General features: G+C 41.9%; 2 protein-coding genes across 3 annotated transcripts in view; both read right to left on the reverse strand.

The window, feature by feature from the left end:
- Positions 1-26,464: 26,464 nt before the first annotated feature.
- Positions 26,465-51,049, reverse strand: CETN3 (centrin 3). 2 transcript variants are annotated; one of them, XM_034773168.1, is made up of 5 exons: positions 50,893-51,049; positions 44,960-45,095; positions 43,557-43,671; positions 39,964-40,155; positions 26,465-26,897 (listed from the first exon to the last, which is right to left on the reverse strand). In XM_034773168.1, exons 1-5 carry the CDS (start codon positions 50,907-50,909, stop codon positions 26,854-26,856), a joined length of 504 nt encoding a protein of 167 aa, XP_034629059.1. In that variant the 5' UTR covers positions 50,910-51,049; the 3' UTR covers positions 26,465-26,853. The 2 variants fall into 2 exon arrangements, with proteins under 2 accessions (XP_034629059.1, XP_034629058.1); XM_034773167.1 differs by lacking the exon at positions 50,893-51,049 and having other exon boundaries at positions 44,960-45,136.
- Positions 51,050-69,416: 18,367 nt separating this feature from the next.
- Positions 69,417-72,089, reverse strand: part of MBLAC2 (metallo-beta-lactamase domain containing 2) — an 8,622-nt gene continuing 5,949 nt past the window's right edge. The window contains exon 2 of the mRNA XM_034773163.1: positions 69,417-70,893. Within this exon, the coding sequence (XP_034629054.1) occupies positions 70,508-70,893 (386 nt within the window). The 3' untranslated portion in view covers positions 69,417-70,507. The remainder of the gene's footprint in view (positions 70,894-72,089) is intronic.

Consider the following 72,089-nt stretch of genomic DNA (forward strand, 5'->3'; position numbering starts at 1 on the left):
AATTGTGTTGAGTATGCGGCCACCATGAATCTTTTTAATGAAGACTGATGGAAAATAGACATTAAACACCTCACCCTTATTGATGTAATCAGTTATTAGCTCAGTAAAGGGCCTACTCTTTTCTTCATTTTTTTCTTCCTCCTAATGTATTTAAAGAACCTCTTCTTATTCCCTTTTATATCCCTTGCTAGGTGTAACTCATTTTGAGCCTTAGCCTTTCAGATTTTGCCCGTACATGCTTGTGTTATTCTTTTGTACTTTTCCTTAGCAATTCGTCCATATGTAATCTTTTTGTAGGATTTGGTTTTGATTTTTAGGTCATTAAAGAGCTCCTCATGAAGCCATAATGGCGTCTTACTACTCTTCTCTTTCCTTCACATAAGAATAGTTTTCAGTTGTGTCTTTAATATTATCTCCTTGAGAAACTACCAGATCTCCTGATCCTCTTTTGTCCCTTAGTTTTTCTCCCCATGGAACCTTACCTATCTGTTCTGAGTCTGATAAAGTCTGTTATTTGTTCTGGAAATGCCTCATCCACCTCCTCTCATGATTTGGTGGTCCATATTAGACCCTCTACTATGATGTCAACTTTATTTTTTACCCCTTTATCTTTACCCAGAGACTTTCAATTGGTCTAGCTCTTACCTCTTTCTGACCTCAATACAAGTGTATATATTCTTGATGTAGAATTCAACACTTCCTCCCATTTTATCCTGCCTGTCATTCCTAAACAAGCTATACCCTGCTACACCAATATTCCAGTCATGAGACTCATCCCAACAAGTCTCTTTTATGCCAATGGGGCCATATAACTATTTTTCTATTTTTAGCATGCTAGTTCAATCAAAGCTAGCACATACATCTTCCCACACTGGAAGGTATATCACACACCCTTAGATAGATAGATCATAACCATGAGAATCATAATAGGCTTCCTAATTGACCCCTTCCCAGCAGAGCTAAGTGGAAACTCATTGAACCAAAGAATCTGCGAGCTTATGTCTCTTGAAACATTTGTATATCAAAGAACAATAAGCACTCTAATTAATATAAAGAAGCTTCACAAAATAGTTCAATACAGATTATGACTCCTGTAAGGTCTCGTTCTTATATGAAGATTGCATCACTTATTGGGGTTGTTCCACAGTCTCTGTAGATCTTGATAAACAAAAGCCTTGTCTTCATTTGTATTAATTACAAGATATTCAATTAATCCATTTTAGAGTCTGTTAAGCACATGAACATTAATGTGCAGTTTGTTCTGTGGTGGCCTCAAAATAATTGCTAAAGAATCAACAACATGAGAAACAGTACAGAACAATCGTTGGAGACTCCTACTTTCTCTTACATTGCTAACATTCTCATTCAGGATCTAATTCTAGGGTCAGTAACCCAGCTCAGTAACCCAGCTAGACAACAGAAATTCCTACAATCAAGAAACTGCTAGGGCACTGAATAATAATGTACATAAAGGCTCCTGTTAGGTAAAGCACTCAAATACTTGCTCAAGTCCTTTCCATCCAGCAAGGTGCTTAACTTGACTTCAATGGGACTTAAGAACATTTTTAAGTGCCTTAGGAAATGGGGTCTAAATAGGTTTATCTAAGCTAGTTCAGTCCCTCAAAACCAGAGCTTGTATGAAAGAGAAAGGGCTATGAGCAAATCTTGGTTAATATAACAAAATTAAGGTTATAAAACTGTTTCTGTTATCATCTTCTGTTTTCATGTGCCCATAACCTTCTAAAATGTTGAGCTCTGGGCTTACATTTTCTATAGGCTTGTTTACATGGAGATTTAGTGTGTGGCCAGTTGGGGTATAAATCTACAGTGCACTAACTTGATGCACACTCATTGCCCATGTGGAGCCTGTTACCATGCACTGAAAGTTCCATAGCACATTTTGATGTACAACTGTTTGTATGTCAAAGCGCACTATGGAACTTTTTGTGCACTGTAGCAGGGTCCGTACAGACACTTAGTGTGTGGCAGACTAATGCACTATAGATTTACTGCCCAGCTTGCCATGCACTAAGTCTCCACACAGACAAGCCCTATCTTAGTCTCTGCCTGAAACTGATTTTTTTAAAGCACGAGTAAAAGTCCTTCTGCTGTACTCGAGCTTCATGGAGGTAGGTAGGGAAAGTATTCTAAAACCCAAACAAACCAAAAAACCAAACACTAAGAATTTGGTTTTAGACAAGGCTATCCTACAACAAAAAACACTTAAGTCTGAGGCTTAGAATGGACATAGCCATGTTGTAAAGTGGTGTCTTTGATCGGATTACCGAAAATTCTTTTAAATAAATGCAAGACTTGTAGCAGAGCCTACTAAAGCCACACCTCTTTTGTGACATCACTGCACATTCTCTCTAGGCCATGTCTACACTAGCCAAATTCAAACCTACAATTCACAACCTGCAATGCTCTGTTGATGGTGAAAATGGTGGAAGTGTTAGTGTAGAGAGGGCTCCAGAGCTTTTACCATTGTGTCACCCAGCCCTGCTCAGAGATGCTATTTTTGATTGACTAGAGAATTTTCATTTGATTTTCATTACGATGGCTGTATCTGCAGTGGAATACACAGAAGTGTCTTTTTAGCAGAAGTTCCAGAAGTCAGTCAAAAGTGCAAAAATTCCAAAATCACAGGCTCAACTATTTTTACACTCAAGATTCCTGTTCCAAAAATTAAGGCAGGCTGGTTGAGAGTTTTGCAGAATTTTGCTGAATGTGACTCATAGCAGCTCTTTAGTAACCAGTCCTTCTCTCTGCCTGAATACCCTGGTCAGGCCAGTTAGGATTAATCTACGCTAGAAAAAACTGGATCAGCAATTTGCCATTGGTACTAGCAATGATAGAAAGGCTAACATAGACTGGGCCTGGGTCTTCTACTATTGGATTGTCTAACTCTTCTCTGAAAATTTTGTTGTGAAGATACAGCCATCCCAATGAAATCTCCAGCCAAACAGAAAAGTAGCAGCAAAGATGGGACATCCCCTTCTTTTGCTCTATTCTCCTCAATGCAGTATGGGAGAACATCAAAGCCTGGCTGCAATCAATCAGCTGTTCATATCATTAACTACAGGCCACTTCTTTTTCTTCTGTTTTGATTTTTGTTAAACCAAGGAAATTAAATGCCAAACATTCTGCTAATGTACCACTAAAACTGCAACAACAGCAAAGCTTTTTAACTTAAAGATGTTCTTCCACACATATTACAAAAAATATAAGGTAATGGCAGTAGAGAAGTGCAGGTCTCCTCTCCTCCTTCCTCTTCTCAGTACAAACCAGCAGGAATGAGGAGGGGGAGCCTAGCAATGGCAGTCCATGGCCTTCTACCAGCAAGGATCATTCAGTCAGCAATGCAATTAACATGAATAGAAGAACAGGAGTACTTGTGGCACCTTAGAGACTAACAAATTTATTAGAGCATAAGCTTTCGTGGACTACAGCCCACTTCTTCGGATGCATAAAATTAACATGAATGTAGCTGTGTTCAATAATCTACAGCAAAAATCTTCTTTTTTCATATAAATCCTCCAAAAGCTGCCCTTAGGTAGGAAGCAATCTTTGGAAAAAACCACCACTCTTTTTTCCAGGGTGGATACCTCAGCCACAGTTCAAAGGATTTTTTTTCAGTAGATTTCCCAATATGTAGTTTTATAATGATGTAACGTGCATCACTGTAAATTATATAGCATGTGTCAGAATCAAATGCTCTTAAAATACTCTCAAAGGGTGCTAAATATATTTTGTACATTCTTTTCTAACTCTATGTTACAAAGTAACTGATACACAACCCACAAAACATCTAAAAATACCCTTGCAGCCTAAGAGATGCCTACAATTTCATCTGCTCTGTGTAGTTGTGGACCACAAAAAACAATTTGAAAATCCAACTATGGTACCATTCAGGAAGTTACAGATAGGAAACCACTTTCCACAACTCAAACATTTGCCTTGTTTTCCACTAGCTGCCAACATGTCCAGGCTGCTAAGGAATAGAATCAGCCTAGAATAAATGTTTATTTTTTCTATGTGTCTTAATGCTATTTTTCTAACTTCATTAAATAAGATGTAATTAAAAATGTGTATTTAGCAAGTAAGAGATGAGAGGTTTGCTATTTGTTTGTTGGAGTATGTGGTTTAAACAAAGCTAATTCATTTCAACCTGTATACCATGTATCAAGAAACGTTAACATTTATTTTTAATTTGTGTTCTTCCATGACTTATTTATTGCTTTTTTTCTTTTCCTTCTCTGTGCTGGTAGAGACCATGTATTCATCTCTATGAACCTGCCCAGTCTTAAATTCGTAGTGCAATATGGAACAAAGACCCAAAATGAAGGACTGTCATAGGGTGGCTGGCCCCTATAAATGAAGCAGGTCCAGGGCACCTGTACTAGAACAGGTGTTCTCAGTTGGCCAATTAAGAGGGCAGGGCAGGGCAGCATATTGGAACTATAAAGGACATGGGAGACTTTAAGAGAAGGAAACTGGGTGAGATGTGGGGATTAGAAGAAAGTCTCTGCAAGCTCTTCCTAAAAAGAGGCAGGTATTATTGTGCAACCAGCAGAGAGAATAGCCTGATGACCATCCTGAATCAAAACTATGGGAAACTAAAAAGGGCTGGAAACTAGTAGAGGGGCTAGTCTACTGACCAGCTGGAGAGGGTTGAAGGCTGAGGCCTTGGCTACGCTCGGGACTTCACAGCGCTGCCGCAGCAGCACTGTGAAGCGCAAGTGTAGTTGCACCGCCAGCACTGTGAGAGAGCTCTCGCAGTGCTGTATGTACTCCAACTCTCTGAGGGGAATAGCTTGCAGCCCTGCGAGCGAGCGTGCAGCACTGTAGACTCTGATTACACTGGTGCTTTACAGCGCTGTACTTGCTGTGCTCAGGGGGGTGTTTTTTCTCACCCCTGAGCACAGCAAGTTGCAGTGCTGTACACCGCCAGTGTAGCCAAGGCTCTGAGAGGCAGTGGGATGTGCCTGCTGGCTCTCTGAATCAGAGAGGGCTGGAAGTGGGGCCTGGTGAGGGTCACTGGGACTCTACTTCATATACTGTCTGGACTATGGTTCTGGTGTGGGACTTGTTTTATTATGGTTTTTGTGTATGGGACTTTCTTGGATAATTAACCCTGTAAGGGATATATACATTCAGAAAGCTGTGATTTCTAGGGACTCTAAGGGTATGTCTCCACTGGAATAAAAGACCTATGGTATAGCTGAGGCTGGCCCAGGTGACTGACTTGAGCTCAGTGGGCTCAGGCTATGGGGCTAAAAATAGCTGTGGAGATGTTTGGGCCTAAGCTCCAGCCTGACCCTGAATGTCTACACAGCAATTTTACAGCCCCACAAGCCCAAGCCTGAGTCTGCTGACCCCGGCCAGCCATAGCTGTCTAATTGCTCTGTTGATGTACCTTTAAGGGTAAACTGAAGCAGGCGCACCTATTTTGATGCAGCCTGCCACAAGAAGACTCTCCAGGCAGCCGTGGGTACCATATTACAGGGAAACACAAAATATAATCCTGCAGACTTAAAATTCTGTGGGGTTCATTCCTTTAACAGAAGTGGTTCTTTCTACAACCTCAGTTTCATGATCTTTTATTTCTGTTATGAATGGTGGTTTTGTTGTTGTTGTTTTTTTGGGGTGTGTGTGTGTGTGTTTTTGTTTTTTTGGTTTTTTTTTTTAGACTAAGGTGATACAATCTGTGTGGAACATGATCAGTATACCTAGTGGTCTGAGACAGATTGTCTTTATTTTTTACTCCATGTTTTAATTCCAAATTCTTCTAAATCTAACACATAAGTGCTAACCAACATTTCTTCTTCTGCCTGTAGGGCATGCAAAAAGCTGCTTTCACAAGCTGATATCTTGCTGTCTGTGACAGATGTAGTCCGCCTTGGCCTAGTAAATGAAAATCACAAGTCAACTAAATTTGCAACCCATCCCATATGATATAAACTTCCACTACCCTGATCTAGGGTAAAATCATTATAATTATACTACATAAACTTGTTGTTTACTTCTGCTAGATCACTGATGAATTGAAGGGGGCTCATGTCTGCTCATGCAAGCCCCTTGTTAACAGAGCTGGCCTTTGTTCCTTTTAAAAGAGTATCTGTTTTAATCTTTTTTGAAAAGTCTGTCTAGCCCTTTTCCTTCCAGAGAGAGACTTCTGAACCCATGCAAACCAATCTCTAAGGTCAAGAGGAATATGCAGCTGGGTTCTTTAGACTAGGGAGGCTTAATGATCTTCTGTGACCGCCCCCCTCCCCACACACTTTATATGGATAAATCAGTTACATTTGAGAGTTGCACCCAGGAATGACACCCATGTGAACTGATCCATGTCTGGGAGGATGTGAATATTATAATTTACTCTTTTTAAATATAAGTAGGGTAAAGGTACGTAAGTAAGAATGAAAAATAATGGAAAATAAAATGCAAACATTATGGGAAAGGAGTAAGAGTCCTATATTTTGAGTCCTGAAACAATATTTAGGTCATATTGAATTATGGGTATGGAGGATGTCTCATGACAAGTGCCTCTAAACACTCTATGTAAATCAACAGGTATGACCACTTGTCCAGAATGGTTTTGTTACACATCTTTTTCTCAGCCTTGTTGCTACCAGGTTCAAATGATGATACAAGCTCACTGTTTGTTTAACAGAGCTAGGAAAAGGCTGTAACTTCATTAGATTATCTCTCTTGGAAATTTATCTAAGCTCACTAGAGGCCACTAGCCATCAGCTCCACTATCCTCTCCTACCCTTTATCTATCAACCAGACATCCAGTCTGTTCTGGAGATTCAGGTTAAAAGATATCACAGCTCATGTCTGAACAATGGATGCCATCAGGGTTAAATAGGCAGGGCCAGTCACACTAGATAACATTATGCGTAATGATCTCGCTACCAAACCTCTCAGTTGACCACTTTCCTGACCCTGTGCCCCATAGCAGGTGTCATCACCTCAGCAACAACTCCAACTATCTGGAAAATCTTTCTTGAGTTCATTCCAGTTGTATTTCAAATGCTGGCTAAAGAGCCAAGCTGAATGATAATTGCATCTAGACTAGTGCAGTGGACTCTCAGTTCATGTGTGAACAGGCCTTGAGTCTTGCTATTATGCCTCCCCACACGTGTATTCTCAGACTTACAAATATCTAAATGTTATAGTGCAAAGCAGTCATTTTCAAATGAGAGCGCCTAGCAACCCTAGATGCATTTAAGGGCGATCAACACAATAATGCTCAGGCTTGAAAAATGTACAGGACAAAATCTAAGTTCCTAGCTGGGGTGAATTGTACTGCCCTGCTTTATGTAGACATTCTGACCACATTTTAAAGAAGTCAAACAGTTGTGTACTGATGTACACAGCATTTAGTGGTATAAGAAACATGAATTTGATTGACGAGGAAACATTTATTACATTTTAAAACCTTTAGCTTACTCCACTTCTCTCACTTGTATTACACCACTTTTCCTCTTTCTAACTTTACTCTTTTTCTCTTTTCCTTCCTATCAGACATCACAGTGCATCTTTTTCCTTTGTTGCCTTTAGCCTCGTTTCCAGTTAGTCTTCTCTCCCCCTGCTTCCAGGCTATCAGACCCAGGGACAAAGCTGATTCTGATAGCACCCCAAATGTGTTAGGCACTGTACAAAGTCATGGGCACTGCCCTGAAGAGTTTACACAGAGATTCCAAATACTGAGAGGATGATGCAACTATATGTGGTCTCATGACACCATATGCATTTAAAATAAAGAATTAAAATGTGATGTAACACAAATAACTGAAGAAATAAAGTAATTTTTTTATTAAAATTACAATTCTTCCTGCTTTTCAATGTGATTTAAAATGATGTGGTGCAATAGTAACAATAAAAGCTCCGAAGAGCAATTAGTTCCACAGTATGAGGTACCCTCTATGCAAAATTATAGAGTTAAAAGTATTCTGCTACTCTAGACACCTGATTGGCTGAATGTCCCTAAGTGCTTTATAATCATAAGAGTGCCTGTAAGTGCACATATAAATATATAAGATAAAAATGTTCCAAGTAGACCTTGACACAATAAACCTTAACAGCTCTATTATGGGGTAATGTGTCAAGAATCCCTGTTTTAATAACTAATTGATTACATACTTACCCAATCTAGTGATCATTAGGTGTTTGCTGGTAAGGACTATTGGGTAAATACATAATTAAAGAATTATTGAAATATTCACTCTAGGTAATTTTTTCAGCAACAACAAAATACTAACTTAAGAATGCAAAGCCAGTTTAGCTACAAAAGGCTACACTTAAACAAAGCTTTAAGTCTGACTTAAATAGACAAAGGCCAAAAATGTAAAGCTAAGGCTGAGATATCCAGGCTGACACTTTGGCTGTTGTGCAAAAAAACAAAACAAAAAACCCCCACAGAGGAGGAGGAGGCACAACAGAGTGAATTAAGGCTAGAACGTCAGGGCAGATTTTTAACTTTAACTTTGAATTTCCTCACTTTTGTCAATTTAAGTGTGACCCTTATATTTTATAAATGTATTAATTTGTACTTCATACAATAGGTAAACAAAAGAGGTGAAATTTATTCTATTAATCCACAATGGAGAAACAGACTAAATGTTTCAATTATGCCACTTGTTATAGTACACATAGAACAAGGCACCATAATCTGCCTCTATACATACTCTTCTACAACACCATGGTGGGACTATTATAGTCACTTTACTTCAGCTTTGCACGCTGATTCAGTGATAGAATAAAGTACTTCACAGATTAGCTTAGTCTGCAGCACTTAAAGGTCAGAATTTATTGTAATGTAAATCACAAAGCAATTTTATCTTGACAGAGATTACATACTGTTACAATATTTCTCACTGAATCTTGTGATGCGTTTGCTTTTTCTTTGCAACTGCTGTGCAAATTGGACTTTAGCCCAGAAAAGAAAAAGAGATGGCAGCCTGCTTGGTTTTTCAACAACAGCTTAATTTCTCTGTATTTTTCAAAGCTCCAAAAAAAGTATTAAAAAATTCTTCCATAAATGCAAGCAAACCTTTCACAATATGAAAGTAGTTTATATAGGCATTAGACAGAACATCCACCAAGTTACTTGTAGAATTACTGACACCTGACTCCTAGTGATCCAAGCCAAAAGATGCCATTTACACTATGCTGAGGTACCACTATTTCATGTTATTAAATACACATTTATTTTAAAAATTCTAATGTTTATATCCATATTAAAATTGCCAACAGTAAGAAAATTTAGAGTTGAGGCTAATACTTTATTCTTACTCTACCCCACTTGGCTTAAATATTGCCAGGATTTCAGAATAGTGTATCTCTTACAAATTATTGTGCCACATTTTGCCCCAACATGTTTGGAGGACTGCTACAGGTGCACATATTAACTTGCACCCACATTCTATTCAGCTTCTCATGTGGTGCTCATCGCTGTAGTATTTGAGTATCTGTCCAGTAGTGCATTAAGCAATGTGACTCATATCTGTCATGTTGTTTGTTCTCTTATCCTCTCTCCAAGGGGAGAAGTATGTGCAGAAGAGTGTCTTGTTTTAATAGGGTTTTAGGTTTGGTGGGGGGTTCAGTACTCCGACAGGCAACAACCACACAAAAGTTAGTCATGGATGGAGGTGTCTGCCCAAAGGCCATTATCAAGTATGCGAATGTACAGTCAGCAGGCTGACTCATAAACATGCCTTAAAGGATCCTGTTATGGAGAACCTGTAGGGTAATGTCCCTATGGAAGCCGGAATTACAGTGAGCAATTTCAACCCTGTGCATCCCTTCTTTGAGAGAGACTGCACAAACCGTATAACAATGTGGTCTAATACATATAATGGGCAGATAGGCATGACATGGTGGGCTATAGATAAAGCAAACATCTGATTATTCACCTGATGAGAAGCAGACTTAATTGACTATTGGATGTGGATACGAGAACGAATGGATATAAACTGGCCGTGGGGAGGTTCAGGCTTGAAATTAGACAAAGGTTTCTGACCGTCAGAGGGGTGAAATATTGGAACGGCCTTCCGAGGGAAACGGTGGGGGCGACGGACCTGTCTGGTTTTAAGATTAAGTTAGATAAATGTATGGAGGGAATGGTTTAATGGTAAAACATAGTAGTCAAGGAAAACCAAGAAATGGTAGGTAAATTGTATAATGGCTGACAGGGGTCAGGCTGGAGACTCTTGCCTATATGCTCGGGGTCTTACTGATCGCCATATTTGGGGTCGGGAAGGAATTTTCCTCCAGGGCAGATTGGCTGAGCCTCTGGAGGTTTTTCGCCTTCCTCCGCAGCATAGGGCAGGGATCTCTAGCAGGAGGGTTTCTGCCGATTGAAGTCACCTAAAACAGGATTGGGGACTTCAACAGCAGAGTCCAGGGAAGGGGTAGGGATGGTTTTATGGCCTGCAGCATGCAGGGGGTCAGACCAGATGATCATAATGGTCCCTTCTGACCTTAAAGTCTATGAGTCTATGAGACTATACATTTCATTATTGCAAAATAAAAGGCCAAATTCTTTCCTGGTATGAATCTATTGAACTTATGCCAGCAGAGAATTGGCTCTGTGCTTCCAATTATACTATACCAATTTTTCCCCCCGTGTTAATCTTTTGGACATGATTTTTTCATATATTTTGCATAGGTGGTTAGATGTGTTCTGGTATTACACTACCAAACCACGGGTTCAATTTAATCATAACCCCACCCAAATGTTTTGCAAATGGAAGACAACTAGATTGGACAACAGTTACACATCCCTAATTAGAAAGGCATTTCCATAGATATAAGTAAGTGTGTAGAGCAGAAGCACCCAGAGACGATATTTGTTTATATAGTGGGGTACAGGACATATTAGAAGATGAGGTTGTGTAGCCCAACACTATATGTAGGATCATTATTTTTATAGGAATTATAGTCTCCATTTCTGGCAAGTAACTGTGAAGACTATTACTCTCTCTCATTGTATCATCAGACATCTCTCTTAAAAAGAAAAATATGTGGGAAATTTTAAAGCTGTGACAGCTCCATACTGAGATATTGATTTCTATCAAAATCCTTATTTTTTTAAAAATAAACTATTTTAATATTTGAGAAAGGTGTTAAACGAACAACCTGGTTCTTCACAGACCAGATGCCATGCAAGCAGTGGAAAATGGGAATATTGAGTAACAGTTGGGATGTAATACTCTTTTTGTATACTGCTTTGGTTAGATCTCTATTGGAAAACTATGCCCAGTTTTGGTGACTATACTTTAAAAAAGATTATGTAAAATCTGGGGAGGGTTCAGAAAAGAGTTATAAGAATGTTTTTGGTCTGGAAAGCACAAATTATTATAATAAACGTAAGGAGCTCAACCTTATTTAGAATATTAAAGAGAAAGTTAAGAGGTGATTTGATCACAGTCTATACATACCTCCAGAGAGAGAAGATATCTTGTACTAAAGGGCTTTTTTATCTAGTAGGCAAAGGCAAAATAAGATCCAATGGCAGGAGGAAAATTTTAAACTGGAAATAAGATGCAAATGTTTAAGAGTTAGGGTAATTAACCATTGGAACAGATTACCAAGGGATGTGGTACATTCTTCACAACTTGAAGTCTTTGGAAATCAGGATTGGATGGCTTTCTTAAAGAGATGCTTAGATTTAATGACAAGTTACTGGACTCAATTCAGGAATCACTGGATGAAATTCTATGGCCTGTATTATGCAGGTCAATCCTCCTCTTTGTTTTAAAATCTGATTCTTCTGCACTCCATCCCATTTTTTGGCCTAAAACTAATCCCAAGAGACTATCTCTTGGAATGAAATTATAGTTCATTTTCAGTGCCAATTCATTCCTTCACATTTCTACAGAGAATACCAAAAAAGGATGCCAATTGTTAAAGTATCAGTCTTCACTTCAGAGCTGGAGCAGAAAAATCATTATAGACCTATAACGGCTCATATAGTCTTCTCTTGTATTTTAATTAGGGATGGAATAAGTAGTTTGGCTATGGGAAGAATCTGCCTCAGTGTTCATCCAAATCTCCAACTATACCAAACCTTCACCTTTCCAGGGGCTAGACTGTGATACTCTTTATCATATTGAATTGTACTTTTCACATTGAGTCCTATTAAGAAAACTGCTGCTTGAGAATTTATTAGAATTTGATTTAAGGATATTTACTTTCTATGTTTTGACATGTGATGTTGATAAATTTGTGTTTTACGGTTGTAAAGCTTTAATTTTTTGAATCTCAATGTCTACTGTCATTAAATAATTATTGATTAAGCCCATTATTGCCTGAACTGCCCCATAATTTACCACAACATGAAAATTTAAATTCATAAAAATAAACATTGATACTATCCACTGACATTATTTTTAAAAAATGGAATTCTGCAAAGTGTAAAGAAAGGGTTTTAAAATGCAACTAAAAGAAAGAAGGATATATGTAGAATCCGTCAAATACCATTGGACTGAGCCCCAGGTTTGAGAAAGTCACATGTATTCACCACACTTGCTTCTAATGAGCATGAGAAGGAAATGCTAGTGAACAAGCAAAATCCAATTTGTACAGTTTGTGAAACTTTGTATTGTTTAAAAATGTGGAGGAGATTACAATAATTCATAAAGGATTTTTGAACCCCATTAATATACTTTTCAGCAATGAAGTGCTAGTGTAAAACACTGTCAAGCAGCAAGAATATTTTATATATAAAGAAGCAAGAGCGCACAATAATTATTTTCTTGTTCTCTCTAGTCTTGTCTTTGCATAGTTGCTTGAGCAAACATTAAAGCAGACCTGGCTATGCTTGTATTTAAGACATACTATTTATTTATGACTTTATGTATTTTAAAAAAGCAAAAACAAACAAAAAATACTTCTGCATGAGTTTGCCACTACTCTCTTTGCATGCTCTCAGTTCTACCCAGAGATAATGTGTGTATTACAATTGATTTAAATACAAGTATCCTGTGGTCCTTCTTGAGCAAAGATTCCTAATTTATTAGTTTTTACATCATTGTCCTTGCATGTAAACTCCCACTTTCCAAAGAAAAATAGCACAAAATCAGTCATAATTTTTAAAAGCACACATTAAAGACTGCAATCAAAGCAGGTTAACGGTACATTTAAGTAAATTCTATTTATAGATCAGCCAATGCAAATAATAAAGTTTTCAATTTACAGCAAAAATTTGATATAAATGTCAATCAACATGTACATTTTTAGATGGTCATGTAGAAATCAGGCTTAAATAAGTGGCTGAAATCTTACTACCTTGTGATGAATTAAAATAAGATCATGTACATTTTTGCAGTTACGTATATATATTTAACTCTTATTGTTTATATCATGTTCATGGAAACTTGAATATGAACTATCCATGTTGTCATTTTCTCCTTCATCGTATTTTTGATCCTTTTTTTGAACAGAGTTAGAAATATAACATTTTGTTTGAATTTTAACGTGCATTCCAACATCACTGATGATCTCAGTACAGCTGTGTAAAGTTAATTGTAAGACTGCTGCTGAAGAAGCAGCAGAGGGAACACAAGACTACAATATTTATAAACAATGGCTATTTCATTTCCTGTTTTAGGGCCTGAGTATCCTCTCCGCACTTGATCAGGTGGATTTCTCTGTGGATGGAGATGGAGATGCAATAGATTACAGCATTCTTCAAATCCCACTAAACTAAATCAGGTTTAAACCAATATGCACAAAGTTGTTCCAGTGGGACTGTATTGGTTTAACATCACTCCTTTAAACTAGTGCAACTTTGTGTGTACACCAGGGCTGTGTACAGACCTGATCTTAGTTGAGGCCTCAATGTATGGGAAAACTGTTACGTTACGTATTCTAACTGTATATTGTGTTATGACATCGTTTTAAAAATTGTTCACAATCACCATTTTGAATTCTGTAAAGTTGTCTGGGAGCCATGTTGGTCTCCCTTCTTGTTGGGCTTTTGGCGCCCTTCTTCTGTAAGGTGGGAAAAGATTGGTCACATGATCTGGCAATTCTGCCCAGAGACAAGAGAGTATATAAGTTCCTCTCACAGGCTATAGGGTGCTGTCCATCATGGTGGCAGCCCATGTCCACGTCGGTCATCGGTCGTCATGAGCAGTCTCCGAGAGGCAACACATCACTCACCCCTACTTACCTGAGATTGAGGGATTCTGGTCCAGCAGCTGATTTGATCCGTGTTCCTCTTGTGTACATCACCATCACCAGGCACAGTAGAAGGTCTGGGTTGTCCATCGCACTGGAGCTGAGGCAATCAGTCGGACACAACCCTCCATCTGTGACTGACGTCTCATCTGTAAAGTATAGATTTCTGGACTGTTAGTTCTTAACAAGTATAAGGGCTAGAGGGACTGGGTTTCACACCCTTGATTCCAAATCACTGAGTGTTCTTTACTTTCCTGTACCTAATAAACTGTCTTTTCGTTCATCTTTAATCTTGTCCTTCATCTGTTTCACTGATATTATAGGTGACAGACCCTAAATCAGGGATAATCCAAACATCCATCATTAGCAGGGGTCCTTCAATAGCCTCCCTTTAATTCCCTTTTTCTCGCACATCAAGGGGCTACTGAAATTCAAATAATTTTCTTTTTTAAAAAAAGAACACTTGCATTCTGTCTGCCAAATTTTACATATTTTTCTATTTTATTTAGAGCAGTCTTTTTTTTAACACCAAACTACTTCAAAGTGAAAATTCTTATTATTTATTCCATGCAAAAAAAAAAAAAAATCTGTTCAGGGAACATGTAGGTGGCATGGTTAAGGAATCAAAATGCCAAAAGGCTCAAAATGCTAAAGTTAAGGTTGCATTTACCTCATCATATGGAGCCTTTGCCTTAGTTCATAGGCACCTACAGAACATTCATATGGCGTGTAGCATTTCTAAATGAGTGCTTTGAGTTTACTAAAATAAAAAACAAAGAAAACTCCATACTAAATGTGGTGGAGGTGTGCATTCAAAGGCATGCTTGGGGCAAAACGAGACAAGAGAAGAGACATAGATTATGCAGAATTCTGAATACAAGGAGTGAGATTTGGTGTTGTGCCTCTACGGAGGGGCAAAGGCAGTTTTAATCAACCTTTGCACCTTTCTGGTCATGGGTTGCGTTGAGTGCTTAATTTGTGCCAGGGCTTGCCAGGACTGAGCCCCAACACCTCCATGCTTGGCAGTTCATAGCCCCAGAACCTCTGGGCTTATTGCATCAGTTAAGAAAGTTTAAAAAAAAAAAAAAAAAAAAAACTTGAGCCCCAGCACCTCTTTCATTACAAATTAAGCATTGGTTGCTCTTGAGCAGTGGCTCTCAAACTTTTTTACTGGTGACCCCTTTCACATAACAAGTCTCTGAGTGCAATCCTTCTTATAGATTAAAAACACTTTTTTATACATATTTAACACCATTATAAATGCTGGAAGCAAAGGGGGTTTGGGGTGGAGTTGACAGCTCGTGACCCTCCATGTAATAACCTTGTGATCCCCTGAGGAGTCCTGACCCCCAGTTTGAGAACCACTGCTCTTGGGGCTACCCCCTCTGAGATGCAGAAGAAATGCATCCCTAACCCCACCTCAGACCTCAAGGACCTACTGTCCCCTTCCAGGAAGCCCAGCCAACTCCACCCCTCTCCTTACCCTCCTTGCTGACAATCTTTAGGTCCATCCCATTACCCAGTCCCCTGGCGCTGACAGCAGCCACAGTTTCAGCAGGTTGAGGGCCCAGCCTCCAGAGCAGAACCCGGGTGCTGGCCATGCTCCCAGCCATGTGACGTGTGCAGTAGTTACAAGATGGGTGGACAGCCTTGCAAGTGCGCAGAATATAGGGAACTTTGGTCCCAAGTGGGAAAAAAAACACAGCACATTAAATATTTTCACTGACAGTGCAAACACTAATTAGGTGGTAACCCTAACTGCACTGCAGCCCCAGCATAACTGAGACAGCAATGGGGGATTTCTGCCCCCAATACCTCCTCTATATTTGAGCTGGCAAGGGAGTCCTCAGAAATCAGCCTTATAGTTGGTGAGCCAGGGAGATTCTCCCACAGCCAGAACTTCAGCTTTTAGAGCCCCTTTATGCTGCTCTGACCTCTTACCCTGTGTAAAAGTGCAGGAACTCTGAGGAGCATTTTGCCCAAGGATCTAAATTTGATATGGAAGGTGGAGTACAAAGGGATCCCACAAATAATCCAGCCTCTAATTAATCCATCTCTTAACTGTTCAAGTTCACATGATTTATCATAGAATATCAGGGTTGGAAGGGACCTCCGAAGGTCATCTAGTCCAACCCCCTGCTCAAGGCAGGACCAATCCCCAGACAGATTTTTGTCCCAGATCCCTAAATGGCCCCCTCAAGGATTGAATTTACAACCCTGGGTTTAGCAGGCCAATGTGCAAACCACTGAGCTATCCCTCCCCCCTGACTTTGTTAGGTCTGTAACATAATGGTCAGTGATCTTACCATGCAGCTGATTTCTTGTAAAGAAAATACACCTTTTCCTGGTGACATTCTTGCATGGATTACAGTGTTCTTGACATTCTGGAATGATTTTGTCTAGCAGTGTAGGAGCTCACACTGGAATGTATTGTAGATCTTCAGTGCTTCTGGGCCTGCTACATGCAGCAGTGTGTAGAATTTCACCCTCTCAGATGTCTGTGCTGTACCACTTGCTTCCAGAGAAATGTGAAGTGTTCAAACCACCTCCTCCAGTTCTCTGCCAGGTTCCCTTCCATTAATTAATCAAGAATTTATTACCGTATTTCATCATTTCATTTCACCAAATTATAAGAACAATCCTGTATTCCTTCCACACCCACAGCTGAGATTAATAGGAATTTTGGGCACACCTGAAACATAGAATTGAGCCCTGCCACAAATTCATTCTTGATTTCTGTTTAATTTTGTCATAGTGGAAGTAGATAGCAAGGTTACCTCTTGGACAAATCATGGCCTTGTAAAAATGACTTTGATTCCATTTTTTCACCTGCTTAAATACATGTAAATAATAAATATATTTTTAAAGTGCTTGGAAGGCTGCCATATGAAACATATCCAAATTCCCAGCACTAGATGTTGGGATAAAATTTTCAAAAAAATCCTAAGTGACTTAGAAGCCATGGGTCACTTTTGAAAATTGAGCATAGGCCCCTAAGTAACTTAGGCACTTTTGAAATTTGTACCTCTAATCTCTAAATACACAATTACATTGGAAGAGATCCAGCCAGGGCCGGCTCCAGGGTTTTGGCCGCCCCAAGCAGCCAAAACAAAACAAAACAAACAAACAAAAAAAGCCACGATCGCAATCTGTGGCGGCAATTCGGCAGGAGGTCCTTCGCTCCCAGGCGGAGTGACAGACCGTCCGCCGAATTGCTGCCAAATACCTGGACGTGCCACCCCTCTCCGGAGCGGCCACCCCAAGCACCTGCTTGACAAGCTGGTGCCTGGAGCCGGCCCTGGATCCAGTTAAAAGGAGCTAATATTTGGTTCACTACAGCATTCTTATTACATGGTCAGATAATTACAATATTACATATTTTGTGAGAAAACTCTACTGACATAAATGATTTAAACACTATTTAAAATTTGAAAGATTATTTAAAAATTGAAAGATTAATTTTAACTTTTACTCTGTTATCCACTGCAAATTTTAAACAGTCCAAGTACATTATTTTAACATATTGAAATGTGTGAAATAAGAGGAATTGATCAAACCAATATTCTTTCTGAGGAAAGGCAAAATGTTCTCAGAGATTACATATTTACCAATAGCAATGGGAACAACAGTAAAAAGGATCCACTGTGAGCAAATAAGATTTAACTCATTATTTCTGAATGCTCAAAAGGGAATTAGGCACGTCACCAAAATAAGCAAAGACACAGCCTGTAAAGACTCTGCAAAGCATGCAATCCAGTGGTCCCAACCTTTTTGTGGCCAGTAGCACATTCATGTTTTCAGAAGAGTGTGGCGGGCGCCAACAATTTTTCAAGGCTTATTTTGTATTTGTACATTAAATAATATGAAAAACATCATATTTAATATTACATAATATATAAATCCATAAGATAAAAAAGTAATTTTACAAGTAAAAGGTATTAATTAAATTATTCGGCAATTACTCTTTCACCTTACCATGTGAATTTGCTCTTTTTTTATCTACCTGTAAGAAAAATTAAGGAGTTTTTACAAAATAAATATCATAAACAGTTTTCATCTTATTTATTTTAAAAAAGTAAAACATTGTTGAACTGCTGATCCAAATATATTTATTATTCTTACTTTAACATAGATAGACAGTTATGGTTAATTAAAAATATTCTTTGTATTGCTACTTATATCTGGATTTCAATAAACAAACAAACAAATATGAAAAAAGTTAAACACAAGTTAATCGTACATGCTCATCAGCACTTAATGGAAAATAGGTATTATTAATTCATGTGTTTTTTTTAATAAAATCAGTGTGATTTTTGGCACTGCATTTCTTCAGCCAATTTTTCGTAGTTGGGAGAGTAGGATGATATTCCCATTCATAAGCAATCGTCAAGATGGGCACCTGTAAGCCAAAATCTGCATTTTGATTTTATGATGTTTATTGTTGAAAACAGAACTTCGCATAGATAAGTGGAACCGAAATAAGATTTTATTTTGTATGCTACATTTTTTAAGGCAGGAAACTTTTTTCAGTCAACCAGATTCCAAAAGTTTTCATCTGTTGCGCAGGATTTTAGAACAATATCATTTTGAAGGTCCAAAATCTCCAGTTCCACGTCCTCTATTCTTACTTGAATGAGACTCGCAATTGATATAGCCATTTCTGTTACCTCTATTTGGCAAGTAAAAGGATTCACAAGAAAGGCAACTACAGGCTCAATGATGGTGAACTGTTGAAATCTCTTTTCAAATTGTTCCAGAAGTGTTTGAATGTGGATAACAAATGGTGATGGGTTAAAATCACTGTCACATACCATTTTCTTCATACTTGGGAAATGTACAAGAGACTTCGTCTTCATATGTGACATCCACCAGTTTTGCTTTGAATGATTTTACAGAACCTATCATTTGAGCCACATGTTTGTCTTTTCCCTGGAGCTCAAGATTTAAAATGTTCAATTTGTCAGTGATGTCGGCAAGAAAAGCCAAGTCCATTAACCAGCTGGAGTCTTCTAGTTGCTCAAAGTTCTGATTCTGGACTTCAGAAATTCTTTGATCTCTTCAATTAGGCTTAAAAATGTGCAAGAACTTTACCTTTGCTCAGCCTTCGTACTTCTGTGTGCAAGATAAGATCAGATTGTTTATCATCAACATCTTCCAACAGGGCCTTAAAAAGTCGGTGTTGCAAAGGTTTTGCTCAAATAGAGTTAATTATTTTAATAACAACATTCATGATGTGTTGAAAAGAAAGAACTTTGACGCACAAAGCTTCTTGGTGGATAATGTAATGATAAGACAAAGTTCAGAAAGGATTCATTCTTCTTACAGAGTGCAATGAATCCATTGGCACTACCCCTCATTGCTGGTGCCCCATCAGTGGTGATCGCAGACAGCTTGTGTAGTGGCATACTAATTGATGTTGCTTTTGATTTGAATAAATTATAGATGTCCTCACCCTTTGTTCACCCTTTCATAGGCAATACTTCTTTTACGGTGAAGTCACTAAATACCATCCTCACCATAACTTCCAACTGCGTGGTATCCAATATAACTGTCGACTCATCAAATTGCGTTTGGAGTACTTTGTCCCCAGCAGGTGCGGGGCCCTGGCTTCTCCCTCCTGCTGGGCACTAGGCAGGCCCCGCGCTTGCCGGGGACAGAGAACACCGGCGCCTGCAGCCCCGGAGTTCTCTGTCCCCGGCAGGCACAGGGCTGCGGCTTCTCTCTGGCTTGAGAAGCCATGGCCCCGCGCCTGCCAGGGACAGAGAACACTGGCGCTTTCAGCCTGCAGCCCAGGAGTTCTCTGTCCCCGGCAGGCATGGGGCCACGGCATCTCTACGGCTTCAAGACGCCGCGGCCCCGCGCCTGCCAGGGACAGAGAACACTGGCGCCCGCAGCCTGCGGGCCCCGGAGTTCTCTGTCACCGGCAGGCGCAGGGCCGCGGCTTCTCCCCCCTGCTGGGCACTAGGCAGGCGCACATAAATGCCCCAGCGGGTGCCATGGTGCCCGCGGGCACTGCGTTGGGGACCACTGATGCAATCTAAATACAACACGACACAAGTGGGCAGTATAAACAGACAAAAAGGCAGAAAGAAAGAATGGGAAAGGGAAGAGCAGTGTGACAATAATAGGATAACATGGATATTAATCAAGCAGAGGCATATAAACATTTGATGGTTTTTGCTATGCTTTTTGGCTAACTTTACCTCCCCCTAACTTTTCATAGTGGAAATAATTTTTTAGGATGGATTTGAATGAATGAGGATGTACCATAGCAAAGAAGTTGAGGGGGGTGAGGGTGGTATTCCACACATGAGGAACAGTATGGAAGAAGGCACAGAGATATTTATGAGAGAAGGAGATGAAAGGTATATTGAGATTGGCATAACTGGCAGAGCATTCAGGTCATGGGCATATATGAGAGAAGACTAGGTCAGAGAGATGAGCAAGCGACTGAGTGTTATAGGGCCTTAAAAGCAAGAAAAAGACATTTAAATTTGAGGCGCAGCACAATGGCAAGACAGTGGAATGACTTAAACAAGCGGGTGACGTAGGCCATAAAGATGATTTTGGCAGCAGCATCTTGAATGGACTGATCTCAGAAGCTGGAATTTGCTTACTTGAGGCAGGAAATGATTAGGTCGGGGAAAGCCATTTGGCTGTCAAGACAAAGAAGAAGGGATAGCTGTTTCTCTTTTCTTCCTCCACCTCTATGAATCAATACATATTTTCTAAGGAATTATTATAAATCACAAACAATGAATCTCTGTTTTCCTTATTTCTATTTCACAGTAATGCTGCCATGACGATTCAACGTAGAAATCGGTGCATTTAGAATGTTTAGATTTTATTTGTGCTGTATAGAAGTCAGATCTTAGTTGGCAAATAACTATTCCATGGGTGGAAGAGGCACATTAGGATTTAAGATGTACAGACTTGGTTAGGGTTAAAAGATCCAGTTATAAAACTTCAGCCAGATATTTGATTTTGTTGTTATAACTTCAGATACCATTTTTTAGTCATAACAATAGGTCCCCCTAGTGGATAAAAGAGAGAATAAATTTTGTCTTGCTTGAAAATTTCTTCTTGCCACTATACTAGTGTTGGTTATCAAGTCAAAGCCCTTTCTCTCCCACTTGCACAAATGAATAGAGGGAAATGTTTAATAAATGCTTGCACAGCTCTTTGAAAGTGTAAAGCATTTTGTAATGCTTTTTGTAAGCACTTTTTATTGAATTGGCTTATTAAGCAATCATGTCACCACCCCAGTGCTGTATCTAACACAGTGATCTAACACAAACTACCTAGTAAACACATAACATCGATTACCAAAAAATATTTATCAAAAGATAAAATAATTTTACTGGTGATTTGGTCCTGATTGGTATAATAGATATGTAGGAGGATAACATGTATTATGCTTTTGCAAAAATGAGTCAAGACTTCACAATTTAGTTTTGAATAGCACTTTTCAGAGTCATGATATCCAAGGCACTTCATATAGTAATGAATTAGACACTGGTAATTCAGTGACTTCATTTGGCAAATGAGGTGGCCACTATAAACAGCTATAATTAGTTCACACAGAGACATTAGAACCTGTTTTATTAGGTGAGGAAAACTTCCAATCTCCTGGTCAAGTTATCTTCAGCTTTTCTAAAAGGGGCTATTTGACTTCCACCAGGATAGATATCAAGGGAGTGATCTCAGTTTAGTGCTTCATCTGATGGACAGAATTTCTAATACTACCATTCCTCACCTCCTGCAAGGACAGCCTTCAATATGAATCCAAGCCCTGGAGTGGAGCCTTATCCCACATCATTGTGGCCTACAGATGAACCCTGTTTTCTCTGGTTTTTCAAATCTCCTGTAAACCAAATAATTAGCAGTTTTTAACTAATTTGTGGGAGTTCTCAAACCTAGCACCCACACATTTCTTCATTGCCTATATATCTAGCAGGTGTTTTGTTCCATACTTTTCCCATTCATTGATATGGCAGCTTTTTGTATGATTTCAACCTGTGTTTTGCTCCATATATGCCTCAATAAACAGTAAAACAGTTTTAGCATTTTATCACCATGTTTCAAATAAAATTGTCACTACTTAGTCTACGATAACAAAGACACTTGGCACATCTACATTTTGGGGGTCATGGAGGGCCTCTTAAATAACCTTCTCTCTCAACTCTGTTTACCTTCCCTAACACAATCTTTGGGACTTGTGTTGCAGCAACCCTCCTTCCAGCAGACGGCTAGAAATGACTTCTGTCAAGACCTGACAACCTATGCCTAAACCAGAAAAAGCTGTGGAATGCAACATAAAGTGCTCAGAGTCCCTGCCAACCCAAGACTTACTCAAACTCAGGTTGCTAAATGGTAATGCAGGCACTTTCTCCTCGTAGAACTCGTTTGGTCTTGTCATGCAAACATATAGAAATCAAGACCCTCTCAAAAACTAATTTTCTAAGTCCAATACTGACATGATAACTGAACACTGAGATAATGAACTTTACCCAAATGTCAGAACAAACACTTCTGCAAAACAGAACAGTCAATCTTATTTTGAACTTTTTCTAGCTGCTAACAGAAAATTCATCACCCATTAAGAGTAGTCCTTTCCCACTAAACCTATTCTCCAAATATTCCTATAAAAAAAGCATGTCTGTGAGGAATAAACAGTGGCAGAGGTAACCTTCTGTCTACCAATAAGGCAGAGTCTGCTGTAGTGATAGCATCACAGTAATTCTATGGCTTTCAGGATAATAGTTGTGTTCTACCATCTTGGCTTTAAATTTCTTGCAAACAAGAACATGAGAATAGAGATGTGTAAGTTAGGAAGTATCTATTTCTAGGCCATGGCCCTTGCACTGCTACAGCAAAAGAGGGGACGGGGGGGAAGGAAGAAATAGTATGTGGCATTCCAAATGGATGCATGTAAGATGGGTCCCCACTTACTGTTTGATATATGTTCTGAGAATTATCACTTCCTATAGCTGATTAATTGCCAATGTGATCAATTTGCTTTGCAACTGAGTTTCCCCACTAGTGACCTCTGGTGCTTTGGGTAAAAAAGTAAGACACTTTCTGATTCTTTAGAGACTAACAAATTTATTAGAGCATAAGCTTTCGTGGGCTACAGCCCACTTCTTCGGATGCATATAGAAGAAGTGGGCTGTAGCCCACGAAAGCTTATGCTCTAATAAATTTGTTAGTCTCTAAGGTGCCACAAATACTCCTGTTCTTCTTTTTGCGGATACAGACTAACACGGCTGTTACTCTGAAACCTCTGATTCTTTAAGCATTTTTGAGGCTTCTAGTGCCTTCCTATTCATCTACAATAGTGTAGTGAAATTCCAATGGAATCTGTACAGATTTTCCCTTGATATAACTTGGGGATGCTAGAAGAACTTGAAACATTGACCTCTCTTTTTTCTCTGAGGGACCATTTCCCTTTTGTTACTCAATGATGAAAACCTTCTCAATATCCCTGCAGACTTACTTCAATGGCAATTATCTCCCAGCAAGAGTGATACAGAATACGACCTCTGGAAAAGTTTTGCTTGTGATAGCCACTAACTGATAGAACTCCTGACCTAATGAACAAGTACAAAGGAAAAATATAGCTCTTGCTTTAGATATGGCTGATTTTGGAGTAAGGGAAGTTGCATTTACCTATACAGTGATCACCATTAAAAGATTAATATATCAGGAGATACCATGCTGTAGTACTGAACTACAAGTATTTCCCTAAACTAAATAGAAATAAACATGGAAAATTATATAGATTATATTCATACCAAAAGCTTCTGCACTTCACTGTTGCCATCTCTTGTGATCTTATCATGAGTCTCGTGATACTGCAGCAAACACGAGATGAGGGAAATGCCTGAAATCTGGAACTGTGGGCTTTATGGCAGCCTTACAGAGCAGCAGATTCACCTTTTCCTCTCCGATTTGAGTACACAGAAACAGCATAGGAAAATCCGGAGGCCTCTCTAGTTACGTGAAGGCAGGTGCTTTGTCAAGTGTGTTGGGAAACTTCGGGGTTTTTCTCTGCACGCCATATCTAGGGTCTCTTGTGCCAAGGTCCTAGATGCTCTGGGAGCAGACATTTGGCAGAAGCTCTAGCTTTGATAGTCTAGACACTCTGGAGAGTCCCTGCTGTGCCAAGGTGGGCAATGATGGCATTGATTCCCAGCACTGAGGACCATTTCCACAAAAGGACTTAAGCACTACGGCAGATTTTAAAAGATATTTTGGTGTTGTTGCACTCAGCATCATAACCCCTAACTGGTGTGGAGCCTCAATCTCATTTTCAAAAGGGATTTAGGCACTTAGGATGAGACAGTTGGTGGGATTTAGACAGCTCGCAGGTGTGTGCCCTAACCACTGGACTAACAGACCATACTCTGTGGTCCAGTACAAATTTAATAATTTATGCACAGCTTCAACAGGAGAGTTTGCAAGAGACCCACATCAGAATCTCCCAAAGCCTAGTGGTTAGGGCTTATCTTCCACTCTCAGGCCAGTTTTGTGGAGTTAGGTATGCGCTGCCCCTGTTCTTGCAAGAAATGTCTGGCTTAGGTGCCTAAGATGCCTCCTCTCCAGGAGAGGGTTCCAAGCTGTGGATTGCAAGCACTCCCTCCAGCCCTGGGAGGGACAGGGTTTAGGACACGCCTCTCTTTTTGGCAAATGGTACTGGCTAGGTGAGGTGGGTACCCACCTAGCTTGCTGGCTTATGTGGATCCTGTTCTCATATGCCTCTCTCACCCCAGGCATTGTATAGGGAGCCTAGGCACCTAACTCAGGGTTTATGAATTCCACTGGGTGGCTAGGTGCCTGAAAGTCAGGCTTTAGCATTCCAAAGTCCCTTCGTTCTCCAGGCTTTTGTTGACTCAGGCTTTTGCTTTGTAGGTTTATCATTTGAAACCTGATTAATGCCATGCTTACAAGAGTTTCCTAGGATAACTGAAGAAGAGCTTAGAATTGCATCCTATTTCTTAGATGCTAGGTTTTACATTTGCAAACATAACTGGGATTTCTGCACAGTGTGGTAGACTTTGAGACAGATGTTACCATGATGCTTATCCATCTTTGATACTGTTCTGCCACGCTGACATGATTTGGACTTGCTAAGAGGTCTTTCTTCCTCCTTTGATATCATACATCAAGCAAAAGGGGGAAAAAAGAAAGCCAGTGTACTGAAATACTAGGCCAACAGACAAGCAAGGACCAAGAGGTGCCAGCCCCCCAAAACAGAAACAATACAGCAGATATGGAAGTGCTAAGTAACTAGCTCTAAATTGTTGAGGCACCTAAAAAAACCTTTGGCACCAGTGTCAGCTGAGAGCAACGGTAGTGCTAAAGCACCAAGAAAAATCAGCAGAAAATGAACCAGCAACACCAAGGCAGAGAAAAGCTTTAAAGCATTGACAGGTAGGGAAGCACTTAAATGATGGCAGGTAACAAACCCTTGTGGTGCTGGAATGAAAGCACCAAGAACAGGCCCTGAGAGATTGAAACAAAATAGGTACCAAAGTGTCATGATACCACTGTATCATTTCTTCTTTTGCACTCCCCCATCTATCAGCATCTAGCTGTTGTCTCTTCTCTTATTCTTACATTGTAAGCTCTTTGGAGCAGGGAGCATCTTTTTGTACCTAGCACAATGGGGTTCAGGTCAATGACCAGGGTTCATAGGTGCAACAGTAATAAAAATAATAACTAGGGGGGGTCATACACTTTATAGCTTCCGTAGGCCAAGCCCACTTTCCACACTAGGAGCTCCTTGCATCCCTTCACTTTGCACTATCACAAGTCCCCTGTGTGTCACCCTCCCATCCTCCTCTATTTCAGGCACTCCATGCAACTTCCCTCACCCCATCCCTCATGCTTGGGACTCTGTGTATCCCTCATTTCCTCCTCTGCCACATGCTGGGAGCTCTATGTCCCCTTCCCCCTCCATGCCAGTAGCTCCAGGTGGCTCCCCTTTCCCCGATGTCAGGGGCTCTGTGTGGGAGTCCCCCGATTCTGCTATCCCCATGTTACCCTGTTTTTCTGTGTGATGGTAATGTGGGTGATGCAAAACTAGTAGAATTCATCTATGTAACTGAAGAATGCTTGCTCATTTAATAAGTCATGACACACAACGGAGGTACAACTATAAATACCCAACAAAAGAATCCACTATTACTTTTGAAAAATAAAGCATATTTAAGACTAACAATTTAAGTTACAGTACAATTCAGTTTAGGATTAAACAGAAAAACAACAAGACTTTCAAATACCAATAATAAAAGAACATTTTATTAAAAATGGAAGTTTGTTAAAACTTTATATATCAAAACTAAGGCCACAGCTACTGCTAACAAAGTAAACTTCAAAAGATTTTTATAATATGATTTAATTTAGAAATCTCATATAAAGCTATTTTACAAATGAATACTCAAACATTTCAAAAACTGAACACTGTTTACTCCAAAAAATAATGTTACAAATTACTGAAGTATCAGTACATAAAACGTATGTTTCTTTTGGTCCTTTGAGGAAAATAATTTTTTTGCATGGGTCCAGCTACAGAAATAAACAGAACCATAAGATGGCAATTGCAATGTTAACAGCCAATAATCCTCCCTTTTTTGTTGTTGAGTTCATTTTCTTGTAACTTTAAACGTCTCCAGTCATAATAGCAATGAACTCCTCCTGATTGACTGTGGTAAGAGAGACAGAAGGTAGTTAGACAAACACACTAGAGGTCTATGATAATGACAGAAAAATATTTTATGTATATGTTGTACATTTTATTTTAAAGCTTCTCTTTTGTATTCTTAGACACTGATCCAATGCACATTGAAGTTAATAAACAGGTCTGGATTTTTTGCTTTCAATTTATAACAAGTTAAGACTCTTCATTAAACAAAATGTATTCACAACACTGTTTTCACAATTTTTAAAAACATAAGCCAGAAGTTCAGTATTTAGGCATTACTATAGAAGTCACTGAAGCCAGAAGCTCAGTGCACAACAATATTATTTTGCCATAGCAATAGTTCTATTTACCTATTATAAAAAGTAATTAAAAAAGATAAGCTATTAAAGAGACTGTAAAAGTCCAATATGGAATACTGTGCACAGTTCTGATCACTCTTATTCAGAAACAACAGAGAAGTTATAAGGAAATGTTAAAGGTATTCAACATTTCATCACTGGAAAAAACCTTTCATTGTGGAGGTGTTAGTGTCTCTTAACGGTTATGGCTGAATTTCAGTTTGCCTTTAAAGCAGGGATTCAATTACTTTGTTATGTATAAAAAATACACTATCTTCCCCAAAATTATAGTACTTACAATGAATTTACAAGTAAATTTGTTAATTAGTTTGAGTTAAAATTAAACTGGATCCTTAAGAAATGTAGCTTCTGTTGCAGTGTTTCCTTTGCCCCGAATAATTCTAATAATGGAATAATAATTGTGACAGGCTGCCCCCCCTTAGGATGCCACCTGATGTGCTAAGATACCGCTGAACCTGCCTGTTATGCCCGCCTGGGCACCCTTTTTTACCTGTCTTGCTGAGCCAAGCTATTAAGCCTCCTCCAGCACACACACAGGCAGGGCCACACCCAATTGCAGAACGAAACAGACACTGAGATCAGTTCTGGGAAGGCTTAGCTTAAAGGACTTGCCCCCGCACTGATGTGTCCACCTCCCTTGGAGTGCAGATCCAAAGTTATATTATGAAATCTGCCTCCATTTCTTTATCAGCCTATAGGTACCTCAGTTCCAGGGTCCTCTGATGTGCAGCCTTTTGCTCATCAATTTCCATCTGTTTTAATTCTAACTGTATCTCTTATGCATGTTTTGCTTTCTTCTACTTGCAATCTGTAGCGCTCCAACTTTTTGGTAGCTTCACTTTCACTCATTTTGCTGCATTTCTGCCTCTACTTCCCTTCCCCGAAATAAGCAAACAGAAAATAACAAACCAGTAACCACTTTGTCTGTTCTCTAGTCACCACACTTAAAACTCACTTAAAATCACCACCAGCGTTTCAAGGCAATAAACTGTGCAAACTATCCTGCCTACTATGCCACTATGACGGGTTGCCCCCCTTAGGACACCACCTGATGTGCTGAGATACCACTGAGCCTGCCTGGGCACTCTTTTTACCTGTCTTGCTGAGCCAAGCTATTAAACCTCCTCCAGCACACACACAGGCAGGGCCACACCCAATTGCAGAACGAAACAGACACTGAGATCAGTTCTGGAAAGGCTCAGCTTAAGGGATTTGTCCCCAGCACCCAGGTGTCCACCTCCCTTGGAGTTCAGACCCAAAGGTATATTATGAAATCCGCCTCCTCCCTCAATGTGGAGGAAGGTATGCACAGCCTCTTACACACACACACACACACTTGTGAATTGCCCAAACGGGGTTATATTATAGACAAGAAATAATTTTATTAACTACAAAAAGTGAATTTTAAGTGAATATAAGAGAGACAGAACAAAGCAGATTACTGAGCACATAAAACAAAATACGCAAGCTAAGCTCAATATACCTAAGAAGCAGGTTACAAAATATAATTTCTTACCCTAAATGTTATTTTAGACAGGCTGCAAAGTTTCTGTGATTTAGAGTTCCGGTTATATTGCTTCTCAGACTGGACTCCTGTCTCAGTCTGGACTGCCACCTCCGGCCCCCGCCCCTACTTTGGGGTCCGGACCCACAGTTTGAGAACCCCTTTGTTACATCAAGGTTCAGACCTAGAGCTGAAGTAATTCTTGAAGAGCCATTTTGACATCAGAGGTAACTCCACCAATCACTATACTTCCTCTAAAGCTAATCTGCACACAAGTTATTGAAGGCTGATATTACATATATTCAAATCTAATAAATACTGCATGGAAGCATTCTCTCTGGGTTGTTTGCTTAGTGTTTATGCAAAACTTGTTCTATTTGGAAGTTTTAAAAACCAAGAAAATTCCAAGACCAAAAAGAAAAAAACAATTGAAGTTAAGAGTTCATGTCATTACCTTAAGAGTGAAAGTTACAGGAATGTTGTACTTAATATCCCCAACTAAGCACTGCAAACGCCAGAGTTAAATGTACATGTAAATGAAAGCCAAACATGTTAAGCAGTGGGTATGCATAGTTAAAGCACCCAAAAGATCTTCATTTTAACCTGTCATGACAAGATAAAGGAAAAAAATAACAATATAATCTGGGACCAAAACACTGAAATGTCTTACTCATAATTACACGCTACAGGACACAGTTAAGGTTGAATGGATGACTTAACTGCATTTCCACAGATCAACGTGTCTGGATTTCTTTTAAACTCTGTTATTCCCTCCTACCATTAATTTACTGATATTTACCCTCAACATTAAATCCATTTTTAATGTAGTTTTGTCTTATGTCATCATTTACTATTACATTCTAACAGAGACTGGTCAAAATTATAACTAGGATTAAGGTTAAAAGAAAGTTTATATGTTGATAAAGTGTTCAAGAACTAAAGGATAATCCCACCAATTAGAAACTAGGAATAAATAGGCAACACAGACCAAAACATTTAATATTAAAAGATAACAGACATATGGAATACATTACTGGAGTAGATGTATACAATATATAGGGTATAAATGAGTACAAGATAAAGTTTGTTGGTTTCTAGAAGAGGTGGAGGCTGAAGGACATAGCGAAAAGCAGAAAGACAGGTTTAAGAAACCAAAAGAGAGGAAGCATGCCAGTCCACTTGGTCTCCATTATAACAGCAGCATATAGTCAGTTACAGTTCAATACTTGGTGTATATCATGTAAAATCAGCTTCTGTGTCATGCACAAAAGCACAGAAGCTTATTTTCCAAGCTATGTAATAATGTATTAAATTTAAAGCAGTAAAACATGGCTATGCTTCAGGTTTACTAGTAGACATATGATAAACAAATATCAATGTGCATCATGTCTCACAGTATTTTGTCCTACTGAAATTACAAACTGACTTTAGGAAATGTATAAGTAACATTTTAAATATAGGGGTGGGGGGAGAGAGGGAGAGAAGGGAGATGCTGCCACAAATTAAAGTAAGTAAACTGCAAGAAAAAATTACTCAGAAACTGTATTAATGCCTTTTTCACTTCTCTAGGTAAGCATGGGGATGTGGAGAAGAGAGACATATTGTACCAGCATACATGTTATTGCTTTACCTAGGGGTGAACAAACTTTTTGGCCCATATGCAACATCGGGGAATAGAAATTGTATGGTGGGCCATGAATGCTCACAAAATTGGGGTGAGGGTGTGGGAGGGAGTGCGGGCTCTGGGGTGAGGGTGGGGGTGGGGAGTTTGAGTAGGAGGATGCTATGGGCTGGGACCGAGTGGTTCAGAGGGTGGGATGGGGATCAGGGCTGGGGCAGGGGTGCAGGTTCTGGCTGGGGGTACGGGTTCTGGGGTGGGGTTGGGGATGAGAGGTTTGGGGTGCAGGAGAGTGCTCCGGGCTGGGATCAAGGGGTTTGGAGAGCGGGAGGGGAATCAGGGCTGGGGCAGGGGGTTGGGGCATGGGGAGAGGCTCAGGGGGTGCAGGCTCCAAGTGCTGCTTACCTCAAGCGCCTTCCGGAAGCAATGGCATGTCCCTTCTCTGGCTCCTATGCAGAGGCGCAGCCAGGCAGCTCTGCACACTACCCCATCTGCAGGCACTGCCCCTGCAGCTCCCATTGGAGTGCATAGGAGCCAGAGCGGGGCCATGCCGCGGCTTCCGGGAGCCACATGGTGCAGGCCCCGGCCAGAGCGGGGTCGAGCCACGTTGTGCAGATCACGGGCCAGATTAAAACGGCTCGCAGGCCAGATCCGGCCTGCACCCTGTAGTTTGCCCACCCCTGCATTACATAGTTAGTTTTGAGATCTACTGAGAGTCTACAGTGGCTTTTTACCAAGCTACATGGAATGTAAATTCAGGGATCAGAATTTGACTTTAATCAATCAATTTTGTTCTCAGAAAAAGACATTGGGTGTAGCCCTTCACACTTAGCAAGTTACCAAAGTGGCCTGCAAATTCTGCCCACATTCCTAAAATATAACAGAATAATTTGCATGTACTTCAAATGTCTAGCATAAACATTAAGAATTAGAAGATGAAAAGTGGTAATGTCAGAGACAGTAGTATTACTTATTTGTTTTCTGTCAGACCATATTGGTTCCAATCAAGATTGGACCCCACTGCACTAAGCACTGTATAAACACATAGGGACAGCATCAGTAACTATGTTCACAAAGCTTTATTCACCATCTGTCATAGAAATTTAATTGCATCTTCCATCCACTATTGTGAAGGAGAAAGTCTATTTGTGTGCCTTTAATTGTGCCCATCATTTGGAACCAGGCTGAAGGGGCTACAGGCAAGTATGCACTACAAAATTAAGTCAACTTAAGTTACAACAACATACAGCCACCACAGTAATTAAATCGTATTTGCGTGTCCACGCTATGCTCCGTGTGTCAGTGATACACGTCCTCACTACTAGCACCTGCATCGATGCAGAGAGCTGTGCACCATAGCTAGCTATCCCACTATGCAACTTGCTACCACTTAACACAGGGTGTTTTGGGAAGGGTTTGCAATGTCTCATGGGGGTAAATGAGTTGCACCGGGGTGATGGGAAACATGGTTTCAATGTCTCATGATGCCATTTTCTCCATCCCATAATGTTCCCTGCATCCCATAATGTTCCATGCCTCTTTTCAAAAGTCCCACAAACCCGCACATCCACTCTCTGTGTGAAAAGCATGGATCCTGCACAGCTCTGCACGATTGTGATGAGCGTTGCGAGCACAGGGCACCTGATCCTGCAGTATTTGCAGAGCCACCAGAGGAGCCGCAGGGACCGTGACCCGATTCTTTGGAGGCTAGCTTGCTGTGGTACATAAAAAGAAACAATTCAAGGTTGTTGTTGGCATTCACAGAGCAGCTGCAGATGGTTGGATGCCAGTTCTGGGCCCAAGATACAAGCACTGATGGGTGAGATCGCAATGTTATGTAGGTATAGGATGATGCACAAGGCCACATTCCTGGATTTGTGTGCAGAGCTCGTCTCAGCTCTCCAGCACAGTGACACCAAAATAAGATAAGAGCTGCACTGACAGCGGAGAAGTGAGTGGCGATCGCTGCATGGAAACTTGCAATGCCAGATTGCTACTGATCAGTCAGGAATCAATTTGGAGTTGGGAAATCCACCGTGGGGGTTGCTGTGATGCAAGCGTGTAGGGCCATTAACTGTGTCCTGCTGTGAAGGACTGTGACTCTGAGCAATGTGCAGGACAGAGTGGATGGTTTTGCAGCAATGGGGTTCCAGAACTGCAGCCCCTATTTTGGCACCAGACCACATTGCCACAGAGTACATCAACATAAAGGGCTACTTTTCCATGGTACTGCAAGCGGTGGTAGATCACCGGGGAAGTTGTACTGACATCAGTGTGGGATGGTCAGGGAAGGCGCATGACACTTGCATCTTTAAGAACACAGGCCTGTTCCAGACCAGAGGATTACCATGCTGATCCTTAGAAACCCAGTCTACCCCTTTCTCCCGTGGCCCATGAAGCCGTAAACCGACCACCTCGACACCAGCAAGGAGCACTTCAACTACAGGCTCAGCAGGTGCAGAATGACAGCTGAATGGGTCTTTGGCCATTTGAAAGGCTGTTGGCACAGTCTACTCATGTGATTAGACCTCAGTGAAAAAAATATCCCAATGGTTATAGTTGCCTGCTGTGTGCTTCATAATATCTGTGAAGCAAAGAAGGAAAAGTTTCCACTGGGGTGAAGGTGGAACAGCTGTCAGCTATAACCACCATCAGTAACTATGTTCACAAAGCTTTATTCACCATCTGTCATAGAAATTTAATTGCATCTTCCATCCACTATTGTGAAGGAGAAAGTCTATTTGTGTGCCTTTAAGAGGGAGGGGGGAGGGATAGCTCAGTGGTTTGAGCATTGGCCTGCTAAACCCAGGGTTGTGAGTTCAATCCTTGAGGGGGCCACTTGGGGATCTGAGGCAAAATCAGTACTTGGTCCTGCTAGTGAAGGCAGGGGGCTGGACTCGATGACCTTTCAAGGTCCCTTCCAGTTCTAGGAGATAGGATATCTCCATTAATTTAATTTATAAGAAGAGCTCAACGGGGAGCTATATCGTTCAGGGAAGCTTTGAAAGACCATTTCAATAGTGAGACACAGTAATGCACATTGCTGTAGCATGATCTGGCATTGTTTTTTGCACCCCAATATGAACCTTGTAATGAGTGCTGTGTGTGTAGTAATATCCTTGTCCACTCCATCCGCTAGGGCAATCCTTCAAGACCTGTGCTGAGTATCTGAAGCACCAGAGGTTTGCAGGATCTCTTGGAACATGTCATCCTATGTCCTCTTCCTTCTCCTTATCTGGCTGAGTTGCTCCGCTGGTGTGGATGGAGAGACCCCCAAGGCCACATTTCCAGCAGCAATGTGCAGAGGTTCTATTGTGAGTATATTCACAAAATAAATGGAAACTTGATATAATGAACTCACTACCCACACAAGTTGCAAGCACTATATTCTCACTCCTGGGGATTCACAGAGCATGTCAGGAGTCCCAGACCAGGGAGGGGATGCGTGTGGAGTTCGGACAATAAGGGGGAGGTAGCTCACAGACATGCAGATAGGACAGTTGAACTGAATACAGGCACCATTTTCCACAGGCGGTGGTGATTTCAGATGAGATATCTCACTCTGGAGAGGCTGAAAGGGAACCGTTTTTGCACACTTCCAGCTGCAGACTTGGTTATATGTTGTTACCCTGTGCGTTGCTGCAGTGCCTGCTGAAGTAACTACTGAGTGGCATGGGAGAATGTCCTACCACGGCATAAGAAATAAGGCAGCCCTCCCCAGAAACCTGCAGCAGAGGATTGCAGACTACTTTCAAGAAAGTTTCCTCAAGATCTCTATGGAAGATTCACGGGACATCCTGGTGCACATTAACAAACTGTTCTGCAGGGCTCCCTCTGCCTAACTGTACAGGGGAATGAGAAGCAGATAGCAACTCTACCTCTACTGGATATTCAACTCTCTCTCTTCTAGCATGATTAAGAAAGAGTAAATGAACAGATATGTCACTACAATATTAAAGCAAACTGCAAACTTATCAGTGATTACTTCCCCTGCATCAGGCTCACCTATGCTGGACTGCAGGGACTCGCTCAACTGCTCTGGAGTCAAAAAACATCCTGGCTTGCTGAACCACTGAATCCCTCGGTCATTTGTCTCCCATATTCCTCCTCCTCCTCACTGTTCACTCCAGGGACCTGTAACTCCAGTTCCTCTAAAGTATCCACGGGGCTCTTGGGGATGGTTGTGGGGTCTGAGGATGGCAGCTCTTTGTAAAAGCAGCATGTCTGCAGTTCTGCACTAAAATGACTGTTAGACTCCTTTGCCTTCTGGTACGCCTGCTGCTGCTCCTTGTCTTTCACACTGCACTGCTGTGGGCCCCTCTTGTAGCCCTACTTCCCACAATCCCCGAGCAATCTGCTCGTAGATATCGATGTTTCTACAGCTGGATCGGAGGTGTGCCTGCACAGCTTCTTCTCCTCACAGATCCAGGAGATCCGTCACTTCTGTGTATTTCAGGCAGGATCATGTCTGCAGCATGGAGCCTGCATGGTCAGCTAGGCATTCGCTAAGTGAGCTCTCCACACCAAGCAAACATGGAATTTCAAAAATTCACAGGACTTTAGAGAGGAGACGTGTACACCTGTATACCTGGCCACTGGGCAGCAGAGTTCAAAATGGTGACCAGAACAGTCACCATAGGGCATTGTGGGACATCTCCTGGAGGCCACTAAAATCAACATAAATAACACGGTGTCTACACTGACACTGCGTCGACCCAACTATGTTGACCTAAGCGTTATGACTCTCACAGTGGTGGAGTTAAGTTGGTGTAGCAGGTGAGTTACATTGGCAGGAGGAACATTTTAGTGTAGGCTTACTGAGTTAGGTCAACGTAAGCTGCCTTGCACTGACTCAATTCTGTAGAGTAGATCAGGCCTTCATCTTCATTAAAACAGATTCAAACAGAAAAGGGGCTTATTTAGCTGATTTCAGTTTAGCTTTCTCTCTAATTTTTCCGTACACACAGATATACAACACTCCCACTCGCACACTAGTCCCTATAACTTAATCAAGCTATTCCACTTACAGGAAGCAAGAAAGATCCATTTTTATTTTTAATTTTAAAATACTGTAGTAGGTGCTCCGATATTATGGCAATCGAAGTCATACAAATAAAGCGGAGAGATATAGGCTTAGGCTACCATTGCGTCATAACGCTTGCTGTGTAAGCTACCTGAAATTAGTTGCACAGAACTAGAACATAAAAATGCAAATCCATTGATATGTCCCAAAGGAGACAAGATGTCAGAGTACCTAGAATAGGTGTTCGCTTGGGTAAGACAATATTCCTTAATACTGCAAAAACCCTGTTTTTCTATTACTTGCTTTTGGATTTTCCCCATCTTTACTAAAAATTAGGTTCTATCTAGTAGTAATTGTGACATTGCGTTGAATACTGATAAGACTAGAGATTTGTTTTGAACATAAACATGGAAAATATAAGCCATTTAATACTATATTTAGAGAATTAGTTTATTTTAATTTACTAACTAAATATCTTTGAAAGTGTCAAAAGCACTTCGCACTGAGTCACCATAGCAAATGTTAAGTTTGTTTTTTGAACATTTTGTGTTATCCAACCCTAAAAGTGTCTATAAAGAAATTAAGACACATTTTCCCCTACATGTTTACAAAACTCCAAAAGAACTCATGTGATTGAATTAAACCTTTTCCAAAACAATCATCAGGCTGAGATTGCCAATCAAGGCGGCCTGGTCTCCCTTCACAGCCCAGCAATATTTATCCTGCATTTGACCAAAAGGTCATTGCAGCATAATGTAAAGATCTCCCACATGGGAAGTACACTGCCTCTTCAGGAGCTCTCAACATCTGAGAGCTCAGGTCAAAATACCAATTGAGTCTCAAATTGTGCTACTAGTGTACTGCTGTTCCAATGCATTTTTATTATTTTGGAGAGCGAAAAATACCATATCCAGAATATATCTACAAAATCCCTCAGACAACAAGAAGTAGCTCATACAGGTACAGCATTATATTTCTTGTGCCATATGCTTACCCCTCAAGCTACAAAGCTGCCAATAAGCCACTGAAATGTGTGAAAAGTTACTGAAAAACATGACCTGTGTTTTGCTGCATGTCACCATGTAATGGATAGATTACAATTTTAATAGGCCAGTTTTCCGGTACATCACTCTTGCCTCCCAGCAGAGTCCCAGCTTGGAACCCTTTGTCCTAGACAGGTTGTACATCACAGTCATGATTTTTAGAAGCAGACCCATAGATCAGGGATGGGGAAATTAAGCATCCAGCCCGCTGCTTAATTTAATCTGGCCCGTGGCAAGTCTCTGCGCCATGGGCTGGAAGTCCGAGCCTTGGTGCCCCTACCCAGGCCTGGAGCCGCGAGCGCCGGCTCACCCTGCTGTGGGGGAGCTAGGGTTGCCAGGCCGTTAAAAGTCTGGTTGGCTTTGCGCAGCTTCCCGGAAGTGGCCAGCATGTCTGACCCCTAGGTGCAGGGGTGATCAGGAAAGCTCCATGTGCTGCCCCCGCCCCCAACTCTGCAGCTCCCATTGGCCGGGAACCTTGGCCAATGGGAGTTGGGGGGGGGGGGGCAGGTGCACCGAGCACAGCCACCTGGCCACGTCTCCGCCAAGGGGGCCAGACGTGGCAGCTGCTTCTGGGAGCAGTGCGAAGCCAGGGAACCTGCCTTAGCCCTGCTATGCCACCGACTGGGAGCTGCCTGAGGTAAGTGCCTCCAGGCCGGAGCCCACACCCCAAACTCCCTGCCCCAGGTTGGAACCCTCTCCCACACCCAAACTCCTTCCCAGATCCTGAACCTCCTGCCGCAGGTCAGAACTCCCTCCCAGAGCCCACACTCCCTCCTGCAACACAGCCCTCTGCCCCAGCCCGGAGCCCTCTCCTGTACCCCAAACCCCTCATCCCCAGCCCCACCCCACAGCCCACACGTCCAGCAGAGCCCGCACCCCCTCTGGCACCCGCACCCTGAACCCCTCATTTCTGGCCCCACTCTGAAGCCTGCACCCCCAGGTGGAGCCCTCATTCTCTCCCCCTGCCCCAGCCCAGTGAAAGTGAGTGAGGGTGGGGGCGAGCGAGCAACTGAGGGAGGGAGGGGGACTGGAGTGAGTGGAGGGCGGAGCGTCAGAGAAGGGACCGGACCTCGGGGAAGGAGCAGGGGACTGGGGAAGAGTGTTCGGTTTTGTGCATTAGGCAACCCTAGGGGAAGCCCCAAGCCTCCGCGCCACCCCATGGGGCTGGAGCCGCAAGCAGGGGGAAGCCCTGAGCCTCCGCACTCCCCCCTTCATACCTCGTGGGGCTGTGTGTGGCCCACGATTGATTTTTTTCTGTGAATCAATGGCCCCTGATAGAAAAAAGGTTCCCCACCCCTGCAGTAGATCATCAGATAGCTAGGATTTAGGCTTCTTTTCAGGCTTACCAAATTCTACCTCATTGCCTGATATCAAAGTGTATCCAGGCAGCTCGACCACTAGGGTATAGGGCAGCGGTACTCAAACTGTGGGCTGAGACCCCAAAGTGGGCTGGCTTAGATTTGCTGGGGTCCAGGGCCCAAGCCCAAGGGCTTCAGCCCTGAGCAACATGGCTAAAGTTACAGACCCCTTTCCCGGATTGGATGCAGAGGCAAATGTATGGAGAATTTTCTCCTCTCCTTCTCTGCTGGAGCTTATGCTCAGCACATTGCTATTAAAAGTCTTTGTGCAGTAGAAGCCACTGAGAGGCTACAGGAGACTGAATGCTGCTTCAAGCAGTATTAAGTTGTGATTTAGTGTAGCTGGAAGTCATGGATTTTATATGCTGTTCCACTCATGGTCCCAAAATACCATAGAAACCTAATTTCATGAAGCTCCAGCAGAGAAGCTGTTAGAGAGGAGAGAATGATGCTCTGGAGCTGTACTTCAACTGCCATTTCTGCTCTCCAAGGACAGAACCAGTAGATTTGGGTAGCCTCTGCTAATGGAAGGGAAAGGGGACAAACTAGCACTGGTTATCAGTGGACATTTGTTCTAGCACAAAACAATACCATTTTCACATAAGAAGGGTGTTAACACACAAGAGGTGTTATTTCTATCATTATAGTATATTTTAAAAATGATAATAATAGTCAGTTTTAGATATTTTTTCAGCAGGGAGAGTTGTAGTAAAGAAGAAAAGATTTTGTTACACAGCCCAGATGTTTGGAGCTAAACAGAACAATGATTCACTGATTTATTTTTTTTAGAATGAATCTTTAAGTGTAAGAAACAGCATCAGTTTGCTTTAGAGAACTGGAAGAAACACAAAACCTTACAGATAAACAATGTCCTAGATAAATATTATGCTGTCAATCTCCCACATACATTCCTGTACTTGAATATCTAATGAGAAGAATGAATGGTTCAGTGGATAATAGGAAATGGAGACTTTCACTGCTAGGTCATCATTTTGAATACAGAAATGTCAGCAGTGACCCAAAGTAGTTACAACTCAGTAATCTTTGCAAAATAAATTGGTGGTCTCTATTCAATTCCTACTTACAAGGTGTCCACTTAACAAAAGTTACCATCACAACTGGCACCTTGTTGGCAACTTCAGCAAAGAGGCCAAGGACTTAATATGCTTGCAGACTGAACTACTCTCTCAACCTTAGAAATCCTCTTTTCAAAAGAGCACTGAGGTCAACTGTAAAGATGCTGGGGCAGGGAGAGGTTGAGGGAAGGGAGGAAGGAGGCGGCTTGCACCTACAGCTGTGTATGCTGTACCTATTCTGAGAATAATTTGAGGATTTCAGCCTACAACACTATTAATGTAGCAATTTTTGAGAACCAAATTCACTTAAACTTGAAGGAACTCACAGGACTTTTTTTTATTATTACAGTCACCCCATTTAAAGATGAAGATATTCCCAAAGGAAAGTATCTGATTAGAGTAGCAAGCATTCTAACTGATGAAGAAAACTAACTACCATCATCACTTGTTCCTTACCAGTGGTAGCCATGTGATGTGTTCACGTATGGCCAGTTTAGGCCTGAGATACTTAACTAACAGTCCTTCACTAACTCCTTAGTGGCAGTTGCTAATAGATATAGCAATTACTTCTATGGATGGCCTTTTCAGGGACATCCTTTGTGATTTTCCTTTGGGATTTATCAATTTCACCATATTCAATAATTCAGTTAAGTATATCTTGATTTGTGTGGAAATGACTGAAGTGTAGTTCAATTCTAGAAGTGGCATAATGAAGTTCCGTGTTTGACTCAATTACTTCCAGCTTCAACTGCACCTTAACTAGACCTCTAGTATACCCCAGTTGTACTGGAGTTACCGGTGATCATGTTCAAACAAGAAAAAACTCAACTTAACTTTCAGGTCCCAAGATGTGTTCGCAGAGTTAGAAATGATTAAATAAATAATAGTAATCAATCTCTTATTTTGTCAACTGAGCAAATTTGTTCTGAAAGTCATTAAAAGACAAACAAAGAATTTAACACTGACCATTTTACAGTCACTTCTCAGACCAGAACCACATTTTAAGTCAAGATTGGGACAAAAATAACAAGGCAAATTAAAATAACAAGGCAAGATGAGTTTTGTTTTGTTCAGTTCAACACTTACTTTCTCCATCTCCATCTTTATCAAATTCTTCAATCATAGCCCGTAGTTCTTCATCAGACATATTTTCACCCAGTTCTCTAGCAACACGGCGCAGGTTTCTCAAGCTTATTTTACCTGAGTCATCATCATCAAATAATTTGAATGCTTTGAGTATCTCTTCTTGTGGATCTCTGTCCAATATCCAGTCTGTCACTAATGTAGGGAAAATAAGATGCCATTTTTGAAATAAATGGTAATTTCACAGTGTCCCAGCTCTACTTTCTAAGTGAAGTTAGTCCTTTTTTCCTAAGCTTCTGGTTTCTAAAACTATTTCACCTGTTCAGATTTCTCTTAGCTTTCCATCAAGCATTTTAATTAACTATTAAAGGCTTAAACATTGGTATTTCTAGTTAGTTATAACAGTTTTGGGGCTGTTGCACAATTCCTAAATTAAGATCTGTTGAATACCCCAGACTCATCTTTGTTTCACATCTTCCATTCAGTTTTAGTGTCAACACTAAATTTTAGGATTGGGCCAGAAAGGAAGGCTGTCTTCAAACACTGTCTCCTGTGAAGACAAAATGTCTGATTAGGATGTTAAATGTTTGCTGTATTAAAATCAAAGGCACCAGTTGGGGCACTGCATGGCTAGTGCAGCATTATTCCAAAGCAAAAAAATGATCGGTCTGGAAGAGGAAACTTAAGCCAAGTCTCTTCAGCACTGTGCACTTCAGATTCGACAGCAACTGACATGGTACATTCTTAGAAAGGATGCTTAAGGGAACCACCCTGAATCTGCCTTTCTTTCTACTTTTTCTAGCAAAAGTGGCTTAATCATTGTCACTTCCCAATACCTACATTTTCAGGACATATTTTATAGACTAGAGCAGGGATTCTCAAATTTCATTTCACCATGACCCCCTTCTGACAACAAAAATTACTACATAACCCCGGGGGGAGGAGGGGAACTGATGCTAGAGCCCGCTCGAGCCCCACTGTCCCACATGGGGGGGCCAAATCCAGAGCCCCACTGCTCCAGGAGGGGGGCTTGTAACCTGAGCCCCGCCACCAAGGGCTGAAGCCCTTGGGCTTTGGCCCTGGACAGCGGGACTTGGGCTTCACCCCGGGCCCCAGCAAGTCTAAGTCAGCCCTGGTGACCCCATGAAAATGGGGTTGGGACCCACTTTGGGGTCTTGACCCACAGTTTGAGAACCTCTGGACTAGAGGAAGCCCCTGACCTAGAAGTATCAACAGTTCAAGAAAAATTCAGCAATTAAGAAGGTGCTCAGACACCAACACGAGGAGCATGGTATAAATACCTAGCTTAGATAGACAAGAATGATCCACAGTGATTTTCTTATTTATATGCTTATAAATATTCAGGAAGTGAAGAAGAGTTGTAAACTCAGGAAGACAATATAAATAGAAATATAAAAGTTGAGGGTGGAGAGTCACTGGACATATACTTTTTAATAGCACTTTACACTTTCACTCCTGCATTTTTCTAGTTCAGTTCAATATGCTTATGTCTCATTTATTTATTTACTTGTTTATCTTATTTCCTTCTATTTTTCCTGTATCTCTCTCTCTTTGTGGCATGTCCAGTTACCTTGGAGGTTGAAAAGCAGGGTATTACTCATTTGTGCTTTTGATACGTAGACCTTTCCCACAGCACCAGTCTGTAGGAGGCTGAGTGTACACAGCCATAGTCTCTTTCAAATTGGTGCTCTGAGGGAAAACTCTACTATGCAGGACGTATAGATGTGATTGTGTTGCTTCTAAATTTTGTGGAATCCTCTTGATACTGAGAGAGAAGCAGTTGGGCACTAAAAAACATGGGTATCTAAAAAAAGAGAGCTATGATACAAACTGCAACAAGAATAAAACAGTGAGAGTAATTAACCATTTGAACAAGTTACCAAAGGTTAGGGTAGATTCTCCATCACTGGAAATTTTTAAATCAAGATTGGATGTTTTTCTAAAAGATATGCTCTTGTTCAAACAGGAATAAAGTCAGGGAAGTCCTATGGTCTATGTTATACATGAGGTCAGACTAGATGATTACAAAACCATAAGGACCATTGTGATCTATGAAAAAAGCCCTGACTTTCCAGGACATTGAGGAGGCTTTTACTATATAAGGCAAGACACTAATCCAGGAAGGCTTAATCAGTCTTGATTATTCTTTTTATCACATCCATTTGTCAGTCCTATAGCAGAGAAAAGCGAGACAACATAATCTGTCGTGTCAAAATATTTTGCTAGTAATTGCTTCACCCATTTCTGGAACCAACAGAGAAAATATCTTCACACTCTTTGTACTTGCTAAGTCTTGTATTACAGGACTTGCTATTTATGACTTTCAACAAGCCATTATAAATACTTCACCCTTGCTGGGGTTTACAGAACCATTTAGAACTTGCTATTGTTTGTAGAGGGAATGAACTGTCTGGTTTAGTGAACTTGACAGGAAAAAATTAGATCTAAGCTCAGAAATTTATTGTGGCTCTGCTGCAAAATTTGAGTGTATTGATTTAGCTTTAAAATAATCATGTATGTATAGAGGCATTACATTATTTGAATCATCTTAGTTGTCCTTTGACCATGACAAATTTAGATTTACTTATCCAAAGAGCACTCCAAATAACTAATTGAAACATATTATCCTAAAAGACTGAAGATACAAAATATATGTAAATTTCAAAGAGGTTTTGGTTTTATAAACCAAAACAAATATAAAATAGTTTGTTCATTTTGTTTTTTGTGGTTCATTCCTATGTTTAAGCTAGTAAACAACTTGCAGTATAGTGGTGAAAATGATTAAGGTGTATTTCTTCCCTTCTAATTTACATCAAAGAAAACAAAATTGTGGCTCAACTAATTTTACTGTGCTGTAAATTCCTGTATCTCACATTCCTCCACTCAGTCCAGCTAGATGAAGTATCCCATACCAGTTAAGGAGAAAGAACCAAGTGATTTTCACCAGAGCTGAAACTGACTCAAAGTTTAGAGATGAGTTCACACAAGAGTATCACCTTCCTATGCTCTAAGTGGTTCTGTCCAGCTGAGCTGCCTCATGGCCACTCAAAGCAGGAGTAGGGACAGAAGAATAGAAATTGGTTGAACGTAAGTGATAAGAGGGGGAAAAACAGGAAAGCACATACATAAGGAAAGAGAAATTCCATCTCACCAGAAGCAGCACCTGTCAATCAGACCAAGAGTACTTCCTCCAGAAAAATCACTTCTTATATGTAGATGCAGTACAAAGAGTAGGGAGGTGTGAATCAATTTAGCTAAGTTAAGAAAAATGCAAAAAGCCCCAAAACCATAGCGGGGAGGGGAGAGAGAGAGAGCACGTGTGCACTAGCAATAAAGTGTTTCTTTAACATTTTCTTTTGGTAGATGGGGGACATAAGGTCAAAGTCTATTAAACTGAACATCTTCCAATAAGACCTCTTCCCACCCATCTTGAATCAACTGCAATGACAGTATTGAACACCAGAGTTACAAACTGACCGGTCAACCACACATCTCATTTGGAACCAGAAGTATGCAATCAGGCAGCAGCAGAGGTAAACAAAACTTTCAATGTGTACTTAAAATCATATACGTACCAACTTCATTAAAATCTTCAAAGGTGATTTTGCCTGTTGCATCTCTATCATAATCTTTAAGTATTTTTAGCACATCAGCTTTTTTTACATCAAAACCCAAGGCTCTCATTGCCACCTTTTGGAATAAAACAGAAGTACAACAATATAACATTTTCAAAATATAAATCAGACTTCTCTTTTTATGTAAGTTAGTACTTATTATCCAAGATAAAATGTTGGTAATGGGAGAAAGGAATACTTTAATACATACACTCATAAATAAACCATCTTTGGTTACAAAGAGTTCTCAAATGTAGTACTTATAAAAAGGCCACAAAGTGAAGTCAAGACATGTAAAATGTCATGCTTTCTGAGATTTTATAAAATGTGCCAAATACCTCTAGTGGGCAAGCATTCACTCTAAATCACACTTGTCAAATCAACAAATGGTTGGAAGGAGTTAGCATGGCTCTACAGAGGTAAGACATTCAAAGAACGGGAGTCGCAAAGTAAATAACCCTCTTTTCTTCCTTCTAGCATTGCATTCACAAAACCACTGTACAAGGCTAGCTAGCTATTTCCTCCCAGAAAAGCCCTACTAGTTACATAATAAGAGAAGCACTGCCCTCCAGAAAACATGATCCAGTATCAAGAGAATACTGATTCATACAGATGTGTACCAAGCTCCATATATCAGCCCTATCTCCAGCAAGGGGGACTGGCTGGCAGAGGCTGCAAATCCAAGCCTCTCCTGGTTGTAGTGATGACCATCAGGATTGAGGCCTGCAGCAAGCCGGGGAACAGAGAAAGATTCCAAAGACCCTTACGTAAGTTTGGAACACCAAATTTGAGTCCCATGGGTCAACAGGTTCCCTGTTAAGAGGTACCAGTTAGTAAATCCTGGTCCCCAGCCCATAGTTTAATAAATTTAATTTGCATCTTTCATGTAAACAAGTTCCTCAAAATCAATGGATTTCCACAACACAGCCAAAGCTTTCAATTTATTGTGTGATTATGGAAATCAGGCTGCTTTTCAATAGCCTCTCCCACTTCCTGTTTTACTCAAGCTGGAGAACCCAGATCTGCAACTGTACTGCTACAGTCCCTGCTGAGGGGGAAACCTCAACTCTTCCACCCTTAGCGCTTCATTTGTCAGTGAGATGGTTGGAGCTCAGACCCCTGGTATCCAGAATGCAGATGTTACTATACCACTCATATGGGTGTTTTTTGTGCGTGAATATTTGGGACTTTGACTCAAAATCCTGCTGCTTTTGAACTATAACCACTCCTTCCCCAATGCAGGAGCTCTTTGATGCTGAGCACTCCTGAAATAAGGCCAATTTATTTACCTGTCTAAATATGGGCTGAGCTCTTTTAGAAATATCGCCAATCAAAAGTTAAGTGAAAAACAAAACAAAAGTTACCTTTAATTCATGATAATCTATTGCTTTATCTTTGTCTGTGTCAAACAACTCAAAAGCATCTTTAATTTCTTGCTTCTGTTCTTCAGTCAGTTCTCTTCTTTTTTTCCTTTTGGTTTTGTCTACCGCAAGATCATTCCTACAAGTTAAAAAAAATAAGCTCATTGTAAATAATAGTAGGATTTAACATTTTCAAAGCACTTTACAAATGTAAACAATACAACAACATACCTGGGAGGTAGGTAGATATTCTACCGATTTTGCACAAGAAGAAAAATGAGGAAGAGAGGCTCAAGTGACTTGCCCAAACCCAAAGAGGCACAGCAAGGATTATTTATTTATACAGACTTGTAATAGAGTATCTAGGACATACCTCTAGGTCAGGAGTGGGTAAACTTTTTGGCCTGAGGGCCACATCAGGGTTCTGAAACTGTATGGAGGGCCGGATAGGGAAGGAGGTGACTCCCTAAACAGCCTAGCCCCTGCCCCCTATCCACCCCATCCCTCTTCCCGCCCCATGACTGCCCCCCTCAGAATCCCTGACTCATCCAACCCATCCTGCTCCTTGTCCCCTGACCGCCTCCTCCCGGGACCCCTCACCCCTAACCACTCCCCTCACAACCCTCCCTCCTATCCAACCCCCCCCGCCTCCCGCCCCCCCTGCTCTGCCCCCCCCCCCCCCCCCCTCCCCCCGACCGCCCCCCCCCCCCGGGACTCCCACGCCTATCCAATCGCCCCCTGCTCCCTGCCTGCACCCTGGGACCCCCTGCCCCTTATCCAACCCCCCCTGCTCCCTGCCCCCTTACCATGCCACTCAAAGCACCAGGACTGGCAGCCCCACCACCTGGCCGGAGCCAGCCCCGCCGCCGCACAGTCTAAAGCACTTAGGGTGACCAGATGTCCCGATTTTATAGGGACAGTCCCGATTTTGGGGTCTTTTTCTTATATAGGCTCCTATTACCCCCCCACCCCCATCCCGATTTTTCACACTTGCTGTCTGGTCACCCTAAAAGCACTGGAGCAGGCCGGCGGCTCTTGCAGCTGCGCTGCCTGGCAGGAGCTCGCAGCCCCGCCACCCACAGCGCTAGTGGCATGGCGAGCTGAGGCTACGGGGGTGGGGGGACACCAGGGGCAGGGCCGGGGCTAGCTTCTCTGGCTGGGAACTCAAGGGCTGGGCAGGAGGGTCCTGTGGGCCAGATGTGGCCCATGAGCCATAGTTTGCCCACCTCTACTCTAGGCGCTCTAACAGTAATTAATACATACAGTCTCAAAATCCACACATCTAATGATTTGCTCATACACTCCATATAACTTTTCCCACCAAAACAATAATAATCATAATCACTCCATATCTGAGCACCCTAAATCCCTCATTTCAAATCCTCCCCAAATGCCCAAGAGAAATAAACCGGGAAGGTTTTACTAAGTGTCTGGAATACTGATAAATCTGGCAAACCAAGTGGGACAGTGAACTCCAGATCGGAATACCCCTCGTGGAAAATGCCCTGTTGGTAGCCCCTTTCATTTAAACCAGGGGTGCCTCACATGATCATAAATGTGTTTTCGCACAGCCAGAGAGGCAGTTTCTCAGGTAACAAGATCTCAAACCATTTCTTTTATTCATTTATATTTATAAAAGATACCTACTCTACACTCTGGGTTACAATTTCATTAGTAAACAAACTGCCATAAAACTTCACTTATACAATGCTCCAAACAGCAAATAATGCTCCAAAGAAATGCATAAATTTAGCATTTTACAGGTTAAAACTTAAAATCCTAAACTCTGCTGGAATGGCAACAAGCAGATAGTGAAAATGGAGCATGTTTCGTAAGCGCAACTGGAAAACTATATGCAGATCAAACTCATTCTGCATTCGCTTCAGCTTTTTAATGGTCTCAAGGTGTAGCACTACATAGAGTGTATTACAGTAGTATAGTCTTGTAGTGACAAAGGCAGCCAAAGCGGAAAAAACCCCATGAGCCACAGTTACTACCGAAATATCTGGGAGAAGGCCAGGAACTAAGCTGCCTGAACTACAAATACGTTTTCAATGGCAGCCCATTTGCTCAAAAAAGGGTGCAGACCCCTCCCCCCCCCCCGTTCCCCCCAAAAGCTCTTTTTAGCTCTTCTGGCTGTAACCCCCAACTTCCACTATATGATGAAAATCACAGGAAAGAGGAAACATAAATAAAAGGATTCCTGAAACAACACACAGATGAACTGAAGTGGAGAGATGGAGTGTCAATTGAAATGATTTAACCCTAAGGAAAGCTTATTTGCTAAATGTGGTTAAAAATGAAGTGATTAGAACATTTTGGAGGCTGCAAACAGCATATAACCTCTGGCCACTACAGCTACCGTTAATGGCCAAAAACCTTCAAGCCTTGCTTACACTAGAAAATTGTTCCTAAATATTTTCCACTGTTGCTACCTTCTGTTCCATTCCCTAAGAGGTAGCAATGATGGGAGCACAAGTTTAGACAGTTTAGCAGACAGCTATCAGCGCTTTGCCTATGACTTCTCCCAAAATCACTACCACATATGGAGCTGATATGATGGTGCTAGTAGCAATGGTGGGAAATTTTAGGAAATATACCCTACTGTAAACAAGGCCTTGCACTAGCAAGTTGAGGGTGAGAATGCTAGTGGTATCTATAAATTCAAATTTCTAATAGAGTACTTTTTAGATAAATAGCATGTACAAATGCTCTCTCTCTTTCTCTTGGCATGTGAAAAAAAGATGAAGTTCTTGAAAAATATGGATACAGTACATTGTATGGCATGCATGTAGGGAGTGAGAGCTGTGAGCATGTTGTGAACATGACAGTGGAGTGTCAACAGCGTGGAACTGGAAGCATGTGCACACAAGATATGCATAAAGGGTCAGCTGGTGCATATGCAAGGAGCGGTTGTTGTATGCTGGGAATATGTGTGCTAGAGTACATAAGAACAGCCCTACTGGGTCAGACCAAAGGACCATCTAGCCCTGTATCCAGTCTTCCAACAGTGGCCACTGCCAGGTGCCCCAGGGGGAATGAACAGAACAGGTAATCATCAAGTGATCCATCCCCTGTCACTCATTCCCAGTAGTAAGGCTGTTTGGATGTTAAAGGATTGGGAGTGTGTAGATTCCTACTGTATAGTGCATTCACAAGGATATTTGTTAAAGGGAAGAGGTGTTGATTCAGGATAAGGGGTGCAGGTGTTGTTTGGATATAGAGGATTGTTTGCTAAGGGGGACTGAGTACAGTTTGGAGATATTGATGGATGACCCCAGGGAAATTTGCTTGGAGAGTATCTGTTTAGAATGGGAATGTCAGGTTGTGCACAGGGATTTTTGCTTTGGCAGTCTTGAAGCTACAAACTATTGTTATTCTCTGTGTATACACACGTTCATTGGCATGTTTACTGGGGTGTTATTAGAGATATGGATATGTGTTGAGGGTGTTTATTTAGAAGGTGTTTGTTCAGGATAAAGGTGTTAGCTTGCAGTAAGAGTGCTGGATTGCAGATGAGGGTATTCACTCAAGTTGTTGCTGCATGCGAGGTGTTTCTTTGCAGAGGGAGTTCGCTGTGTGGACTGGCTGGTGTTGGCGTGTGCATGCATTGGTGGCTGCTCAATGAGGGCTATTGACATGATGCTAGAGCAGTGGTTCTTAAACTTTCACATAGCAAGCCTCTGAGTGTGACCCCTCTCCCTTATAAATTAAAAACACTTTTTTATATATTTAACACCATTATAAATGCTGAATGCAAAGCAGGGATTGGGTGGAATCTGACAGCTTGAGACCCCCACCATGTAATAACCTCATGACCTCCTAATGGGTCCTGACCCCCAGTTTGAGAACCCTTGTGCTAGAGGACTGTTACTGAATGAGTAGGTGGGACAGTTGCCTGTGATGGGTGTTTACTGAGTATTTGTTTACTGCATACTCTTACAGAAATTGCTTCTCTTCATCCCCCAGAAAAAGGGCAGAAGAGTTTAATGGATGACAGAGTATCCTATCAGAAATTGCTTGCCCTCACCTTATCTTGCCCCATTTACTTTGTCAGTAACACCAGCCTAGACAACTCTTTGCTTCTCACACAAACATCTCCATACTTTCTTCCATGGTGACCTTATACCGGGAACTCTCACCAAAACCCTAGACGTCTTCTATTATAATTATGTATTACATGTATTGCAGTGGCATCTAGGAGCCCATTATGCACCAAAATCCCATTGGGCTTGGCATCATACAACAGCACAAAAAGTTGCTATCTCAAAGCATTTATACTTGGGATTCTGTCATCAGCAACCAGCCCATGGTGTAGCTGTACCAGTGCAAACAAAGTATATACAAGAGAAACTAAGGCTTGCACTAGCTGAACCCACCTTGCACTCTTATCACTAGGTGAAGAGTTTATGTAGGGGACCACTCCAGCCATTGAAATTTTGTGCATCCCATCCTCTAAGCTTCTGTACTTTATGTGAGGGCTAAAATAGCCTCAGTTAGCTATAGAATGGGGACTTGGAAAAGTAGTTTAGATCCACCCTTCATAGATTCTAATCTAAGACCAAAAGGGACCACTATGATCATCTAGTCCAACATCTTGTATTATCACAAGCCATAGAACTTTCACAAAATAATTCCTGGAGTATCTATTTTAGGGATCCAAACTTGATTTAAAGTTTGTCAGTGATGGAATATCAACCATGAACCTTGAAAAATTGTTCCAACTTCACCCACTTCTTCAGCTGTAGGAATGAAGTTCACATTTTTTAAAATCTTAAATAAATTAGATATTAATTTAATAAATTAAGCTCTTTGGAGACAGTACTGGGTCTACCCAAGTGTTTGTTTAACACTTAGCAAAATGGAAGTTTGATCCTGAAAAGGGCCTTACTGAAATGCAAATAATAAATTACTAGAACCACCTTCCCCTCCCATTCTGCAGGTGCACTGAGTACATACTCAGTATATCTGAAAATTGAAAACCAGGTGCATTAATGTATTGATTTATACAGACAAAAAGCAGGATTTGGCCAAATATATGCTTTACAAAGCTCTAATCACATGTATACCATTATTTACTGTATTGATAGTATGTGAAATGCGACAGAAAGATGTCTGAACACTAGATTCTGAAATCTTATTTATTTTTGATACCCTAGCTGCTCTCACAAGCACAACAAACTTATTGAAAGTCATTGCAAAGTTATGATTTAAAACTAAATGTCTGTTTTAAACAATGACGTTTCTGAAGCAAAACTGAACCAAAAAAGCTGAACTTTATGGGTCTTGTACATACATATGGCAAAAGCCCTTACTAAATAATAGTCTGTACAGATTAACCAAAGTGTTAAGTCCCCATCTGTCCAAGGAATCCGCACTGATCCTGTGGAAGGATCACCCTGAGCGGCTAAATACTTTAGCTAATCTTAATGACTATTGCTCGGTGTGGGCTGCCGTCACAGGTGGACCGGGGGGCGGACACAATCAGCGTACAGGAGGGCTGTAGGTCACCGAGGGGCTGCTGCGATGCTCTGTGCCAGACGCTCCCCGCGGCCTCACGCCTCCGCTCGGCATCTAACAGGACACGGGGCCTTGGAACTGGCAGGAGTCCTGCAAAGCGCTAAACCCGTGTCTCGCCAGAGCGGAAGGGCCCGGACACAATGGTCGGTTGTGGCAGGCAGCTACTGGCGGCAAAGCAAAGAACTGGGATACATGGACCCCAAGGTGCCTCCAAAGCCCCAGCGCTGGGCGGGGGCCCCGAGTCGCCCCAGCCACTAAGCAACGCCGGCCCTTCCTCCCCGCCCCCACCTTCTCTGCCCCGGGCCCGCCCACTGGGGTAGTAGCCCTTGAGGGGAGCGGCCTCAGCAAGCGCGCTCGGTCCCGGCGAGGTCACAGCCGAGGCTCAGACCCCGGCGCCTCGCTCCATCCATACCGACCTCAAGGCCAAACTCATGGTCGCGTCCCCACCCCCGGCCAGACCGGGCTGAGCCGCACTGGGTTTCCCCTGCCGTCACCGGCACCAGCAACGGCGCCACCACCGCTCCAGCTTCCCCTTGGAAACGCGATACAATCTAGGCACAAAAAGCCAATCCGCACGCTACCGCTAATCTAAGTGGCTGAGCAACAGCTTCCTCCCACCCACCTGCCTGAAATACTCTCTTATTGGTTGAAATGCTTGTCAACCAAAGGGGAGTCCCCGCCTTCTTCGCAGTTTGGTTGACGTGTGCGGCTGCCGATTTTACCCAGAATGCCTCACGGCTCAGGCTTTGCATTGGGGAAGCGGCGGTTAAATTTCAAAAGCGGTGGGAATGCGGGTGAGAATGTCGGATGTAGCTTTGAGGCGCCTCCCTCCCGCTGGCGTCGGGCCGCCCCTGCCCGGGGTTTGCAGCGGGCCAGCCTGGGACGCTCAGGAGGCTGCCGGGGGAGGCGGAGGAACGCTGAGGTGGGCCGGTCCCAGTGGAGCCGGACGGCGTTCAGGACCTTGCCTGGATGGAGCCCGTCTAGGCACCGTTTGAACTCTGCGCTTCCCCGCCCCTATTGCTCCGTCAGGGCTCGCATCCTCCCCGAGACATCGGCCCGGGGGCCGCGGGCAGAGATGGGCGCAGGGCTGTGCTCTCATCTCCCGGCGCTGGGAGCTTGGCCTCACTGCCCCAGCCACCGGAATCCGCTGCCGCTACTCGGCTCTCACTGTCCTTTACTGGCTGGGGCCCGTGGAAGACAACTGCTAGTAAAAGGCTCGGGTTAAAACCCTGCTGAAGATCGATGTGGGAAAATATAGTAGGTGAGCATGTAATTAATAATTGTACGTAACATGCATTATGATACTAGGGGTTAGGAATTAAGGTTGCACAGTTAGAGTTAGTTGTGCGATTTGCCAACTTTTGAGCACTTTGCCATTTTTTTGTACCAAGTATATATTTAAAATCCCTAAACTTTTTTTTATTCACCCATGGAGATTCATGCCCCAGGTGGGCCCTCCTCTTTCTAAGAGAGTACTTTTGCACAGGACAAGAAAATTTTTGTTTTATCAACATAACCTGTTGCTTTCTGTCATAAGCAATATACGTAGCACAGTAGTAGAGTAGCACCACTCTACTATTGAATGAAATTGAAAATAAAAGAACACATTGACTCGCCTCCCTCTAAGGGAGTAGGATGAGCCTATTTGCTACACACCATTTCTGCTTCATTGGTTTGATCTCAGAGAGTGTCAACTGTAGATCAGTGTACAGTAATCAAGTAAAAAAAAAAAACCCACAAACCATACAGATTAGGGATGTAAGAGTTTAATCTGTTAATGATTAAACTCCGCCAAGGGTCCTGGCTGCCGGCCCTGCACCTGGGATCCCTCCCTGCTGCCACCCAGCATCCTGGCATGCCTGGGGCCTGTCCCGGCTGCCAGCCCCGCACCTGGGGTCCATCCTGGCTTCTGACCTGCTGGTGCCCGGTGTCCATCCCAGCTGCCTGCCCCAAGTCCAGGGCTCTGCTGCTGCTGCACCTGGGGCTCTACTCTCGCCCGGCGCATCCAGCATCCCAGCTGCTGACCTCGTGCCCGGGGTCCCTCCCAATTGCCAGCCCCATTGCCACCGTGCGCTCTGCTGCCAGCCCATTTTTATATATATATATATATATATATATATATGTAAATTCAGATATATTTCTTAGTACCAGGTTTACCATGGCACCAGTGGCTTCATGGTGCTGGGCCCACACTCAGAAGGGGCCCCGGTGTCCAGACTGTGGCCCCACCTCTCCAACCCGCTCTGCCTGGGTTCTGCTTGGACGAGGCCCCACCCACTGTTCACTCCTCTTCACCCCCCTCTTTCCCGCCTAACCCCTGGGGTGTGAGTGGTGGGCTGGGCCCCAGGGCCATCCTTACCCATATGCAAACTATGCAGCTGCATGCTGCTCCAGCGGCCAGCCTGATCCCCTGGCCGGCAAGCTGCCTCCGCCCCTGCTCCCAGGCGCCACCGGTGACTGCTGGGGGTGTGGTTCACCCTCCTTTCCCCCAAGGCTGAGAGCCAGGGGAGCAGACTTGTGCTGGGGGGCGGTTTCCCTTCTGCCCCCCCAAGCCTGCTCCTGCCCCCACAGACTTTGGGCACAGTCCCCCCCCATGGGGGGGGCTGCATAGGGCACCACAATGTCTAGGGATGGCCCTATTGTACTCCTCCAGGCATGTGGGTCCTGAGGGAGCCTGGCCAGGGCAGGCCGGGCTCCCGCTCTGTCCTGGCTGGTTGTGTCATTTCTAAGGGGCCAGAGGGATCCTGGACTGGCCCCAGTAGTGCTGCAGGCTCAGCTCATGCATGGACATAGTCACTTCCAGCAGCCCAGTGAGTGTGGCTGGGGGGCAGGAAGGGTGTGGAGGAGTGGCTCTCTGGAGGGTCTGTGGGGGTTCTATGTGGGATACTCCTGGGAGAATGAAAACAGATCCCCTGCAGATTTCTTTGCTTCCCTTTCAAAAGTGACCGAAGAACAAAGGGAGGGGCGTGGCAGCTGAGAACGCCCATGGGCTTAGTTTGGGGGCAGTGCCCCCAAACAAAGGTGAGGCATGGAGGCACACAGTCACATGCCACTGCCTCCTCCCCTTTCTGCAAGCTGAAAAAAGAGGGTGCTGCTAAGAAGATGCCACTTTCTGGGTCCTAGTGCTGGTTGAGCTCCCCTTCTATGTACTGGGAGCCATCTAGTTTTCCATACAACAGTGAGTGCCTATGGTGGGGAAGGGCAGGGGCAGGCTGGGGTTAGGGGGAAAGAGGCAGCGGAAAAGGAATGCGGTAGGGTGGGGAGGAGCTGGAGCAGTGGGGAAGGGGCATGGGATGGAGAAGAGAAGGGGATGGGGGAAGCAGGGCAGGAGGGAAGCTGGAGCCCAGCATGCGGCATACCTTGGCAGAAGCTGGGGCTTCCCTGTTAAGCAGGCCCATTGAACTCTCACCCTGACAAGCCTTCACCTGGATCCCCTGCAGAGCCCCATTGCCCTTGCACCTGGAACCCCCCAATGAGCTTCTGTGCATCCAAATCTCCCACTGAGCTGCCCGCACCCAGATTGCCCCACAGAGAACTTTCTTATCCCCACAATAAGTCCCTCTGCACTTGGATCCTGCTGCTGGGCTGAGCCTGCTCACTCACACCTGGTGCGCCTGGCACTGGGGGGCAGGCCTAGTCCTTGCACTGTGTCAGGGTCGGGTGCAGCCTCACTGCCGAGTCCCTGTTGTGGGGTGGGGGGAGGCTGCAGGGTAATCTCCCACCTCCATGCAACCAGTGGCCTGTGCTTCCCACTGCCATGTTGGAGCCTCCACATTTATTTATTGATAAAATTTGCAGAATTTTAAAATTGTGAGCAGAATTTTTAATTTTTTGGTGCAGAATCCCCTCAGGAATATGGGGTGCTGTGTAGCTGTGATGGTGGGACTGTGAGGAAGGTCGTGGGGAGGTCTATGGATGGGGGGCGCTGGGCAAGTAGTGTGATGTGCAGGGTGCTGTCCAGTTGTGGTGGGAGGCCAGCGGGGGAGGTCTCTGGGACGGGTGGGGGCTGGGCATAGAGATCTGTGGTGGAGGTCTCTGGACGAGGGGGCACTGGGCATAAGAGTGGGGCACTGAGCTGGGGGGCGGTGTGGTGCGGGCCTGCCCTCAAGGGGAAGGGGCATGCTGGCAGCATAGGGCTGGGCAGGCCAGTGTGCGTCTGGAAGTTGCAAGTTTGTAAACAGTGCCCTCCTGCTGGGCTGCTCCCGCCATGCTGTGCCTCATTGCCCCCAGCCTGCCCTTCACTCTGTAGACTGACCGTCCCACCCCCCTGCACCTTGCCCCATGGGGGCCCACAAATATGTTTGGGGCCAGGCGCACAAAAAGTATCCTATCTTGCAGGGGTTTTAGAGAAACTAAGAAGCACAAATGACCAGTGTTTTCATCTTGTAATGGCAGGAAATTGATCTTGTGATCTCTGGTTAATCTTCTTTTGGATGGTGAAAATACTCCAAAGGTCCTACCAATATGTCCTTTGTTTTTCTGCCCCAAATACAGCAAGCAGTTAATACTATGGATATAAGAATCACTGCAATTAACATCTAACCCTGCACTCCTGGCCCCTGCCTGCCCTCAGCTTGGCCTCAGCCTCCACCCCCGTCCCCCCCCCCAGAGACATGGCTCTGCTCCCCGGGGTAAGGAGGGGGCTGGCTTTCAACACCCCCACTATTTAAAAATGTTCCAGCATCACTGATTCACAATGAATCTACTGCACATATATATTATCTTTGTCAAATGCTTTTATTAACAACAAAATCAGCCAGTCTTATGTGTAAAACTAAAACCTACTTTTTTGTTTAACTTTTTACATAATATCCGTGAGCGGTCCAAAACCACAAAAAGTCAGATCAGAATTTCAACTCTACTGTTGATTTTTGTTAAGAAAAATTATCATGTTTACATGCTCTGGTGTCAGTCTTGTGCGCAGCCAATTAACAGTAAGGCCAGAGTTGAAAAACACATGTTTTGCAGGCACAGACGTTCCTGGAATGCGCAGGTAACTGTTTGCCAGTTTTCCGTATTCATTGGCCTTCCACCACTTCAATGGACTACATTCCAATGAAGGACAAGGCTCCCTGAAGTAATTTTCCAGTTCATTTTCTACTGCATTCTCCTTTTTGGCGTAACTTTCACGTAAAAGCATCACTACAGCACTCTTCTGAGTTTCATGCATTTTTTCCGGTGCTGGCTCTATTGGCTAATCCAGTTCAGCACTTCTCGGTTCAGCCCTAGCACTCGGAGGTTCTTCTATTTCTAACATTGATGCAAGTCGCTGCTAAATCAAAGCTTCTGCAATCTGGACAACAGGTAAAAGAAACCGCATGTGTTCATGACGTGGCTCTAACAAGGAGGCAATAAGTGCAGGTTTGGCAGTTAAGACAGGATCATTGGGTTTCATGTGATGCTCCAGAGAATGACAAACAGCAGCCTTGAAATCGGCAACTTTTCTGTTTTTGACAGGAGCTTCGCTTCTGAGGTCAGTTTGGAGAAGACTGTTGCAAATTGGATAAATAGTTGAAATTGACACTGACTATTCAGCAGACATGGCAGTTGTAGCACATTTTAAAGTGGAAAGTACTGGTAAGATATCCTCTATGAATTCCCAGTGCTCATCTTGCAGCTGAAGAGTTCGGGTGGTCTGGAAGGGTCCATAATCTTTTGGAACTTTGCTCTATTTAAAATTAATGGAGAAAGGACTGTTTGTCCCCAGGAACACTGTGGACATAGCGAGGACGTTGTTCTGGGAGACTGGCTGTATCCTCTGCTTGGATAGAAGGAAAAAACAGTTTAATATCGCCTCAGTAGTTGCGGACTGTGCATTTGAAATGGAGATGGTTCCGTTTATGCAATAGGTTGGAAGTAGCAGGAAAAAATCCCAAAGATTAAAGCAGCTTGTTGTATTTTGCATAATATTTGTGAGAGTAAGGGAGAAAACATTAGTGATGGGTAGGAAACTGAGTTGCCGAGAGTTGCTTGATGGTATAAGCAACCAGCAAGCCGTCCAATACAAAGTGCAAACAGGCAGGGTGATATTGTCAGAGATGCCTATTGCTCTTATTTTGAGTCTTAGGCCTGAAATTGTGCAGTTGTACATCCCTCTGTTAACCGATGAGGGGGAAGGGGAGTTGGACGTTCTTTGTGCAGTTCATTGTTATTTAGGGTGGTGGAAGTTCACTGTCGTGGCAATCCCTATTGTACCTGGCACACTGGACCTAGTGCAAGATCTGAGGCCTGAATCAGAGGCTGTGAACCAAAGTCAGGCCATGTATTAAAACACATGCTTACAAGTTCATGGTCCAGTACATGAACTTGGCAACGTTGCTGCTAGTGTAGTAGGCACTAGATATTTACATAAATATTTTCCAGCTAGAACAGATACATCCCAATCTAGTACAATATAAGATGACTTGACAAAATAACGAATAGGGATGAATGGACTGAGCTGAGTCCATTGTAACCAGCATACATGTGTTGATCCAGAAAGCTAGTACCATGCTTCATTGACAATAAACTTGGCCAAGCGCCTTTGCCACCAAACTGCCGATGGTCTTCCTTTATTAGTAACATTGAGGTTTGCAGAATTAATACGCTGCACTATATACTAATAACATTGGCGCTCCAAGGACAGAAGCACTGCAGCCTAAACAGAGTTACCGAGGAAATGACATTCCAGCCTCCAGCACTTAACCGCACTGGGCAGTACTGTCAAGATCTGCTGAACCAGCTATCTGCGCATTGCTGGGATAGCACACGGAAAAAGCACAAATGTGCAAGTCAACTGACAACAGTGTCTTTGCTTACATGTGTTTGGAAAACGTGAATTAGTGCAAACTTAATTATTGTCAGTGTAAAATGAATGGTTATTATTAAACAATCTGTTATATACCAAACACAAATTAACCTCATCTGAAATGAAAATGAAAACAACTTTTAATTATGAAACAATATATTTAAAAACACTATCTAACTACAAAGAACTCTTTCAGTATACAAGCAATGAAACAAAACTGCAAAGTACAACTGCAATGCAGAGCACAGTGCAAGGGGTAGAGAGGGGCTTAAAGTCATAGGTGAGTATATGTCTTGGCCCTGTCTTTTCTTGTTTGTGGAGCTTATGGTGTTGAGTACCAAGGCTGGTACCAGGGGTAATAGAGGGCTCAAAAAAGCTAGGGTTCCATGTGCCACTGTTCTCAGTGTCCTGAGCTGGGGTCTGTAAGGGGAACTGCCTCTGGGAGCAGTCCTGCAGGTACAGCAGGGAGGAGGAGATGTTCCAGTAGTCTATATTGTCCCGGAGGTGGATAACGTGACTGGGGGTTGGTTTGCAGTACTGCATTGCCTTCTGCCCTAATAGTAACATGTGGGGCAGTAGGGCACTTTGGCTTTGTATTGCCGCCAGGAGTTGCCTCTGCATCTTCCTGTCTTTTCTTATACTGTCTTTGGCCATGACAGTGCTTTCTCTGGCAAATGTGACGCTGTCCTTTTCCACTGCAATGATCTCCCAGGAAAGCTCTTTGCCAGATTGCCTCTCTGTCCTCAGATACTGCCTCCACCTCTGCATTTTTTTTATTTATTTTTTTTGAGTGGGGACAATGTAATGATGTCTGTGAACATTTCATCATGACTCTTTTTCTCCCCCTCAGGTTTGCTAGACACTCAGTCACTGACAAAGTCTCTGACCTCAAGGGTCTGGCCAGTGCAGGTGCCGTAGTGGTGGGATATTAGGAAAAAGACATTTATTGTTCATATTTGGGGTGGTGCTTTGATAGTATATTTTTACATGCATTTCTGGTTTTACATCCCTGAGATTCTTCCCAGCCTGTGGGGGAACCTCAGAGATGGTAAGTGGTGTGTGAATTGGGATTTTTGTCCATTCAGTATGTGCTGTTTGGCTTTGCAGTTGTACCCCAGAGATTTTGTGGGAGGGGATATATGTTCCTGGTCTGGCTTTGCAGTTTTCCTGTGCCTAGGAGGTGCTTATATAGTATCAGAAGAGTTAGTGGGGTGAATCTAGGGGTGAGTTATATAGTAATCCCTTCAACATTTAGGCTGTCCTGACCCTGGATGACATTACCTTGAGGCAGGTGAGTAGGAGGCAAAGAGTGACCTTATTTAAAAAAGGCAAAGGACAGACCAATGAGAGATGCTGTTAAGTTATTCACCAAGATGGTTCCTCTAGAAGTGCTGGAGGAGTGGAAGAAGGAGCATCTGACTGCAAGCTTTCCCTGGAGAGGGGTGGAGTATGCAGCTCTTCCTCATAATCTCTGAACAATTTTTCAGCCTTACCTTTTGCTTTATCTCCCCTACAGACATGTTGAACGTGCAGAGAAAAATAGGGTTCTGCAATGATTGCCTGAAGCATTCACTGTTACCAGGCTGTAAGAATGAGTGTTTACAGGGCATTTGTAGGGGATCAGTACTCTTTGTTGCTTTTACAGACATGCAGTGTCAATGTCTACCTCATGTAAAGTGAGAATGCTAATCAAACTCTCTTTCTGTAACCACTGCCTCAGTAAACATTACAGTTTTCACAATAGAATGTTTTCCTTATTTGAATCCCCTGCAGGGAGGGAGGGGATAAAAGCTGCAACTGTGATATGCTGCCAGCCACCATTTTGAGGTGGCAAATGTGGGAGGGGAAGCTATCATTTGCCAAGCAAAGGGAAGGGGAAAGAAAAATAGATACATGAGCATGTGCCTTCCAGTGTGTGGTCTTGAAAATGGTCACTAACTGGGGCTTCATCATGAGATAGAGGCCAATTATTTGGCCAGAGTATCCACCATTTTGAAAAGGTGTATGGAAGACCAAGGGACAAATAGACAGCATGGGCTGATAGAGGGAGCAAGGCAGGGACCTGGGACTCAGAAAATCTTCTAGCTCTCATCCGCCTAGAATAGCTGCAGCCATGGGGCACCTCGAACAGAAGCTAGTACAACACTATAACATAATAAATTAAAATATAAATATTAAGGTATTATAAAAAGACATGCCAAGGTTTCCTTCACAGGCTCTACCTCACCCCAGCTCCAAGAAGCTGCTCAAGGCATATTGTAGGGCTCTTGGAATATTATCACAGCTATTGTAATAAAATGGAAATCAAGAAGCAAATAGACAAAATCTGGCTGTACTCCAGCTTATAAACAGGGGAGGGAACATCTGGTCAACTTGACCCCAGACCGGGGAGGGCACGCAGGTAAACAGAGGCCAATAATGGTTACCTGAAAAGTAGGGTAGGATAAGAATTGAAAGGCTGCCAAAGCAGTTTGCAGTAGCATTGCCTACACATGAACAATAGACCGAATTAACTTGATTTGCAGCAAAGTTAGTACACTTCAAAAGGACTCCAAAATTTGTAATAAATGCAGTCAGTGCGCTATAATGAATTGTATCCTGTGTACACAGGTGTTTAGTCCTGTTTAAACTCCCTATGTAAACCAAGCCTGTCTTTTATTATGTGGCTGAAGAATGCCTAGCATATGGGGCCTTGATTTTAGTTGGGTCTTCTAGCAAAAGCTCTGACAGAGGGGACCAAAATGGTCCTCGTCACTATAAAATTGTGAGACTTGGCAACACTGTAATCACTGTTGCCATCCTAAAAATTTTAAGTCATGAACTAAACTCCAAAAATCAAATGATTCTGGTCTATCTTCTGATTTTTGAACTCCTGCCCATCCTCAATGCATGTGAGACAATTTTAGGAGTTCAGAAATCAGACAATAGACCAGAATCTTTTTTTTTTTTTTTTTTTTTTTTTATATTCATGGTTTTTGGAGTCTGGTTTTTGATGATTAAACTTTTGAGGTCAGCAATAGTGAGGACCCCTTCTTAAGTATTCACTTATGGGAAGGCTCAATGCCTTAGAACACTGCTAATGTATTGGAGCCTTTCCCCTCTAGGTCACCAGTCTGAATCCAGCCCAGCTCAGTAGAGAATGAAGTTTGTTTCTAGCTAATGGATCTTTGGTGGACTATATGGGAGGTGCTTAGTGGATCTTCGTTCCAGCTCCCACATCACATACTCACCACAGGCTGTGTTCCTAGAGCATCTCTGTTACTATTGCATGGGCATGGCCTCCCTTCCCTTTGGTAGGCAAATCCTGCTCCTGTCTCTCTTCCATTTACATTTTGTGGTCTTTGTCTGTCATTTTGTTCCCCACTCTGTTTTCTGCTTTGCCCTCTACCCCAGGATGCCCTCCCTGCTGAGTGTGGCCTTTACTGTGCCCTCTATTTTTTTCCTCCTTTTCCTTACTCTCTACTACCTTGTTTAATATTTTTTCCCCTTACTCATGCACTGTTACACACAGAATGGAAGCTAACCTCTAAACCACTGGAATAGCCCCTGCATGTTGTTGGCAGCTAATGAAAGAGAGCAGCTTGAAGAACCAAATATTGATTTTTCAGAACAAATCACTGAAAATACTCTTGGATAGCACAGTGATAAGATGGTTTGAAAATAAAGAGAAACATTCTGCAGCTAGATTTGAGTAGCAGCCCTGTTAGTCTGTATCCGCAAAAAGAACAGGATGCGTCCGAAGAAGTGCTCTGTAGTCCACGAAAGCTTATGCTCTAATAAATTTGTTAGTCTCTAAGGTGCCACATATACTCCTGTTCATTCTGCAGCTATTTAGCTAAATCTTGAAATTTCTAACTTCAGATATAGTTTCACTTTCATGTTATTTTGATGTATTCTTCAGAGGGATCTGTTCCCTTTCAGTACCTTTTTAAATGTTTCTGTTGTTCTGCTAGTTATCAAAAGGACAACACTGGAAAAGGATTTCCTAAAAAAGGAGAATGATGGTTGAGCTCTAAGCTGTACATATGCAGGTAAACCACCAGATGGCGTGTATCTGTCACTTATTCAGTCACTTGTTATGAAATGACTGGTGAATCTCAATGAGTGGACAAATATGTTTACTTGCATTTACACTGGTTAGGCTTATAGCTAATGAATACTAAATAACTACTGTGTTTATAAAGGCAAGGAATAGCAGTGACAAGATACTATAATTTGGTTGTATTTTCTTTAAGGCGGTATTAACTGATTTACAATATGATTTAAAATATGAACTGACCAAACAATCACCATAACTTGAACAAACATCACTTGAAGTTCAAATAACGTTTAATTACTGTTTTCCCATTTTTCAGTTCTCCATACTTCTGCACTTCCTGGTTCCATTTGGAAGTGAAATGCTGAAATACCACACAGTACAATTTTTCAGACACGAGAGATCTTACTGAAATCACTGTAGTACTTAAGCAGTAAGTACAATAATTAAGAAACACAAAATTAGTCAAAATGGACTCTGTTCTGTCCTTAATTTAACTTTGAAAAGTTTTTTTTATTTTTCTTCATCCATAATTCCCTGCCTATGCCTTTTCCTTCTCTCCTACATCTTCATTTTTCATTTCCTTTGATTGCAGCTATTTTTCTGCTCTAAGAGCAGTTGGACTAAGGTTCATTCTGATTGCTAGTGATACATGTTTGGGACCCAGCAGTGGAGATGCCTTGTTTCCTGCTCCTGAAAATTTTATCCTTAGAAGTGAGATTTCCTATTTTTCTAGCACAATTCTCTTGCAAAGGAAGAGATGTTCCCTGATGAAAGCAGTGTTTGTTTGAGATAAAGAGAAAGTAAGATACTAGAAGTAACTGAAAAGATTATTTTTTTTTAAATTGGCAAATAAAACGTAGAGACACTCTGTGGTCATTGACTGAGGACTGCTACAACATAATACAGTTTCTGCTGTGAAGTTACAGAACACAAGGTTTAGTTTGCTATAACAAAACAATACAATTTGAATGTAGAACACTGCTCATACAAGCATCTAAAATTTCTATACATAAAAATGTACAAACCCAGAAAGCAACTGAAATAAAATTGATTTTGAAAAATATAGGGAAAAAATTACGTTCCTGTTTTTGAGAGGTACTGTGCACCTGAAGCTCCTAACATTGGACCAAACCACTGCCAACTGTTGTGAAGAGCTTTCCTCCTGCTTCACAAAAGAGTTGAGATGAATGCACACAGGAAGGAAACTATATAGCAGATCAGATGACATTACCAACTCTGCCACTTGTGTATGTTTAGCACACAATGAAGCTGAAGAAACGCTGAGAAATTTTTGACACATCACCTGCGAAACTGAGGTGTATCTCTGGGATGAGGAATGGCAATAAAGAAAACTTCCTGTTGCTAATAGAAATGGTCAATGAAAATCCTACTGAAAATTGTAACAATGTTCATGATTCTCAGAAAGCCAGCATTTGACTGAGAATCTCCAACTCATGCAAAACCATTCAGAAAGTACTGGTATCCATGTTTCATCTAGGTATGACTTTTGCTGACATCTTGGATACCCTGCAATTCAACTTCAGACCAAGACATGGCATGGAGATAGCCCTAATAATACTAAGGAATGAAGAGAGGAAAATCTCAGATTTCATAATATGTAACCTCTCCACAACTTTTGACTGTCAACTGCAAGGCATTGCTGACCCAGACATCAGAGCAATAGTGCTCTAATCATTCTTTTCCAGCCGGCTCAGAGAGTAATGATGGGCAACTGCTCCTCTTCCAGCAAAGTCTTCATTTGTGGGCTCCCACAAGGAACTATTCTGTTCCCCCTCCTCTTCAGAAACCAGGAGACCACTTGGAAAGGTGCTGAGACATGTTGTTTCATTGCCAAAAAATACACAAGACACCCAGCTTTATTTCTGATTTATTACAGATGCAACTGATACCCCCACTAATATGACACACTGGCTATATGACAAGGACAGCTTGCTCAAACTTGTCTACATGGGGAATTATTTCAGATTAGTTCCATGGGTGGACATTCTTATTCCAAAGTGAGAGTTTTATTCCAAAATGGGTTAATTCACTGAATTCACCCTATACTGGAAACCTACTCACCGCTATACTTACCTACATGCCTCCAGCTTCCATCCAGGACACCCCACACGATCCATTGTCTACAGCCAAGCTCTAAGATACAATCGCATTTGCTCCAATCCCTCAGACAGAGACAAGCACCTACAAGATCTCTATCAAGCACTCTTAAAACTAAAATACCCACCTACTGAAGTGAAAAAACAGATTGACAGAGCCAGATGAGTACCCAGAAGTCACCTCCTACCAAGACAGGCCCAACAAAGAAAATAACAGAACACCACTAGCTGTTACCTTCAGCCCCCAACTAAAGCCTCTCCAGTGCATCAAAGATCTACAACCTATCCTGAAAGATGATCCCTCACTCTCACAGATCTTGGGAGACAGACCTGTCCTCGCTTACAGACAACCCACCAACCTGAAGCAAATACTCATCAGCAACCACACATCACTGAACAAAAACACTGACCCAGGAACCTATCCTTGCAACAAAGCCCAATGCCAACTCTGTCCACATACCTATTCAAGTGACATCATCATAGGACCTAATCACATCAGCCATGCCGTCAGGGGCTTGTTTAACTGCACATCTACCAATGTGATATGCCATCATGTGCCAGTAATGCCCCACTGCCATGTGCATTGGCCAAACCAGACAGTCTCTACGCAAAAGAATTAATGGACACATCTGACATCAGGAATCATAACATTCAAAAACCAGTAGGAGAACATTTTAACCTGTGGTCATTCAATAACAGACCTGTGGGTGGCAATTTTGCAACAGAAAAGCTTCAAAAACAGACTCCATTGAGAAACAGTTGAGCTGGAATTGATATGCAAACTATTCAAGCCTAAATTGATTATATCTAGAGACTGGGAATGGCTGAGCCATTACAAACATTGAATCTATCTCCCCATGTAAATATTCTCACACTTCTTATCAAATTATCTGTACTGGGCTATCTTGATTCACTTAGTTTTTTTTTCTCTTACTTAATGGGCCTCTCAGAATTGGTAAGACAACTCCCACCTTTTCATGCTCTCTGTATGTGTATATGTATCTCCTCAATATATGTTCTATTCTATACATCCGAAGAAGTGGATGTCTATCCTCAAATCCACGAAAGCCTATCCTCAAATAAATTTGTTAGGCTCTAAGGTGCCACAAGTACTCCAGTTCTTTTGCGGATACTAACACGGCTGCTACTCTGAAACCTGTCACTGAATTTATGTAATTTGAAATAATGCACTCTTATTCTGGGATAAAAGCCTCCACACGTGGAGTTAATCACGAATAGTTAAATCTGCTTTACATTCACCCCCCCCCCTTTTATTCTGGATTAATTTTCACATGTAGACAATCCCTAAGACTGAAATGTTGGTAACTGAAAGAGGAAAATGCTTTCAAGATATTATAGGAGATGGAATGAGTGGAATTTTACCTCTAGAAATAAGAAAATGTGGAAATATGCCACTGAGGTTGAAAAATAAATCTTCTCAGTGGAAGATAGTAAACTTCACATACAATGCTCAATTGAACCAAGCAACTGCATATATGATGTCTGATGCCTAAACTGAATGGATATTTCCTATTTTATCAGTTGGGTTAAATGTCAACACCAGTGTGATGCAATCAACAGAAAACATTCTTGGCAATAAAACAAAATCAGACTTGGAAAATCATTGAACATGAGGCTTGTATGGAAGAACAGGGAATTGGATATGTTTGTAATGATGCAATTCAGCCTAATGATATACATTTAAATAAAGATAGACCCTTTTCTCCAGGCACAGACATCTTCATCTTTTATATTGACACACCAGAAAGACCTAAGATGAGTCAGAGGGATTTTAGTGTGAGTGTAACAGTAATTCAGTGGTCCCCATCTATGTGCACCCGTATACTGACCGGCAGACGAGCATCCGCCAAAATGCTGCCGACAAGCAGCGTCTTCCAGAGGCGTCACCGCCGAAAATTGGCAGCATTTCAGTGGCGACGCCTCTGGATGACGCTGCTTGTCGGCAGCATTTTGGTGGCGACGCCTATTGACATTGCCCGCTTCTCGGCGGCATTTCAGCGGATGCTCATCCGCCAGCCATGGTCCACGGTGGCTGAAAAAGGTTGGGGACCACTGCAGTAAACTTACAAATTATTTTCTTAAGAGTGCCTGGGGATCTCCCTTGCCCACTGTCCACTTGGCCAGTGCTCACTGGATGTTAAGTGTTAGTGTTAAGTAAATGTTTTCTTTTTAAATCTGTGAATATGATGATGGTTTTTTATGTGCATATAGAGGCCATGTATACTACATTGTATTAAGTATAGGGTTAGATTGTAACGCTAAAACTAAAAGCCTTTGTACGTGGGATCTTTATATACATGTTACATTGAAACTACTGTATTCTCTATATCAGTGGTTCTCAATTTTTTTTTTCCCCCACGGACAACTTGAAAATTGCTGAGGGTTTCAGCAGACCACTTATTGATCTTTCCAAATGTTGTTTGTACCGTTAGCTAACTATTGTAAAGCGCTTTGGATAAAAGTGCTATATAAAAAAAACTAACTGTTTTTGTTGTACAAATAAAAGCACACAACTCATTTAATATCACTAGTCTTACCTTTCTAATGCGATGAATGTGCCTCTCTTTCCTGCCATGGCAGCCCCCAAGCTGGGGCTGGGAAGGAGAGGGGTCGCCACTGGGCTGGGAAGGGGGGGCAGGTCTCTCCCTCTCTCCCCCACCACGGTAGCCCAAGCTGGGAAGGAGGGCCGTCTCTCCCTGGCAGCCGCAGCCCTGGGGTGGGGAAAGTCGCCTCTTTCTCTGGCCACCGCAGCCCTGCACATCCCAAATTACCCCCACCCCCACTGTCCCCTCCCACCTACCCCTTATTCCCCCCAAGGCCACCACCTCACCTTACATGTGCATCTTTTCTCCAGGGTACAGGCACCTAATTAGTGGAGTCACAGCTCCACTAATTAGGTGGATGGTCTTTCATTCTCTTGTGCGTGCCTGGGCGGCTACACATCTTAGAGGGAACTATCTGCAGACCACCTGAATGGAGCTCACAGACCACAGTTTGAGAACCTCTGCTCTATATGTGTTAGGTATGTTATGCAGTCTGTCTTATTTTGCTGCACCACTTTATTGTATAATTCTTTTTTTTTATTAAATCCTATGCATCTTTTCTTGCTTTAGTAAACTTTTTAAAAATTATTTCTGTTCAATAAATTTCATTTTCAAAGAATTTCTGCTTCTGTCAATCCTTGAGCAGAAGTCTGTATCAGTGTCCTTTCAGGGGTTAGCAAGACTAGTTTTCCCTGGGAAGCCCTCTGCAGGTCAGAGATAAGCCCCCTGGTAAAACACTGGCAATTCCTTTCAGGCGGGCCACCACCTTGTTACCCTTTTGTTAAATTAGAAGCGCTATTGTAGGCTAATTTAATTGGCACCTAAAATTTGGCATCTAAAATTTAGGATAACACGTCCTCCACATCCTTTTGTTTGTGTAAAACTATACTTCCTATTTTTGGGGATGCTTCCTGGCAGCAGTCTTTTTCTAATAAAAAGAAAATTGTATTATATAATCATGTGTGGATTTTGTTGAAAGAAACTTAAGATGCTTTTTTTTGTACAAACACATTACTAAAGAAAGGACCAAATCATGTCTTGCAGCATCTGTCCATCATGAGTACGTTTATAGTGCAGTTTACATTAGGATAGAAATGTAATTATAAAATTTACATTTACTATCCTCTTCCATTTGAACAAAGATCTTAATTTTTCTGTTATTAAGGAAAAATATTCCATTTAAAATATATACTAAAATACATTAAGGCACAGGAGCTAGTTATTCTATTCTACTCTGCACTGGTAAGGCCACAGCTGGAGCACTGTGTTCTGTTTTAGGTGACACACTTTACAAAAGATGTGGACAAATTGGAGAGAGCCCAGAGAAGAGCAACAAAAATGCTAGACAGTTTAGAAAACGACTTATGAGGAAAGGTTAAATACTGGGCATGTTTAGTCTTGAGAAAACAGTACGTGTGTATGACTTGATAAGTCTTTAAACCGATTAAGGGCTATTGTAAAGATGACAGCCCTGTCCATTGAAGGTAGGGCAAAAAGTAATTGGCTTAATCTACAGCAAGGGAGATTTTAGATTTAGATACTGAGGAAAACTTTGTAACTATAAGGATAGTTAGGTACCGGAATAGGCTTCAAGGGAGGTTGTGGAATCACTGTCATTACAGGATTTTAAGAACAGGTTAGACAAACACCTTAGATATATACTGTACTTGGTGGTTGGCTGGACTGGGTGACTGCAATCCCTTCCAGCTCTATATTTCTATGATTCTAATACATATGAAAATTATAACTGGATACTATTATGATAACACTTTTATTATGAGTATCCATGGCAAAATAAGATGCAATACAGTTTTATCTAGAAAACAGAGAGCCAACATCAGTAAAGTTCTGATAGAAGACAGACCAAGTTTAATATTTTCTGTAAAACCTCCACAATATTGAAAACAAACTTAACACAGACAGCACTTCCGACTTTTTACAAACAACAATTCTAAACACCCCAAGTTTTGCTATACTTAAACTTAACCGATTTTAAATATATTTAATCAAAGTAATGTGAAAGGGACACTGTCAAACTCTTAAGATCAAAATCTGACAAAAAAAATAGTCAGAGAGGAAGGCCTCCAGATATTTTATAGAGAGGATATTACTTGCCTAACAAGTTATTTCTTATAATTTAAAAATAGTTGCTATTTTAAGATCCACAAAACTATGATTTTCTGTGCATCTGGAGCAGCAGTATACTATTAAACACCAGTCCAAGACTGTATTTATATTGGGTCTATTACTGATTTAGGCAAAAATTAATGGAGGAAGAAATCTGACAATTACTGATATTTACTGATATTATTGATAATTACTGCTCTTTGACACTGGCAAAACACCCAGTGAAGTCAAGGACTCTGTAGTATGAAATAGTTGATGCTGGAGCACAAATTCTGTGTTTAAACAGTACAAAACATCCTTTCTTAGCAGTTACAGAATCAAGGAGTCCTGTTCCAACAGCTGCTGCAAGTCACCCAGACAATTCAATGCAAATCCAACCTTCTTTGGTAGCTACAATATGCTTTTTCAGGCATTTTGAATTTTCTGCTTCCCACAACAGTTCTCCAACTGCCAACCTGCCTGCTTTCCAGAATAATGCTCATTGCAGTCTAAATACATGTGGATAAGAGAAAATGTCAGTCAACTGAAAAGAAGAGAGGCCATGATCTGAAGTTTATTTTGTGGCCCTTCACTAAGTGACTGACTTTTCAGGCCCACTTTTTTTGCCTTTCTTTTCTGGTATTAAAGAAAAGTAGCAACTGAGTTAAATAGCTTCATGACTGAAGTTAGTTCAGGAAGAATTATCATCCACAGTAAACGTTCCTTCACATAATCACATAAAGGAATTTAGATTTCTTCCTCAAACATCCCCTCCCCCCCCCAAAAAAAAAACAAAAAAACAGAACATATAATTGCTAACCTGTCCTCTGACTAGCCACAGTCTAGTGCAGGGGTAGGCAACCTATGGCACGTGTGCCGAAGGCAGCACGTGAGCTGATTTTCAGTGGCACTCACACTGCCCAGGTCCTGGTCACCGGTCGGGGGGGGCTCTGCATTTAATTTTAAATGAAGCTTCTTAAACATTTTAAAAACCTTATTTACTTTACATACAACAATAGTTTAGTTATATATTATAGATGTATAGAAAGAGACCTAAAAACGTTAAAATGTATTACTGGCACGCAAAACCTTAAATCAGAGTGAATAAATGAAGAATCGGCACACTACTTCTGAAAGGTTGCCGACCCCTGGTCTAGTGGATCTGTCCTGCCCACTTACAGTTTTGCTTCAGCTTACATTAAATAGGCACTGTTAAAATCTAAATAAATGTGTCATGCTTTTATTAAACTCTTTGTAGTGCTGCTTTTGGTGAAGAATATATGAAGTAAACAGCCACAAGAGGAGAGATGATTTACATAAGATCTTCACTTCCATAACTTCTGGGCAAGAATGCTTATTAATTTGTGAGTAGTTTCCATAGCAGACCATTCTTTCTCCCAAAATTTATGTTAGGTCAGAAAGGCCATAGATATTTTCTTCTGAATAGAGCCCAAAATATAGTTTGGTATGATCACATAAAACCATCTCTTCGTATAAAGTCAACTGCAAACAAAGTAGTAGGTTAATTTTTAAAACTCCACTTAAACATCGTGGATACAATAAATTTGCTAAACTGGAAAAACAAAATTTGAAAACAAAACTGTCAAACTTGTTAGGAAGGTAAAATATAAAAATAATCAGACAGTGTCCATTTAAATTGTTAAATAATTATGCACATATAAACTAACTTGTTTAACATCATTTAAAATAACACTTCAATTTTAATGAAGAAATGATTATATGTCTTAGCAATTTTCATGGATGCATTTAATCTGTTTTAGGAACAACAGACTCAAAAGTAATGCACTTTACTTCTTCAAAAAGCAACAATATGTACTGAAATAGTTTATAAACAAATAGTAAACAGTTCAAGTTACATTCACTTAAAAGTAATAAACAATGTACTGGACGTTGAATTCAGTATTTATAATAGGACAATGGAGTGTTACAGCTATCTTTTCAAATATAGCACTAACAGCTAAATTACATTTCAGCCATTTTAAAAATACACTTTAAACACAAATTGAGCCTTTAACCTAACATCACATAAAAACAGTTAAGTTTCAGGCATAAATGTCAAACTTTTCATTTTGGCATATCATACATATCCATCAGAATAATATCAAAAATAAAACAATATATTTCAAACTGCAGTCTAATGGCATTCATAAATCATGTGCAAACATGCCTTGAAAAACAGAAAGAAAAGATAGATAGTAGCTTTTGCATAGCTATAGCTGAAGTTAATTTTATAAAATAAAAAAGCAAGCAAAAATAAGAATCTTTATGACTCATTCATTATCAGTCTGCTTTTTCTTTAATAACACACACTGCTTTTGTTTGCTTTCTATCAACACTAGCTCACAAGCCATTTGGTTTTACAATAGTTTGGTTTGATATTGACAAAAACAACCGACACTAAGAGGTGACTCTAGAATTTGTCACATGAAGAGCTAAACTTGCAATGGACCTCATGGCACAGGTAGAAACTTTGTGACAAACTCCAGCTTTTGAAATGTAGTTGGAAGCTAAACGATATAGCCTTTCAGCTCCAAAGGTGTTAAAATGCCCTGGAAGCACCTTCTCCACAAGACCTCTGTCCACTAATTCTATAAGACGCTCACAACTTGTGACATAATCACTTATCTTGCTGTAGGGAAGCCAGTCAATCATCGATCCATCATAAACAACATCTCCGCTGAACAATATCTTCTGATCTCTGTCGTGTAAGCAAATACTTCCTCTTGAATGACCAGGCATATGCATGACAGTCAGTTGTCGGTCACCAAGGTTGATTACGTCCCCTACAGATTTAAATATATTAAGGGAAAATATATGCATTTATTATGCATTGTAAGCCAAAACCAAAGTGTATACAGAGATCTATGCAGTAAGCAAATTATATATCTTCTAAAACAGAGGTCAGCAACCTTCGGCACGCGGCTCGCCAGGGTAAGCACCCTGGCGGGCCGGGCCAGTTTTATTTACCTGCTGACGCGGCAGGTTCGGCCGATCGCGGCCCCCACTGGCCGCGGTTCGCCGTCCTGGGCCAATGGGGGCAGCGAGAAGTGGCGCGGGCGAGCGATGTGCTGGCCGCGGCTTCTCGTCGCCCCCATTGGCCCGGGACAGCAAACCGTGGCCAGTGGGGGCCGCGATCGGCCGAACCTACCGCGTCAACAGGCAAATAAAACTGGCCCGGCCCGCCAGGGTGCTTACTCTGGCGAGCCGCGTGCCGAATGTTGCCGACCCCTGCTCTAAAAAGACCAAACATTGGAAAGAAAATGTGGAATGGGACTTAATTTTTAATCAGGTGATCTGAACTATGAAGAAATTTGGGCAGAAAGAAACATACATTCTAAAAATCTACTGATTTCCCAACTTCGGTTTCTCCTGCATTTTTAATACCGAGGATTTTATGGTCTTTCAAAATTTATTGTTATTTAGCTATCTCTCTGGACTCCAACACAGTTATTTTGAGATCTGCAGTGACAGAACAATGTACATGATTACAATGGAAGCAAAATTGGCTCCCAAATATACTACTTTTGAGAATACCAGTATTGACTAAGATATACGAAATTAAAGGAAAGTTGGAGTAGTCATATTTTAGTTCATATTCAAAACAAATTTTTAAGATCTGTTTCACTATCACTAATAGCCATTGCATTGATAGTTTCAGCAGAAGCTCAGGTTGATGATGTAGAACAGGTCAGACAATATAGCTAATTCAGCATTTGAACGTTGATTTTCTATTCATTTTTTTTTTAAATCTCTAGTTAATTTAAAAGAAGTGGTTAAAAGTAAGATTTACAGCTTCAAAGCCTAGTCTGTCCCTGCTCTCATAGTCAGGACTTACTTCAACAAATACCTCCATAAAAGCTGCTGATTAAAGAGTGATATTAACTAATTCTAAAGGAAATTCCATCATCTTCCACAACCTAAAGGATGGCAAACATGATACAGGACCTACATAATGACTGTGGTGAAGCTAATTTAAAAT

Source organism: Trachemys scripta, chromosome 6, assembly GCF_013100865.1.
Source record: "Trachemys scripta elegans isolate TJP31775 chromosome 6, CAS_Tse_1.0, whole genome shotgun sequence".
Classification (NCBI taxonomy): Eukaryota; Metazoa; Chordata; order Testudines; family Emydidae; genus Trachemys; species Trachemys scripta.

What these genes read in the sequence shown, in the direction of transcription:
- CETN3 (XM_034773167.1), bottom strand. Translation starts at nt 45,121, where the DNA reads ATGAGCTTATTTTTTTTAACTTGTAGGAATGATCTTGCGGTAGACAAA. An exon ending in TGAAGATTTTAATGAAGTTG is followed by an intron (nt 40,156 to 43,556) that starts GTACGTATATGA and finishes TCCCTACATTAG; the next exon opens with TGACAGACTGGATATTGGAC. An exon ending in TAAAGATGGAGATGGAGAAA is followed by an intron (nt 26,898 to 39,963) that starts GTAAGTGTTGAA and finishes CTCTTACCACAG; the next exon opens with TCAATCAGGAGGAGTTCATT.